This window comes from Sarcophilus harrisii, chromosome 6 (assembly GCF_902635505.1).
Source record: "Sarcophilus harrisii chromosome 6, mSarHar1.11, whole genome shotgun sequence".
Classification (NCBI taxonomy): domain Eukaryota; kingdom Metazoa; phylum Chordata; class Mammalia; order Dasyuromorphia; family Dasyuridae; genus Sarcophilus; species Sarcophilus harrisii.
In genome coordinates, this window is record NC_045431.1 from 247,937,473 (window position 1) to 248,009,561 (window position 72,089).

The 72,089-nt window shown below is 35.2% G+C and overlaps 4 protein-coding genes across 4 annotated transcripts; all 4 read left to right on the forward strand.

Annotated features, from left to right (window-relative positions):
- The first annotated feature begins 8,100 nt into the window (after nucleotides 1-8,100).
- LOC100920592 (olfactory receptor 5B12-like) lies at nucleotides 8,101-9,036 on the forward strand. The gene has a single exon (XM_003774370.2). The coding sequence runs from the start codon at nucleotides 8,101-8,103 to the stop codon at nucleotides 9,034-9,036; it is 936 nt and encodes a 311-aa protein (XP_003774418.2).
- Nucleotides 9,037-47,587: 38,551 nt separating this feature from the next.
- On the forward strand, nucleotides 47,588-48,523 carry LOC100920852 (olfactory receptor 5B12-like). The gene has a single exon (XM_003774371.2). It carries the CDS (start codon nucleotides 47,588-47,590, stop codon nucleotides 48,521-48,523), a length of 936 nt encoding a protein of 311 aa, XP_003774419.2.
- Nucleotides 48,524-60,316: 11,793 nt separating this feature from the next.
- Nucleotides 60,317-61,264, forward strand: LOC100921114 (olfactory receptor 5B12-like). Its single transcript, XM_003774372.1, has one exon. It carries the CDS (start codon nucleotides 60,317-60,319, stop codon nucleotides 61,262-61,264), a length of 948 nt encoding a protein of 315 aa, XP_003774420.1.
- Nucleotides 61,265-71,106: 9,842 nt separating this feature from the next.
- Nucleotides 71,107-72,045, forward strand: LOC116420105 (olfactory receptor 5B2-like). Its single transcript, XM_031943676.1, has one exon. The coding sequence runs from the start codon at nucleotides 71,107-71,109 to the stop codon at nucleotides 72,043-72,045; it is 939 nt and encodes a 312-aa protein (XP_031799536.1).
- The last annotated feature ends 44 nt before the right edge of the window (nucleotides 72,046-72,089 follow it).

Sequence of the window (72,089 nt, forward strand, 5' to 3'; positions counted from 1 at the left end):
TAAGTAAACTATTGAATTAATAAATAAAACTGAATTGGTTTTATGAAGAAAAAAACAAAAAGTTGAATTGATTAGAAAAATGAAAGAAGAAAATAAAATAGTCTAAAAATTAAAAGAGAGAACTTTCCACTAATGAAGAGGAAATGAAAGCAATAACTTTGTGTTGTTTTGCTCAACTGTATGTCAATAAATTTGATAATCTAAGTGAAATGGAGGAATGCCTACAAATATATAGAATGCCCAAGTTAACAGAAGAGGAAATAAATTACTTAATCAATACCATTTTAGAAAAAGAAATAGAACAAGCTATTAGTCAACTCCCTGAGAAGTCAAGAAAACATGATTCTGTGATTTTTGTAGTTGTTAAAATCTATTGTTAATTGAAGAGAAATACATGGTTTACATTTTACACTGATAGCTTTTGTAAAGATAAAATATGCCAATTGTATCTCCAAGTTCTACATTCTGCTACTCTCCTTGAAGCCAATGCTAGTAAACACTTAATGGGGAAAATACTCTTGCCACCAAAGATACTGGCAACATGAAATGTTTAACCATTAAACATTGCTATAGTTTGATAATAATATCAACAGAAATAATATGTGTCTCTACTTTCTACATCAATAAACCACAGTCTTTATGTAACACTTGGATTTGAAATAATTTATAATCCCTGATTAGATAAGTGATCTCTGAGAGCAAGGGTTGTTTTACTTTTCAGTATACACCCTCAGCACTAGGAATACTACTTTGTACATATTAGGTACTGAATAAATGTTTTTTACCCATTCATTTATTCATTACTACATTTTTGGTTGCCAATGTAGCATAAAAAGTAAACCACATGATTCCTTTCAATTAAAACGACAGATTTTATCAACCAAGAAAATCACACTCAGTATTGTCAGAAATTGAAGAAATTTTATTCTGTGCACATGGGATATTTGGGTCAGAGTTCAGCTTCATTTCTCTTTTTCAGTGAATTTTAACAAATACTTGGTAAGAACGTACTGGATTAGAAATCAGAATAGTTCCAGAGGCTAGAGAGACAATGGTTTAATGCCAGGTTTCCCATTTAGTGTTTCACAAACTCTTTGGGGGGTTTGCAGTGATACTTCAAGGCATTTTATTGATGCCATAAAAGTAAATAATGACTTAATTATGTTAAATGTGTCTTTTCCCCTCTGTGACAATAAGTTGCATATATCTGAATAATTTTAGGCTGATTTCTGCAGCAATTTGAAATTTTCAAGATAATGGACACAATAATTTGGGGATATGTGCAAATTTTACATCCAACTTTTGGACTACATCTGATAAATGTCAGAGATTCTTTCAATTCTTCAACTCCTCAAATCATTTCTAAAATATCACAAAGGTTCTACATTTGAATGCACATTGATTCTCAATGGATGGTCACATGCAAGTACATTTCCTCTTTTTCATTTTATCATCCAAGAGTATTCATTTCTGTTACCATATAAATAATTAGCTGAGAAATCCAATGATGTTATGTTATAGAGATGATATGTAACTGTGCTGTTGAAAGCAAATTATCAGATGTAGCTAGTGTATGAGCACTAGGATGATGATGATAATTATCGTGATGGTACTTACCAGTTATACAGTACCCTCAATTGGAAGGCACAGAACTAAATCCTTTACAAATACCATCCCATTTGATCCACAACCACCCTGAAAGCAGATGTTATTAATATCCTCACCATATCACTGAGAAAAAAGTGAAACAAATACAGGTTCAGTGACTTGAAGCTAGTGTCCACCAAGGGATTTGAACTCAGGAGTGTGATTAATACAAGGATTTTTTTTTGGTGAGACAAATAGGGCAAAGTGACTAGCCCAGCATTACATGTTAAGTAAGTGTCAAGTGTCAAGAGATAAATTTGAATTCATCTATTCCTTATTCCAGGGCCACTTATCTTCCACTACACTAACTAGCTGTACCTTTACTCCCATTTCAAAAAAAAAAAAATAACTTGAGAATTAGAGTTGTTCAATGACTTGGCCAATATCACCCACCTAGGAGATGGTAGAAACAGGTTCCATTCCACCTCATTTTTTCTAAAAATAAGTAGGATGGCAATGTATCCATGAGAAAATTGTTCTTTTTCTATAGTCAAAGCATAATTTAATTGTTTGTTTTGTTCAGCAACTGGCAGCATACCTGCCAGAACTTCCAAGGGAGCATAATCTCCCAAGAGCCTCAAGTTTCTCTTGCAGATCCCAAGATCTGCATAAAGTCCTGGGTTTAGCCATTGACACTGAAGCATTTAACTACAGGGTTAAGTGCTAAGGATCAAGCTGGTAGGTCAAATTCACTCATTCATCTAGTTTCTGTTGTGTTTTCTGAGGTTTAACTGCATGGATGGTAGGAGTGGGTATTGCTAACTCTACTGCTATCAATGCCATAACAATGGCCAGAAGTGGCCCTCTACTATTAGATACTTTTGAACTCTTTTTCCCAGAGACTAATGAAGGGTTTTCCCAATACAATTATGTGTTTCATAATTTGCAACTTCAAGGTCAAAATTTGAATATCAAGTTTCTGTGTCTCTCTCCTTTTGGGCTTCTTCATTATTTTTCTTTATATTAACCTGGCTGTGTATGAGGATATCCGATTCAAAACTGTAGGGCTTACATAGATACCAAAATGGGAGAGTAGAAACACTGCTGGACATGGAGGCAGGAAAACTGGAATAAAAATCCCTTCTATCTCAGACATTGACTCATTTTCCCCATGGGTAAGTCTATTAAATTCAATTTTCTTATCCATAAACTATGTATAATTACTTGCAATACATATTTCATTGGATTGTCTTAGAGCTCAAATGAGATCTTGGATGGAAACTATGCTCAAACATTCATCTATTACTTCTTTTCAAGCTCCTCATTCTTCAATAATCAAATGATCTTTCTGAGGAATAGGTGACTGTAGAAACCTAATGAGTACATAATTTAATCATGTTAATTATCTGTACATTGTATACAAAACACAGCATTAAAAGCTTTAGGAAGGATTTAATAAGAAAATTTAGGAGAGTCTTGTTACAAGGCTCTTCATTTTTTTTAAATTTTCTCTCCCAACTATTTGAAATAAATATTATTACTATGACATCCATCCTCCTTTTACAGGTAAATAACATGAAGCTGATTGACTTAAGTGAATTGTCTAGAAATAAACAACTAATAAGGGTCTGAGATGGAATTTAAATGCATGTCTTCTTGATTCAAAGATCAAACCTCTCCATTCTTCCATATTGTCACTTTAATACTTTGTTTTGTGGGAGTTCCTCTATCCTTTCATATGAACATATCTGTGTTTCTCTGAGCATTTGCTCAACCATTGTCATGTATAAGCCCAATAATCTGATCTTGGTTAATTCTGAAATCTATAGCATTTAGGTCTTGACAAATAATTTCCTCCCAAATACTGTGATCCACATACATGAATATTATTCCCATTGTTCAAATGACCAGAAGTGCAATAGGATCAACTAACTTCCATTGAATAACAGAAAAAAAATGGATATCCAAGTCACATTAGAAATCAAATGTTCACATCCCTAATCAATCTTTTCCAAGAGAATGGTATTTACTAACATCTGGGGATTTTCTGAAGAGAAAACTAATCACATTTTCAAGCTTGCCAACCTAAAAGGATTCTCTCTAAACATGGGAACTCAATAGCACCAAATCTTGAGTATATCAATGAAAAAAGTTTGTCACAGACTATATCTATATATCGATCTGATATCAGTTATCAATTAAAAACTGGTACACTACGATGTATGCAACAAACATTAGTAAAATCCTGATTGTTATTTGATTGTTCTCTGCTTACTATAGTTCCATTATGTTAATACAAAATATTTGTTTCTTGATAGTTGCAAAAATAGATCATTTTGTATTTCTCTAAGAGTCTATGCAATGAGCTTTTATTCATTTACTTTGTCCTTAGCTATCAGTCTCACATTAACCACATTAGAAAAAAAGTTCTTTCAATGTAGTGCTATGAAGAATAATTGATATTTTTAAAACTAATACACATTAAAAGTTTGACAGGATCATCAATTCAGAAATAGAAAGAACTTCAGAAACCATAGAATTCAAAAAATTTTCTTTATAAGTGACCAAGTTTAGGATCATGATATCTTAGTTCTACAATGTCCAGTAGCAGTAGTATTAATTAAATAACAGCAGATAATGCTTTTATAGAGCTTTAAAGTTTTCAAAGCATTTTATACAATCATCTCTTATACTCCGAACAGTCCTATACTGAAAGTGCCATTATTTTATCTTTTTTTTTTTTTTTAAACTTATGACTGAATGGAGACTCTGAGGAGGTATGGCTTATTCATGGTAACAGGGATATTAAGTTGAGGTAGGAATAAAATTTTCCTATAAAATTAAAATAAACTTTTTTCACTTTCTCTCCATACACTCTATTATATGTATATTTGTAATATACATATATTTGTGTACACATATAATCTATATATGTGTGTGATATATTGAACAAAAAGTCAACTAACTCTTCCCTTAATATTTCAAGTTGGGAGAAATCTAGTACATGTTAAGGCAGCACCTCTTACCTCTGAATATCATCATTTGGGAATATTTTTCTTAAATCAAACCTAAATTTATTTCTCCTTAACCTCCATCCTTTCCTTTTGGTTCTTCTTTTATACCAAAGCTTTCCTCTCCGTGTCAGTCCTTGAGGAATTTGAAGATATCTACAATCCCAATCGATACCTTGAAACCTATCTTTTATCTTCTCTACACCAAACATCCTCACTTCCTTCCATAATTCCCAATATGTCAACATTTCAATGCCTTTCTCTATCCTGGCCGAAATCATCTGGGAAAAAAAATCATGAACTTATCAATGTTCTTTCTAAGGTGTGGAATTCATAACTGAACATGTTGCTTCAAAGGTAAAATAGAAGGGACACCTCTGTGTGTCTCTTCCTGCAGTGTAAGGTAAAATGGGTGTTCTTTTTTTCATGGCACAAACATTGTGGGAATTGAATGATCCAATGTATTTAAAGAACTTTGAAAATTTTCAAGAGGCATCTGTGGTAGAATGGAAAGAGCCTTGAGACTGGAGTCAGGAATACCTGAATTTAAATCCAGTTGTGGACATTTAAGATATGTTCTGGGGCAAGTCACTCAACATCTGTTTACCTCAGTTTCTTCAATTTTAAAATAAAAATAATAAAAGTAAATATATTACAGGGTTGTCACGAGAATCAAATAAGATAACATTTATGAAGTACAGTTCTTCCCTTCTCTCCACAGCTATAGGTTCTTGTTCTCATATTCTTTGGTATAAATTCTTACTTTTTCTATTCTTCTAAATCAAAAACTCATTATCTTTGTCAGAGAAAATAGAAAATCCAGACTGAACAGATCTGCCTTTGCTTGTCATTCATTATACTTATATCCTCAGCCTTCAGAATTTGTTCCTTATTTGACTAATTTTTGTTTTCCAAAATAACCCATTTTTCAATAAAAAGCACCCACCTCTTTGTATTCTTTAAACTTTCTGGGCTTTCTTCAGTTCACACTGGGTCTTACCACCCCTTTGGCTATAAGTATAAGATAGGATCTGCTTTTGAATTCATCTTTGCTTACTTCTTTTTTTTTCTTTTCTGCAATTTTTTTACATTTAACTCTACCTAAATGTCAATTTTTCATTATATTTTCAAAATTTCTTTCTTGAGATCTTTCTATCCCTTCAAGTTTGAACAACTCTATAGAATTAGTCCATTAGATCCAATTTTATCCTTCTTTTAAAAAGCCTGGAACTGATTGTCCAAGAAAAATGTGCATTACTAATAATTTCTAGGTTTCATTTCTTTGTCTCAAAATTTAGGGGGATTTAATTACTTTCCCCCATTCTTATAACAATCTCATTTATTTTGATCTTCCCTAATAATTCCCCATGCTTTATGAGAATTAAATTGAGGATAAAATTTTCTCATGTTTGTTCCTTTATTTTGAGCATTTAATTGATTAATAAAACCATTTACATCAAATTTTCAATACCTGTTATTTGAAAAAAAGAGACAGAGATATATACAGAGATAGAGTGAAAGATGATAGGTAGATAGGTAGGTAGATATGCAGATAGAAAGAGACACAAAAGGAGAAGCAAGATTATAAAAGAAAAATGAAAAATTAGAGACAGTGAAACACATGTAGAAACAAATATGCAAAGATATATGGAGAGACAGAGAAACAGGCAGAGGACAGCACTGAGAGACAGAATAAAAAAAAAGTAAAGAATAAGCAAAAACATTCTGGCAAATGCCCAGATAATTTAAATCTCCCATGAGTAATATACTGATAGCAGTATAAATATTTTCCATCATGTCTTCCCACTAAAGTTCATGAATTCTTTATATCACCAGATTTTCTCAGTTTAAAAATATTATGGTAGCTAGAAGTAAACTCTTCTATTTCATTTAAATAAAGTAAAAACCTATACTAATCCACATCCTAGTTCGAAGTCCCATATTCCAAGTCTCAATGGTACCTTGGCAGTCAGATTTGTTTTCCTGTTTGACAGATTCTAATTCTTCTTGCATATGAAGTATAATTCTTTGAGGACTTTGAAGTTAGTATAGAACCATATAAATCATTTCTTCCATTCTTTCTCCTTAAGCAGCTCTTTTGCTTTTCCAATCTTTCATTACTTTTGGAATATTTTGATAACGGTGATTCCTGTTCAGATATGATTGAAGTAGCTGACCTCTGAAGAACCATACTGACTTCAGATTCTCTGCTTCTGTTCACTATACATAAATGTTTAAAGATACAACCTGTAATACCATGTGGCAACCTACTTATAACATCTATGAAAACTTAAATAATTCATGATGGTAAAGATGAAAGTAATTACTCTTTGAATAAAGGAGTAATGCACAATTGGGTAAATTCCTTTCCAAGCTGTGATGCTTGGGAATGTAAAATAACATTATCTAAAGTTAAAGACCAACTTTTTTTACTTCAGAGATTGATGGATAATACCAACTAATCTGTGAGTCAATATGTCCAGCACCATGCTAAGCACTGAGAACAAAGAGAGGTAAAATATAGCCCCTGTTGGCAATGAGTCTTAAATCTCTCTGCAAATCATGCAAATATTAGCTTACAAACAAGCAATAGCCAGGATAAATTAGAGATAATCAAAAGAGGGAAGGCACTGAATTGAGGTCAGTGGATTAAAAAAGACTTCTTTAGGTGAAATTTTAGTTCAGACTTGAAAGAAGCAGACCCAAAAATTGGAGATTTCTCTGGAACCCCAAAAATATAGTAAAGGGAAGGACAAAATATCTTCATTTGTGACTGCCTTCTGTTTCCATAGTAGCAGTGGTGAATTGAAAAAGGGAAGACTGGGTGAAGGAAAAAAAGAGAAAAAATCCTACACATACTGTTATGTGATCTAGCAGTGATCTTTTGGACAAAGAAGTCCCACAACTGTACTACTGGTATCAATTGACAACTGTTCCTACTTAGGAACTGCTGACTTCAGTCCATTCAATAAAGTCCAAAGCCACGGTGAGACCTAATCAGGATTCCCAGAGAACTGTTGGTCAACACTTTAATCCTCCCCAACCTTCTTGCAAGTTTTTTTCTAACTTTTCTCTTGGTTCCTTCTACTTTTCCTTTATTTCTCTTTTCTCCCTCTCTTCATCATAGGGAAGCATATTCATATTAAAAGATCGAGATCTCTAACCTTTACCTAAAACAATCCCTCTTTTAATCCTAATTTTTCCTCACAGATTAAGACATTTCCCTTTCTGGAAGTGGGAAATATCGCTTTGAATATAGTTAAATTTGGGGAAGATTTTTAAAAGTAAAAAGTAATTCATAAGGGACCTTATGAGAAAATGGATTAGTGAATTTTGAGGATTTAGAGTACAATGCTACAACAAATACCTCGATGTTATTGGCCCCTTGGTTGCTTATTTCTAGCCCTCACATACAATAGATATCTAAGCATTTTTATGTTTTGAAGTGGATTTTTCTGAAGATTATTACTCTTTTGTTGCAGGTGAATGACATCACTACGAAATGATATCTATGGAGAACAGATCTGAAGTGAAAGAGTTCATCCTCAAAGGAATAACAGATAATCCAGAGCTTCAGGTTCCTCTCTTCATCATGTTCACCCTCATCTACCTCATCACCCTGGTAGGGAACCTAGGAATAGTATCTTTGATCTCCTGGGATTCCCACCTCCATACGCCCATGTACTTTTTTCTCAGTAATCTCTCTTTGGTGGATTTTGGCTTTTCTTCAACTATAACTCCCAAGGTGATGGCTGGGCTCCTAAGAGGGGAAAAGGTCATTTCCTTTAATGGATGTGCTACACAGCTGTTCTTTTTTGCATCTTTTGGTACTATGGAAAGTTTCCTCTTAGCCTCCATGGCCTATGATCGCCATGCAGCGGTGTGTAAGCCCCTACATTATACCACTACCATGACATCAACTGTATGTGTATATCTAGTCAGTGGTGCTTACTTCTGCAGCTTTCTAGCCATCTCCATAGTCACAGGAAACATATTTAGCCTTTCCTTTTGTAGATCAAACATACTTGAACACTTTTTCTGTGATATTACCCCTCTGCTACTTCTCTCTTGCTCTGATATCCACATCACAGAGGTAGTAGTCTTTATAGTAGGGATATTCACTGTCTTTTCTCCCCTTCTTATCATCTTTACTTCTTACTTACTAATCTTCATCACCATCCTGAAGATCCATTCTGCTGAAGGCCGTGAGAAAGCCTTTTCTACCTGTGCTTCCCATCTCACAGCAGTGTCTATATTTTATGGAACAAGCATGTTCATGTACTTACAACCTAGTTCAAACCATTCAATGGGCTCAGACAAAATAGTGTCAGTATTCTATACGATGGTCATCCCTATGTTGAACCCTCTGGTGTATAGTCTTAGGAACAAAGATGTCAAAAACACTTTCAGGAAAGCTGTGAGGGGACAACAACATTAATTAGGTCAACATTTTTCTTAAAGAGAAATCCTATCTGTACCATCCCCAAACTGGGATCCAATCAAGAAATCGGGTTATTTTTCTTATGCACAGAGAAGTACATTGGGAATCTGATTTTTTATAGCTGATCCATTTATAGATCTTTCTAACTTCCCATATAAGGATGAATTTATATTTGTATATGTGTATGTAGGTAAGTACATATATATCTATTTGCATTTTAATAGGGGGAGAAGTAGAAACTTCTCTCATGTAAAAATCCAAAATACTATTCTATCAACAATCAATACAATGTATAAAAAGGAAAATCCCCAACTAACTAAGAGAAGACTATATGGAATCAGGGTGAGTTGTGGTGTAATTATAAGTCTTAGGGTCAGACATCAAGAATGCTTTTAGGAAACTATGAGAAAATAACAACTTCAATTAGATGATCTTTTTTCTTAGAAAGAAAATACAACCTGTACCTTTTTTCCTCTGGGATCCACTACCAAAATTAGGCTCTTTTTCTTATGCACAGACAAGTATTTGCCGATCTTTTTAGAGGCAACATCATATATTAGAAAGTGTCATAAACAGAGTTAGAAGAGACATGAATTTAAATTCCATCCTAGATACTTTCACATTGCATAAGTCAAAAATCCTGAGTGGTTTAGAAAGCACAGCTTTGATAGTAATACCACTACTTATTCACTAGACCCTAAACCAGAGGTGAACTGGGAAATGTTTAAGAACTTGACATTCATGTAAAGAATACAGCCACATAACCCACTTTAAAATTTAAGCATCATTTTTTTCTCCCTCGCATTCTAAAAATTAAATCATCAACAAAACAATAAGAGAAATTTGGAACTATAGAACAGTAAAGTGAAATCATAAGAAATTCAACAAAGACAAACTAATTCTATTTGTACGTAGCAAAATGATACAATTAGCTCCTAAAATTTTCTCATTTTTAGAGAAATATATAGAGAGGGCACTGGTATGAGTTGAGTATGGTGGGATATTTTTTAAAAATAAATTTATGAGATAAGGAAGAGGAAAGGGCTGAGAAAAGGAGAAAAAGAAACATGTAATAGAGTAAAATAGCTAATATAAAAGTTCATAAGAGCTTTTACAGTTTTTGCTACTACTGAAAGTTTTCTTTTAGCCTCCATGGCCTACGATTACCATACAGTTATGAGTAAGGCCCCACAATACACCTTCACCATGACATCAACTCTATGTGTAATTCTGTCAGTGGTGCTCATATTTCTGGCATTCCTGATATCCTCCATAGTCACAGGAAACATATATAGTCTTTCCTTTTGTAAGTCAAACACAGAGCATCATTATTTCAGTCATATCCCCCTTCACCCAGTTCTGTCTTGGTCTGATATTCATATCACTGAGTTAGTAGTCTTTATGTTAGCATCATTCAGTGTTTTTTACCATTTCTTGTCATCTTTGCTAATTTTCATCACCATCATGAAAGTCGCCAGAAAGCCTTCTCCACCTGCGCTTCCCAGCTAATAGCAGTGACTTTATTTTGTTGGATTATCATTTCATGTACTTTCAATCCAACTTCAACCTTTCAATGGACTCAGGTAGGTCAACTTTTTTCTTAGAGAGAAAATCCAGTCTGTACCATCCCCACTCTGGGATCCAGTCTTGAAATCAGGTTCTTTTCTTCTGCACAGAGAAGTGCAATGCAAATCTTTCATTTTTATACCTGATATTTATAGATTATAGAGGGTTACAGATAGTGGGGAACCCTGGACAAGATAGAAGACTCTTTGGTCCAGTAAAAAGAACCCTGTTGCTGTGTCTGGATAAGTTCCCCATCCCCTCTAGGGGTGACTTGGTCTTCCTGAGAAGTCAAGGTGTTGACAACCTGTGTTGTAATCAAAGCAATGTTATATAAAACTGACAAGGAGACATCTGCACATAATAGCAAGTTGTTTATGTGACCCCACATGTGCAGTATATAGTTAGAACATGTGCAGGGTGCTATAGTTATATAAGTGTATTAGGTATATAAGGCTGAGAAAATTTTGAATAAATGGACTCTTGCGTGACTGTCTTTGTGACTTATGCCCCTTCACTCCTCACCCATGATCAGAATTCAGACTCATACTGAAATCCTCTAGTGAGCAGGTCCAGACAAATAGAATTCATGCAATGTCCTGAAAAGCAGGACACACAGCAGCTTGACTGACAAGATTAGTGCAAGTTCAGGAGAGAAATCCCTCTAACTCAGGAAGAGCATTAAAAAAACAAAACCCCGTTTTAAAAAACACAGGTAAGTAGGAAGATTCAATAAAGGCTAATCTAGTTACTTTCATTTTCAGCCAAATTGGGGCAAGTGCTAAGAAAAGAGCCTCCATCTCAAGGAAAGTATGAAGAAAGCTTAGTTAGGTTGATAAAGGAGCAAGATTTTTTAATGAACCAGCAATCCTTAATTTTGGATTTTAATGAACAATTTTTTTTAGGAAATTTAACCCCGGAAAATGAAACTAATAAAAATTGCTTTAAAAAAAAGAAATGAAAGATTTTAATTTTATTTCAAAAGGTAAAACTTGGGATGGCCCTAGAAATTTAAATTTAACAAATAAACAAATAATTAACAAATTAATTTAGGATTTAAAATTCTAACCCCTTCACCTTTTTAACAATTGGGTACCCAAATTTGTTTCTTGAAACCAACCCAAAAATAAAATAAAAAACTTTTGGCCCTGGTTTTTATTACATAAAGGCTTATAAAAAGGAAGGTGGCTATTATAATTTTGGTTTTAAAAGAAAAGGCAACCCTTTAAGGAACCTGACCCTTTAAGGAGTGGTCCAAACAAAAGACAATTTCCTTTTTAATAAAAAGAATTGAAACTTCCAAATGAATTGATCAATTTATTTGGGTTTATTGACCCAAGGAATAAAATTAATAACTGAATGGTTAAATCCATACAAAAAAATTCCAACAGCCCAAAAAAATTTTATTAGGCTTTTCTAAAATTTTTAAACTTTAAAAGGAACTTTTGGGAAGAACAAAAAACCACCAAAAGTAAAATTTACCTTCTTGAAACCCTCCCATACAAATTTTCCTTGGCCTAATTTTTTATACATAAAGGTTCCACCCTTAAAAGTTTATTAATAATTGGTTTCAGGAGCCCAAAAAAAAGGTTTAAATCCCTTTGGAACCAACAAAGAGGCCAAACATAAAAATTGTTGCTTATATTCTCCTAACTTTTTTAAAAAGGTATTAGTTTGAACCAAATGGGTTTTAAGCCAAATTATGTTAATTTAAACTTTTGGGAATTAAATATTATATCCTGGAACAACCTTTCCAATTGGGTTTTCAAAAAAGCCACAGCCAAAAAAATAACCAAAACATAATTTCACCCTTTTAAGGGAACCTTAAACAATAAAAACCAAGGTAATTTAACCTTTGCATATCCTTCAAACATTTCTCCCCTTTTTGGACAATTCAAAATTTAAACACCCTGGAATAACCCTATTTCACCCCAAGGAAAAGGGCATAGATTTGGTAAAAAGGAGGAAACAAAACAAAGAAAAAGGGACCAGCTTGTTTTTTAAATTACCTTTTCAGGGAAAAAATTTGAAACCAATTAGAAATTTGCAAATGGATTTTAATTTTCTCCTTTCAAATCTTGTTTAATCCCTTTTGGCCCATTCACCTTCTCCAATTTACTTTTTTTGCAATCCAGGCAAAAAATGGTTTCATAATTTAAAGGGCCAATACAAATTGGGAAAAAAACCGGAATTGGAAATTACTTAAAAATTTCCCAACTTTTGTAATACAGATTTCCAAATGGATTATTCTTGTCCTAAGGAAAGGGATAGTAATAAAGGAGAAAAAAAACAAAAATAATTGAAAATTTAAATGACCAGAAAAGAAATTTGTAATGCAACAAAACATTTTTTTGGGAGCCTTTAGGTGTTAAAGTTCTTTATATTCACAAATCCTAAATTAACCTTAAAAACTTTTGGGGCCAGGATAAATTTTGTAAATGTTTTGTCTTTTTTGGTATTATATGGTATTTTGGATGTTGTGTGTGTGTGTGTGTTCCTATATGCAAATGTATAAATATGTATTTGTGTCTAGTGGTGGCCATCTTCAGGGGAAGAGCAAGAGAAAAAAAAATAAATTTACATGATAATTATTTGGTATATTTACCAAAGATTGTATATTTAAAAGGACTAGTAGGTGTTATATAGGGACTTTATACTTTCATGTTCAATCATCTTTTTCATTAAACTATGCTATCAAAAAAGGCTTGTTTTATTCCACAAATTAAAAAAAAATAACCACAAACCACAAACCAAAATCAAAGCCTCTGAGATTATCTTCTTTGGATGCCCTATACAGTTTGTGTGTATATAGTTATTTGCTTATCTCCCATTTAAAATGTGAATACTGAGCACTTAGCAGAATACCTGTGACATAGAATGTGATGAGGAAAGGTTTGTTGACTAACATCATTACCTCAGAAGCTTCCTAACCAAATTCCTCCTACTTAAGTTTTTCCTCCTGAGGCCCAGTGTTTCTCCTCCAAGAAAATAACACTTTGCCTGATAATATCTATGGACTTTTGGGAATTGGAAATATATATAAAATTCTTTTACAAATATAGGTACACTTGAGTTCTAATCCTGACTGGATTTGCCACTAATTTTTTTATATCCAATGACAGCTCAACCAGCTCTTCTTTAGAAGGTTTCTCTAGAAACCTCAATATGGGTGGAGCCCAGTACCTCCTGAGATATCTTGAAATATCCTAAGATATCAGGATTTTAAGGTCTCAAGAAAGATTTTTTCTTCAAATGAAACCTACTCTTCCCTCTTCTCCTTTATTTCCCTTTTCTCTCTTTATCAGTGTTAGATTTTTTAAAGGGAAAACTTCTTCAACCCTTGAAACAATAATCACCCCTTCCCCTCCCCATTTTATGCTGATTTTTGTCAAGGTGGTCTTTTTTTGAAGTGGAAATGCAAAAAGACAGGTAAACTTGTAATAGACAAAAACTCCACATAATTTAGTCACTAAAATGATTTTCCTAGATTGTACATATGGTCATGTCCCCCAGTCCCCAAGGACTCCAGTGCCTTCCTATTGTCTCCAGGAAGCAATTTGGAACTATGCCCAAAGGCCTGTCTCCCAAAAAAAATCATAAAAGAGGCAAAAGGATCCATATGTTAAAAAATGTTTCTAGCAGCCCTTTCTGTGGTGGCAAGGAATTGGAAACTTGTGGATGCCCATCAGTTGAAGAATGGCTGAATAAGTTGTGCTATATGAATATAATGGAATATTATTGTTCTCTAAGAAAGGATCAGCAGGATGTTTTCAGAAAAGCCTGGAAAGATTTACATGAATTGATGCTGAAGTGGTGAGGGGCCTAAAGGGAAGGAAATTACACATCAATAAAAGATTATGTAATGATCAATTAATGGCGGTTCTTTGAACAGTGAGATGATTCAGGCCTATTCCAATAGACTCGTGATGAAGAAATCCACCTGCATCCAGAGAGAGAACTGTGAGGACTGAATTGAAAACCAAAATATTTTTTATCTTAATTTATTTATTTTCTTGTTTGTTTGTTTTTCTTTCTTATTTTCCCCCTTTGATCTAATTTTTCTTGTGCACTATGATAAATGTAGAAATATGTTTAGAAAAATTGCACGTATTTAACCTACATTGGATTAATTGCTATCTAGGAGAGAAAAGAGGTAGGGAGTGAGAGAAAAAATTGGAACAGAAGGTTTCCAAAGGTGAATGATGAAAACTATCCTTGAATGTATTTTGAAAAATAAAAAGCTATAATTATATTAAAAATAAAGATAGCCAATACAAGGAATCAATCATAAAAAAAATTAAGGGAGAAGTAACACAAGAGGAAAGATAACTAGATGGTATCGAGAATGGACCGTTGGGCCAGAAGTCACAAAGAAATGATTCTGTGATTTTCTTGATTGGTAAAATCTATTGTGTTAACCAATCTATTGTGTAAACAAATGCTACTAAATATTTGATGAGGAAAACACTGTGGCCATCAAAGATACTGACAATATCAAATGGTTAACCATTAAGCACTGCTATAGTTTTTAATCAATGAAATTATAAATGGATAGTAACATCAACAGAAATGACGTATGCTCCTATTTTGTGCATCAATGAACCATGATTTTTACATCACACTTGCATTGGTGAGACAAACAGGGTAAAATGACTTGCCCAGGATCACACAGCAAGTGTCAAGTATCTGACATCAAATTTAAATTCAGCTGTTCCTGATTGCAGGGCCACTGTCCTTCCACTGCCCTACCTACCTGCACCTTTACGCCTATTTCAAAGAAGCAAAATAAATTGAGAATTAAAGCTGCTCAGTGACTTGCCCAATGTCACCCCTTTAGAAGATGGTCCCATTCTACATAATTTTTCTAAAAACAAGTTAGGATGGCAAAGTATTCATGAGAAAATGGTTCTTTTCCCATAATCAAAGCAGAATATAATTGCTTGTTTGGATCAGGAATTGGCAGCAGATCTGCCAAAACCTCCAAGGAAGCACAACTTCCCAAGAGCCTCAGGGCTCCCAGGTCTGCATAAAGTCCCTGGTTCAGCCACTGGCATTGAAATATTCCACTATGGGCTTAGTCTTGGGATCCCAGCACTTTCCCCCTAGATACTATGAAGTTTTTTCCAATATGATTTATATGTTTCCCTAGTTTGGGACTTCAAGGCCAAAACTTGAACATAAAATTTTTGTTTTTTTCTCCTTTTTTGTGGTCTTGGTCATATTTCTCTATGTTAAGCTGGCTATGTTTGAGGCTATCTAATTCAAGACTGCAGGGCTTACATAGATACCAAAATGATATAGTAGAAACACTGCTGGACATAGAGTCAGGAAGACCAGTATAAAACTTTCCTCTATCTCAGACATTGACTCATTTTCCCTCGGGGTAAGTCCATTAAATTCAATTTCCTTATTCATAAACTATACAAAATTACACTTGTAATACTTATTTCATATATTGTCTTAGAGCTCAAATTTCTGTTGCCGATATTTAAAATATAACCACAGGCAAGTTTACTTCAGTTTTCCCAACTTTAAAATGGGGATAATAAAAGTACCTACATTACAGGATTATTGTAAAAATCAAATAATATCTATGAAGTGAAGCACAATGCTTTGCACATAATGGAATTCATATAAATGGTACTCTCTTCTTTCCACTAGTATAGATGCTAGTTTTTATTGTCTTTGGTATAAACTCTTATTTGTTCTGTTTTTTCTAAATGCAAAGATCATTCTTTTTGTTGCAGAAAGTAGAAACAAAATACAAATTGAGCAGGTCAGCCTATCCTATCATTAACTGTACTCTTCTATCAGCCTTGAGCATTAATTCAATTCTTTGATTAACCTTTGTTCCCCAAAATAGCCAAATTTTCAATTAAAAACATCTATCTCTTTGTATTATTTACCTTTCTGGGCTTCTCTTAATTCAAACAGAGCCCTGGCACACTCTGGTTCTATTACGATAAGAGAGGATTCACTTTGCATTCAACCTTGGTTATCATTCTTCTATTTTTTCTTTTCTATAATTTTTTTATATCTGTCTAATTGTCATTTTCCCCTATATCTTAAACTTTTCATTCTTGAGCCTTCTTATCCCTTCAAGTTTGAAGATAGAATCTTCCTTAATCCTCCCTCTAAAATACCTGGAATTGACTGCTCAAGCATAATGTGCACTATTGACAATTTAAAATTTTCCTTTCTTTTTCTCAAATTTTAGGATGACTTACTTTCCTTTGTTTTATGACATCCTTTTTTCAAATTTTCCTTTCCTTTTGTGACATCCCCATTCTTTTTTTAATTATTTTTTATTTTTTTTTTATTATACCTTTTTATTTACAAGATATATGCATGGGTAATTTTACAGCATTGACAATTGCCAAAACTTTTGTTCCAATTTTTCCCCTCCTTCCCCCTCACCCCCTCTCCCAGATGGCAGGTTTACTAATACATGTTAAATATATTAAAATGTATATTAAATACAATATAAGTATACATGTCCAAACAGATATTTTGCTGTACAAAAAGAATCAGAGTTTGAAATAGTGTCCAGTAGCCTGTGAAGGAAATCACAAAATGCAAGCGGACAAAAATAGGGATTAGAATTCCTAGAATGGTTCATAGTCATCTCCAAGGTTCTTTCTCTGGGTGTAGCTGTTTCAATTCATTACTGCTCTATTGGAATTGGTTTGGTTTATCTCATTGCTGGAGATGGCCACGTCCATCAGAATTGATCATCATATAGTATTGTTATTGAAATATATAATGATCTCCTGGTGCTGCTCATTTCACTCAGCATCAGTTCATGTAAGTCTCTCCAGGAATTTCTGAAATTATCCTTTAGGTCATTTCTTACCGAACAATAATATTCCATAATATTCATATACCACAATTTATTCAGCCATTCTCCAATTGATGCATCCCTATTGATTTTGATCCTACCTTATGATTCTACATGCATTATGAGAATCAAACATAGAATGACATTTTCTTATATTTGTTCTTCCATTTTGCATGTTTAGTGGGTAAAAATATCATTTTAATTAATCAATACCTGTTATTTGATGAAAGAGAAAGAGATAGATTAGATGAGAGAGAGAGACAGACAGAGAGAAAAAGAGAGAAAGAGAGAGAGAGAGAGAGAGAGAGAGAGAGAGAGGAGATGCAAGTAGTCAATGAAAAAGAAAAAATCAAAAATAAGGAGACAAAGACAGAAAAAGATTTTCAAAGAACAGAGAAAGAATCAGAAAGAAACAGGGATAGAGTATATTGGGCATGGAGTAACAAAGAGGCAGAACAAAAGGTATAGAATAAGAGAAAACATTTTGGCAGATATCCAGATAATTGGGAGGATTCCATCAAGTTATACAATTAAGAAAAAATGGCCCACTATGTAATTTCCCTGTGGCTCCTGGATTCTTTATATTAGTATATTTTCTCAGTTTTAAAATATAATATCACCTATAAACTATAGTATTTCATTCAATTTTTTTTCAAAGAAAGGAAAAAAATTGCCCAGAAGATCAGTTAGGAGTCCTATTCATAGAGTTTCAATGGTTCCTTGACAGTCACACATACACACACACACACACACACACACACACACACACACACAAATATAACAATACAGCATATTGTATAATATACACAAATATAACAGCAAATATAACAACACAACATGTGACAGCCTACTTATAACTTCTATGGAAATTTGAAATGACTCATCATTATCAGAATGAAATTAATTACTCTAAGATTAAGAGAGTGATATACAATTGGGGAAGGTACTTTCAAGCTGTAAAACTTAAAATTGTGCCTGGGAATGGACACAGATGTAGTTGTCTCATGCCTAAAGGCCAACATAGCTTAGTTCACACATTGAAGATTACCAGTGGCCATTTGGTGAGTCAATAAGCATTTTTAAGCACCCTCTTTTTTGTCCAGCACAAAGCTAAGCACTGAAAAAACAAAGGATGGTAAAATACAGACCCTGCTATCAAGGAGTCCCATATTCTCTATGCAAATACTATATCAAATTACAAACAAACTATATACAGGATAATTTAGACATAATCAAAAAAGTGAAGACACTTAAATTGAGATCAGTGAATATCCTCTATATAAGACTTTTTTTAGCTCAAATTTGAAGGAGAGAGACTCCAAAATTAAAAATTCCTCTGGAATCCCTAAAAACTATATAGCCAATGAAAGGACAAAGTTTGTGGCTGCCTTCTATTTCCACAGTAGCAGCAATGGAGAAATTAAAAAGGCACAAGTTGGGTAAAGAAAACACATTTGAAAATCATACAAATATTTTTAAGTTATCCAACAATGATTTTTTGGATGGATGACTCACATAATTACACCACTGGTGTCCACTGACTACTGTCCCTACTCAGGAACTGCTGACTTCAGTCCATTGCATTAACCTTAAGGTCATAATTAATCCTAAACAGGATCCCAGTAAACTCTTCACCAGCTTTCTTTCAAGCTCTCCTACCTTCTTTGTTTTTAAACTTTGCTCTTATTCTGTGTGTTGTTTTTTTTTTTTTTTTTGCTCTTTTCCTTTGTTTCTTTTCTTCTTCCTTCATCACAGTGAAACATGCATCAGAAAAGATCCACTTCTTCAATCTTGATCTATTCTGCTTTAAAATTGTTTTGGTCCAGGCTAAAGAAATTCCCTTTCCTGAAGTAGAAAATAGTCTTTTGCGTGATTGTTACATTTATGGTAAATTTTTAAAAGCAACAGGAAAAAGAACAGAATATGTGTGTATGTATATACATATATATATATATATATTCATATATCCTTTGAGCCAACAATACAACTACTAGAGATTAATCCCAAAAGAGATTTTTAAAAAAGGAAAAGGATTGAGACATACAAAAATATTTATAGCAGCCCTCTTTTCAGGGCAAAGAATTGAAAATTGAAGAGACAGCCATCAATTGTGGAATGGCTAAAAAAATTGTAGTATGTGATTATGATGAAATATTTTTGTTCTATGGAAAATGGTGAACAGGATGCTCTCAGAAAAACCTAGAAAGTTCTCCAAGAGGTAACACAAAGTGAAATGTCCTGTGCAAAAAGTAACAGCAAAGTCATGGAATGATCAACTATCAATGACTTCACAATGACATTACACAATATAATGACCCATAACTACTCTTACGAACTTTTGATGAAAAATGGTATGCAAACTCAAAGAAAGAACTGATTGTGACTAAATACAGATTGAAGTAAACTGTTTTTTACTTTTGTTATTGAGATATTTTTGATGGGGGGAGAATATCTATATTTTCTTTCATAACATGGCTTTTATGGAAATGTTTTGCATAATTTCACATGTGCCATCTCAATTAAAGTTGGGGAAGGTAAAGGGAGGAAGGAAAATTTGGAACTCAAGTTTTTAAAAACAAATGTAAAAATTATTTTGCATCTAGCTGGGGGAAATAAAAATATTAAATTAAATAAAATTAAAATTAAATTAAAAATAAATAAATTTTAAAAATTAAAATAAAAATATAAAATATTTAAAGATAAATTTTATTTCTTTAAAGCATGAGGTAAAACAAGAAGTAATGTGAAGAGGGACTTATTATCTTTATGAGAAATATGACAAAATGAATGAGTGAATTGGGGGGAACTAGAGTAAATGCTATGACAGCCAACTAGATGATAACGATCCTCACGTAAATAGAGATCTGACCATGTATATGTTTTGAAATGGATTTTTCTCAAGATTATTACTCTTTTGTTGCAGGTGAATGACATCACTACCAAATGATATCTATGGAGAACAGATCTGAAGTACATGAGTTCATCCTCAAAGGAATAACAGATGATCCAGAGCTTCAGGTTCCTCTCTTCGTCATGTTCACCTTCATCTACCTCAATCACCCTTGGTGGGGAACCTAGGAATAAGTATCTTTGATCTCCCTGGGATTCCCCAATCCCAACCTTAATGTACTTTTTCTCAGTAATCTTTCTTTGGTGGATTTTGGCTTTTCTTCATCTGTTACTCCTAAGGTGATGGCTGGGTTCCTAAGCGGGGACAAGGTCATCTCCTATAATGGATGTGCCACACAGCTGTTCTTTCTTGCATCTTTTGGTACTATGGAAAGTTTCCTCTTAGCCTCCATAATTTGTGCCATGCAGCGGTGTTAAGCCCCTACATTTTTACCACTATCATGACATCAACTGTATTATTCTATCAGTGGTTTACTTCCTGCAACTTTCTAGCCCTTTCCCATGTCACAGGAAACATTTTGGTCTTTCCTTTTGTAGGTCAAAACATACTTGAACCACTTTTTCAGTATTTACCCCTGCTACTTCTCTTTGCTCTGATATCCCACATCACAGAGGTAAGTAGTCTTTTATAGTAAAGGATATTCCTGCCTTTTCTCCCCTTCTTATCATCTTTCTTCTTCTTACTAATCTTCATCACCATCTTGAAGATCCATTCTGCCCGAAGGCCTGAGAAAGCCTTTTCTACCTGTTCTTCCCATCTCACAGCAGTGTCTATTTTTATGGAACAAGCATGTTCATGTACTTACAACCGAGTTCTAACCATTCAAGGCCTCCGAACAAAATAGTGTCAGTTATTCTATCGATGGTCATCCCTATGTTGAACCCTCTGGTGTACAGTCTTAGGAACAAAGATGTCAAAAACACTTTCAGGAAAGCTGTGAGGGGACAACAACATTAATTAGGTCAACATTTTTCTTAAAGGGAAATCCTATCTGTACCATCCCCATTCTGGGATGCAATCAAGAAATCGGATTATTTTTCTTATACACAGAGAAGTGCATTGGGAATTGGATTTTTCATAGCTGATCCACTTATAGATCTTTCTAACTTCCCATATAAGGATGTATTTATATTTGTATATGTGTATGTAATTAGGTATATATCTATATGCATTTTTAATAGGGGGAGAAGTAGAAACTTCTCTCATGTAAAAATCCAAAATACTATTCTATCAACAATCAGTACAATGTATAAAAAGGAAAATCCCCAACCAACTAAGAAGAGAACATATGGATGAGTTGTGGTGTAAGTATAAGTCTTAGGATCAGACATCAAGAATGCTTTTAGGAAACTATGTGAAAATAACAGCTTCAATTAAGCCATCTTTTTTCTTAGAGAGAAAATACAACCTGTACCTTCTTTCCTCTGGGATCCACTACCAAAATTAGGCTCTTTTTCTTATGCACAGACAAGTATTTGTCAATCTTTTTAGAGGCAACATCATATAGTAGAAAGTGTCATAGAGTTAGAAGAGACATGAATTTAAATTCCATCCTAGATACTTTCACATTGCATAAGTCAAAAATCCAGAGTGGTTTAGAAAGCACAGCTTAATGGTAATAACACTGCTTCTTCACTAGACCCTAAACCAGAGGTGAACTGGGCAATGTTTAAAAACTTGACATTCATTTAAAAAAATACAGCCACATAACCCACTTTAAAATTTAATCATAATTTTCTCCCTCGCATTCTGAAAATTAAATCAGCAACAAAACAATAAGAGAAATTTGGAACTATAGAACAGTAAAGTGAAATCATAAGAGATTTGACAAAGACAAACTAATTCTATTTGTAAGAAAAAAGTATAATTTAGCTCTAAAGATCTTTTTCATTTTAAGAAATATAAGAGATGGCACAGTTGGTATTTGGGATTTTTTTTAAAAATAAATTTATAAGAATAAGGAAGGGAAAGGGCTGAGAAAAGGAGACATTAATAAGGTAAAATATTCTAATATAAAAGTTCATAAAACTTTTTAATTTTTTTACTACTAAATTTTTTTTTGCCTTCCATGGCCTACGATTACCATACAGCTATGAAGTAAAGCCCCACATTGCCCTCCACCCTGACATCAACTCTTTGGAATTCTGTCCAGTGGTCTCTTAATTTCCTGGCATTCCCCTAATATCCTCCATAGTCCGGAAAAAAAAGTCTTTCCTTTTGTAAATCAAACAAACATCATTATTTCCAGTTTTCCTCCTTCTCCCAATTCTGTCCTCTGATATTTTCCTTATCACTGAGTTAATAGTCTTTTATTTGGCATCATTCGGTTTTTTTTACCATTTCTTGTCATCTTTGCTAATTTTTCCATCACCATCATGAAAGTCATGAAAGCCCCCTCCACCTCCTTCCCAGCTAATAGCAGTAAACTTTTATTTTTTGGTTTCATTTAAATTCTTTCAATCCAACCTTAACCTTTCAATGGAACTCAGATAAATTTAACTTTTTTCTTAGAAAAAATCCAGTCTGTACCATCCCCCTCTGGGAATCCAATCTTAAAAATCGGGTTTCTTTTCCCTTCTACACAAAAATCAATACAAATCTTTCATTTTATACCTGATATTTTATAAGGTTATAAGGGTCTGAATGTGGGAAACCCTAGACCCAAGATAGAAGACTCTTTGGTTAGTAAAAGAACCTATTGATGTGTCTGGATAAGGTTCCCCAATCCCCCCCTAGGGTGACTTGGTTTCCTGAGAAGTCAAGGTGTTGACAACCTGTGTTTAATCAAAGCAATGTTATATAAAACTGACAAGGAAGACATCTGCACATAATAGCAAGTTGTTGGCACCACCATGTACCAGTATATAGTTAACACATGTCGGTGTCTATAATTTTTATATTAAGGTATATAAAACTGAAAAATTTTGAATAAATGGAACTCTTCTGATTTCTTTGTAAATTGGCCCCTTCAGGCCTCACCCCATGAAATCCAAATTCAGACTCATACGAAATCCTCTGGTGAAACGGTCAGATTAAATGGTTTAATGCAATGTCCTGGAAAGCAGGACACACAGCAGCTTGACTGACAAGATCAGTGCAAGTTCAGGAGAGGAATCCCTCTAACTCAGGAACGGTGTTAAAAAACCAAATCCTGTTTTAAAAAACACAGTTAAATAGGAAGATTCAAAAAAGGCTAATCTAGTTACTTTCATTTTCAGCCAAATTGGGGCAAGTGGTAAGAAAAGAGCTTCCCTCTCAAGGAAAGTATGAAGAAAGCTTCATTAGGTTGATAAAGGTGCAAGATTTTTTAATGAACCAGAAGCAGATCACAGAGTTCTTGGATGTTGTGGAGTGCACATTTCCGTGTCTCTCTGGGGAGGAGAGGTTGGAGCCAGAGATGTGGAAGATAGAGGGAGAACAAATAACTGAAAAATTGCTTTAAGAAATCCCACATATAAGAAAATGAAAGATTTTAGTGGGGAATGTGAAACAAAGAAGTATGAGGAGAACAAATATGGGGATGGTACCCATAGTCTCAGAGAGTATGGTGCATGGGGCAGGGATGAAGACAGGTATTGAACTGGGAAGTCTGAGAGGTTTGGTGATTTTCAATTTCTAAGCCCCCCTTCACTGATGCCCATGAAGGTATCCTTGGGGTATCCTCCACTTCCTGATCCTTCTCTCACAATTCCAACTTTGGGGGCAGGAAAAGACGAATCTAGAGGGGCAGTGATACCATAGGCACCACAACACAGTTTTGTCCTCCTCCTTTATCCTGATCATAAAAGGCATTAGGTAAAGCAAGGGAGGAGAAATGGGATATATTTGGGTTGAGAAGAAAAGCATACCCTGTGATTGAAGAACCAAACCTAATGGGCCTCAGGTCAAATCAGAGAAGACACCTCCCTTTTAATCAATTCAAGGGTGAAAAAGGCTTCAAATTTTATGAATCTGCATCATCTTATGTTAGGATATTATTAGACAATTTGGCTTATGAAATCCTAACACCTAATGACTGTAAAAACAGTACAACCAGAAGAAATGCTTTATTCTTATTCAGTGCTTGTGGCTAGAATCTTGCTAAAGCCATTAAATAAGTAATACAATTATCTGGGATAGGATCTAACAAGATATACATCTTTTGTACCAATGTACAAATTAATGTATGCTGTGAAACCATCCCAAAGTGGCACATTTTATTGACCATGACTCCTGATTTTACACACAAGTCTCCCTTAAAGATAGCCTGGCTATTACATAGTTGGTCATGAGTTTTTAAAGAAAACATTTCTAAGACCCCTCTTAAAGGACTGACCATCTTTACAGATGTGTCCAAACATAACATTTGTGCTATATATTCTCCTAACTTATTTATAAAAAGGGTAGTCAGTTCACTCAGCAGAATAAGTTGTATGTAATTATGCTAGATCTTACTTATTTCCCAGGAGATGTAAATATAATATCTTCATCAACTTATTCAGTAGGTGTGTTACAAAGAATTGCCACAGCCCAAATAAATTTGTAGCCTCTAACATATTTCAGCTTTTTAAGGAACTTCAGGAACAAGAGCAAAACCACCCAAGTAATATTACTTCTTGCATATCCCCTCTCCTACAGGTCTTCTAGGACCTATTTTTTATGGACACTCAAAGGTAAATCATCTCCTCATGATTTTAGCCAATACTCCCGTATTTCAGGCAGCCCAAGAATCTCATTCTAAATATCATCAGGCAACGGACTTTTATATCTGCAGTTTGGGTTGAGGAAGCTAAACATAAGTAAAAAACACAACTTTGCTTCCCTTTCCATACTCCTACACTTCCTCCAGGGAAGAACCTTCATGATTTGAAGCCCAATGAAATTTAGCAAATGGATGTGACTTAATTTAAATCTTTTGGTCATCTGTCTTTTAAACATGTTGCCATGGACACCTTCTCAGGATTTACTTTTGCAATACCAGCAGCAAAAGAGATGGCACAGGAGGTCACTGAATTCCTTACACAGGCCTTTACACAGGGCATGCCACAAGCAATAAAAACAGGTAATGGATCTGCATATACTTCCAAACATTTCTCACACTTTTTTGTACAGTATCAGATTTCACACACCACTGGCATATTCTTCAGTCCTCAAGGACAGGGGATAGATAGTAGAAAGGAGAAACAAAAAGCAAAGAAAGGGGGAGCCAAAGGTAACCTTAGAGAATTTCTAAACTTACCTCTTTATACTATTAATTATTATTTTTTTTTTGATGAGAACACACTGGCTCTGGCAGACAGGTTTCATAACCCACCAGAAAGGCAGTTCCAGTGTGAGCAGCTCCAGTATCTTTAGGTGTCCACCAGGTGATGTGGAGAAATCTGGAGAGCAGTGAGTAGAATTTCTTGGGAGAAAGGGTTTGTTTGTTTCTCTATAGATGGAGAAGGATTTCAATGGGTGCCAACATTCCTTATTCCTTATACGGTATCTGAACTCACTTTCTAGAAAAAAGGGAGCCAATGAAGTTTCAAGGAGACATAGGAATTTTTACCACCAAGGCAGGGGGGAGCGGGGGAGGGGGTTGGCCTGAAACAGTCTCCTTGAACTCGGGGTTCATAGTTAGCTGAAGGGTACATTCTTCCTTGATACATATCATTGTGCTAATTCATTCATACTAGAGGAGCCCAGTAATTGTGTCGAGCCAAAGCAGGCTACAGGCAGGAAACTGAAAGATCGTGCAGAATTTTAAAATTTCAGAGCAAGGGAAATCCTTGTAAACAGAATCCCCCAGTCTGAGAAGGAGAGCTTAACATGCTGGGCAAAGGCAGAGCTTATACTCATGCAAAACTACAAGTCAATTAGGCCACAACTCAATAATAAATCTTGAGTAGCACTTCTCGGTGCAGGCTCAGGGTGAACAATAAAGTTATTTATGGACACTGTGGGAAAAGTTTTTCAGTTGATTGTTTCAAGGCTTGTAGATCAAATAGGGGATTCAGGACTAGAGTTAGTGTGGCAGGAACAAGAGAGAAGTATCTGCTTTGGTTCACTTAGAAATTATGAAATAAGGATTGTTCCCATGTCAAGAGCTGTTATAGAGGACTCCCAAGTTTCTGGGAAATAGGAGTTCCCAGATTGGGCAGGGCAGCAGTGTGATCCTGAGGGAAGCAGACTCTGGGGTGTTAGGCAGAGTGAGAAAAGTAGAGGGTTGGAATGCTGCGAGTAGACTAGGAAAGGAGAGAAGGAAAGTTGTAGCTTAATACTGGGGCTAAAGAAAAACAGCTGTCTCAGGCTCAAGATAAAGGTGAAGACAGACATCTTCAGCTCAGCTCCATCTCACAAAAGGCTTACCTCAAGTGAAATCCAAACTTTTCAAAGTTAAAAGTAACTAGTGGAAATTATCATAAACTGAAGAGTGTGGAGAGCCCCCTCTCTCTCTCTCTCTCTCTCTCTCTCTCTCTTTATATATAATCTTAGGCACTTTCATACCCTAGTCAAATCACCATCTAATGTAAATAAGTGTCCTTATGTTTAATAAGTCTTAATAGTGTTCCTTATATTATCTGATTATGTGGAAGAAAATAGATATAATAAATAATATGTGTGTGTTCTCTTTTGTTGTTCAGTTGTGTCTTGCTCTTGATGACCTCATTTTGTGATTTTATTAAGCAAAAGAGTGGTTTATCATTTTGTTCTCCTGCTCATTTCAGATGAGGAAACTGAGGAAAACAAGGTTAAGAGGCTTGCCCATAGTCATATCTATTAAGTTATTGAAGTTGTATTTGAAATCATGAAGATGACTTCTCTTGGTTTCAAACCCAGGATTTTATAAACTGACCATCTAAATACGTCACACACACACACCCCAACACACATCTAAATGCAAGAGAGCAACTGTGGTGATTTTCCTAGAAAAAGGAAGATTAAAACTATTGATCAGAGAAATGCAAATTAAGACAACTCTGAGATACCACTACACACCTATCAGATTGGCTAAAATGACAGGGAAAGATAATGCAGAATGTTGGAGGGGATGTGGGGAAATAGGTACACTGATACATTGTTGGTGGAATTGTGAACACATCCAGCCATTCTTTAGAGCAATTTGGAACTATGCTCAAAAAGTTATCAAACTGTGCATACCTTTTGATCCAGCAGTGTTTCTACTAGGTTTATACCCCAAAGAGATACTAAAGAAGGGAAAGGGACCTGTATGTGCCAAAATGTTCATGGCAGTCCTATTTGTAGTGGCCAGAAGGTGGAAAATAAATGGATGCCCATGGAGAATGGTTGAATAAATTGTGGTATATGAAAAAGGAAGATTAACTAAATGATTGTAAAGAGTTTATTATTTCAAAAGCAAAGCCACAGAGTTGCTCAGAAAATATAGCATTAATGCTAATGGCATTGCTTATTCAGCAGCCCCTAAATCAGAGGCAGCTGATAAATATGGAAGAATCAGACTTACAAAATTAAGACAACTCTAAGATACCATCTCACACATCTCAGCTTGGCTAAAATAACAGGAAAATGCAATGACAAATGTTGGAGGGGAGATGGGAAAACTGAGACACTAATACATTGTTGGTGGAATTGTGAACTGCTCCAATCATGCTGATGAACAATTTGGAACTATACCAAAAAGGCTATCAAACTGTGCAAACCCTTTTGATCCAGCAGTGTCTTTATTGGTTTGTACCTCAAAAATGATCATGAAAGAGGGAAAAAGACCCACATGTCCAATAATATTTCTAGCAGACCTTTTTGTTGTGCAAGGAACTGGAAATTGTGTGGATGTCCATCAGTTAGAGAGTGGTTGAATAAGCTATGGAATATGAATGTAGTAGAATATTATTGTTCTATAAGAAATGATGAGCAGGTTGATTTCAGAATAGCCTGAAAGAGAGAACCATCTGCATCTAGAGAGAACTATGGAGACCAAATATGGACCAAATCATAATATTTTCACCTTTTTTGTTGCTGTTGTTGTTTACTTATTGTTTTTTCTTTCTAATTTTTCCCCGTGCTCTGATTTTCGTATACAACATGAAAAATACAGAAATATATTTAAATGAATTGGCCATATTTGACCCATATCAGATTGCTTGCTATCTTGGAGAGAGATAAGATGAAGGTGATGAGGAAGAAAAATTGGAATATAAAGTCTTACAAAAACGAATGCTGAAAATTATCTTTACATGTATTTAGAAAATGCTATTGAATTTTTTAAATGACTTTCAGAAAAAGAAATTTGTACATGACACACTGAAATTTATCTATGATATTTATTTTTCATCACTCAGGAAAATAATTGGCCAACTCCCCTTTGCAGTCCCATTCACCTATATCCACATGCCAGGTTGGTTCTAGGAAATGCAATCTCAGGCTAAAATGTTCATATAAAGTGGCAGGATACAGTGGGGAAAATGATGAACCTGGAGTTAGAAGGATCTGGACTAAAAATCTTGCCTGAACAAGATGTAATACATGATTCTGATGGAGTATTACTGTGTTATGAGAAACGATGAGCTCAAATCTTAGAGAAATATTGTAACACATACAAAATAATGAGAAGTGAAATGAGCAGAAACAGAACATTGTATATAGCAACAGCAACATTGTTTTAAGAATGATTTTGAATGAATAAGTTACTTTGACTATCATAAATATCTAAATTAACTATAAAGAACATAAGAAAACAAATACTATTTGAACTCAAATAGTATTTGTATTTTTGTATTTTATTATATAGTATTTGTATATATGTGTGTGTGTGTGTGTGTGTGTGTGTGTGTTCTTATATGCAAATGTATAAATATGTATTTGTATCTAGTGGTGGCCATCTCCGGGGAAGAGCAAGAAAAAAAAAATAAATTTACATGATAACTTTGTGGTATATTTAAAAGGACTAGTAGGTGTTATATAGGGAATTTATACTTTCATGTTCAATCATCTTTTTCATTAAACTATGCTATCAAAAAAGGCTTGTTTTATTCCACAAATTAAAAAAAAAAACCACAAACCACAAACCAAAATCAAAGCCTCTGAGATTATCTTCTTTGGATACTCTATACAGTTTGTGTGCATATAGTTATTTGCTTATCTCCCATTTAAAAGGTGAATTCTGAACACTTAGCAGAATACCTATGACACAGAATGTTTAAGGAATAACTTGACTAACATCTTTACCTCAGAAACTTCCTAACTTGTTTCCTCCTGGATAAAGTTGCCTCATTCCCTCTTATTTGGATGTTCTCCTTAGAAAAACGACTTATGGAATGATAATATCCATGGACTTTTCCAGGACCACCTGAATAAATACATAAATTGCTTTTGCAAACATAGGTTACATTGGGTTTCTAATCCTGACTGGATTGGCCACTAATTTTTTTATATCCAATGACAGCTCAACCAGCTCTTCTTTAGAAGCTTTCTCTAGAAACCTTAATATGTGTACAGCCCACTACCTCCTGAGATATCCTGAAATATCCTGAGATATCACAGATTATTTAAGATCTCAAGACTTGGGGTGTTTTTCTTCAAATGAAATCTACTCTTCCTTCATCTCCTTTATTTCTCTTTTCTCTCTTTATCAGTGTTAGATTTTCATAAGAAAAAAACTATTTCTACAACCCTATAAGAAACAATAATCACCCTTCCACCCTCCCATTTATGCTGATTTTTGTCAGCTAAAGTCTTTTTTCCCCCTTGAAGTGGGAAATGCCACATAGAAGACATGTAATAGACATGTAAATAGACATGTAATAGATAAAAACCCCATACAATTCAGTTACGTAAAATGATTTTCCTAGATTGTACATATGGTCATGTCCCCCAGGGACTCCAGTGCCTTCCTATTGTCTCCAGGAAGCAATCTGGAACTATGCCCAAAGGCCTGAATCCCAAAAAGATCATAAAAGAGGCAAAAGGATCCATATGTTCAAAAATGTTTCTCGCAGCCCTTTTTGTGGTAGAAAGAAACTGGAAAACTGAGTGGAAGCCCATCAGTTAAAGAATGGCTGAATAAGTTGTGGTTTATGAATATAATGGAATATTATTATCCTCTAAGAAAGGATCAACAGGATATTTTCAGAAAAACCTGGAAAGATTTATATGAACTGATGCTGAGTGAAGTGACGAGACCTAAGGGAACACCTTACAGATCAACAAGAAGATTATGTGATGATCAACTGTAATGAACTTGGTTCTTTGAACAGTGAGATGATTCAGGCCTGTTCCAATAGACTTGTGAAGAAGAAATCCACCTACATCCAGAGAGAGAACTGTGAGGACTGAATGTAGATCACAACAAAATATTTTTATCTTGGTTGTTGTTTTCTTGTTTGTTTGTTTTTCTTTCTCATTTTCCCCTTTTGATCTAAATTTTCTTGTGTGCTATGATAAATATAGAAATATGTTTAGAAAAATTGCACGTATTTAACCTATATTGGATTAATTGCTATCTAGGAGAGGGAAGAGGTAGGGAGTGAGAGAAAAATTTGGAACAGAAGGTTTTGCAAGGGTGAATGATGAAAACTATCCTTGAATGCATTTTGAAAAATAAAAAGCTATAATTATATTAAAAATAAAGATAGCCAATACAAGAAACCAAACATTAAAAAAAATTAAGGGAGAAGTAAACAAAGAAGACAACTAGATGGTATGGAGGTCCTGTTGGGCCGAAATTCAAAAAGAAATGATTTTGATTTTCAAATTGGAAAAATCTATTGTTGGTTCCAATGTTTAAAAAACCGATGCTACTAAACATTTGATGAGAAAAACACTGTGGCCATCAAAGATACTGGCAATATCAAATGGTTAACCATTAAGCACTGCTATAGTTTTTAATCAATGAAATTATAAATGGATATTAACATCAACAGAAATGATGTATGCTCCTATTTTCTACATCAATGAACCATGATCTCTACATAACACTTGCATTGGTGAGACAAACAGGGTAAAATGATTTACTCAGGATCACACAGCAAGTGTCAAGTGTCTGACTTCAAATTTAAATTCAGCTGTTCCTGATTGCAGGGCCACTGTCCTTCCAATGCACTCACTACCTTCCTGCACTTTTACACCTATTTCAAAGAAGCAAAATAAATTGAGAATTAAAGCTGCTCAGTGACTTACCCAATTAAAAGATGGTCCCATTCTACCTCATTTTTTTTTAAACAAGTTAGGGTGGGAAAGTATTCATGAGAAAATTCTTCTTTTCCCATAATCAAAGCAGAATATAATTGTTTGTTTAGATCAGGAATTGGCAGCAGATCTGCCAAAACCTCCAAGGAAGCACAACCTCCCAAGAGCCTCAGGGCTCTCAGGTCTGCATAAAGTCCCGGTTGTCAACTTGAAAATTTCCACTATAGGGCTTAGGCTTGGGATGGCATTTCCCCCCTAGATACTAGTGAAGTTTTTCCAATATGATTATATGTTTCCTAGTTTGGGACTTCAAGGCCAAAATTTGAATATAAAGTTTTTGTCTTTCCTTTTCAGGGTCTTGGTCATATTTCTCTATATTAAGCTGGCTATGTTTGGGCCCTTCCCAAGACTGCAGGGCACATGATACCAAAAATTATAATGAAAACCCTGCCCAGGAGTCAGGAAGACCAGTATAAAACTCTCCTCTATCTCAGACATTGACTCATTTCCCCCATGGGTAAGTCCATTAAATTCAATTTCCTTATTCATAAACTATACATAATTACACTTGCAATACTTATTTCATAGGATTGTCTTAGAGCTCAAATTTCAGTTGCAGATATTGAAAATAGGCAAGTTTACCTCAGTTTCCCCAACTTTAATATGGGGATAATAAAAGTACCTACATTACAGGATTATTGTAAGAATCAAATAAGATAATATCTATGAAGTGCAACACAATGCTTTTACATGGGAAATTCAATAAATGGTTTTCCCTTCTTTCCCTGGTAATTTTAGTTTTATTGTCTTTGATATAAACTCTTATTTGTTCTGTTCTTCCAAATCCAAAGATCATTCTTTTTGTTACAGAAAATAGGAACAAAATACAAATTGAGCAGGTCAGCCTTTCCCTATCATAAACTGTACTTGTCTATCAGCCTTGAGCATGAATCCAATTCGTCAATTAATCTTTGTTCCCCAAAATAGCCAAATTTTCAATTAAAAATACCTACCTCTTTGTATTATTTAGCTTTCTGGGCTTCCCTTAATTCAAAAATTAATTCCCTTAATTCAAACAGAGCCCCAGCACACTCTCGCTCTATTACTATGAGATAGAATTAGCTTTGCATTCAACTTTGGTTATTGTTCTTTTATTTTTTTTCTTTTCTATAATTTTTTCATATCTGTCTAATTGTCATTTTCCCCTATATTTTAAAATTTTCATTCTTGAGCCTTCTTAGAATCCTCCTTAATCCTCCCTCTAAAATGCCTGGAATCGACTGCTCAAGCATAATATGCATTATTGACAATCTATAATTTTCCTTTCCTTTTCTCAAATGTTAGGATGATTTACTTTCCTTTGTTTTGTGACATCCTTTTCTCAAATTTTCCTTTCTTTTTCTGACATCCCCATTCATTTTTTAAAATTATTTTTTATTAAACCTTTTTATTTACAAGTTATATGCATGGGTAATTTTTTGGGTGAAATTGAAACCTTTTTTCCTTTCCCCCTTCTCCTCACCCCTCTCCCAGATGGCGGGTTTAATACATTTTAAATATATTTAAAAGTATACATTAAATACAATATAAGTATAAGGGTCTAGATTTTCTTCAAAAAATCAGACCGAAATAATTTACTATTGGCCTGTGAAGGAACTCAAAAATCAGGCAAGACAAAAATATAGGGATTTAGAATTCTATTAATTTCATGTCATCTCCCAAACGTCTTTTTTTTGCTGGGTTAGCCGGTTAATTCATTACTCCCATTGGAACTGATTTGGTTCCATCTCATTCCTGGGAAGACCTTTGAATTGATCATCAATATATTGTGATTGAAGTATGTAATTGATCTCCTGGTTTCTTTCTTTCCTCAGCTAGTTCCATGTAAATCTCTCCAGGCCTTTCCAAAATCCTCCTGCTGGTCATTTCTTACCGAACAATGATATTCCATAATATTCATATACCACAATTTATTCAGCCATTCTCCAATTGATGCATCCCCATTCATTTAGATCCCACCTTATGATTCTACATGCATTATGAGAATCAAATATAGAATGACATTTTTTATATTTTTTTCTTCCATTTTACACTTTTCGTGGGTAAAAATATCATTTCAATCAATCAATACCTGTTATTTGAAGAAAAAGACAGAGACAGATTAGGAGAGAGAAAGAGAGAGAGAGAGAGAGAGAGAGAGAGAGAAAGAAAGGAAGATGCAGGAGTCAATGAAAAAGAAAAAAAAATCAAAGACAGGGAGACAAAGACAGAAACAAGTTTTCAAAGGAACAGAGAGAGAATCAGAAAGAAATAGGGATAGAGTATATTGGGCATGGAGTAACAAAGAGACAGAATAAAAGGTATATAATAAGAGAAAACATTTTGGCAGATATCCACATAATGGGAGACTCTCATCAGTAATGTACAATTAAGAATAAAAATACGTTCCACTATGTGCTCCCAATGTAGCTCCTGAATTCTTTACATTAGTATATTTTCTCAGTTTTAAAATATAATATCCACCTCCAAACTATAGTATTTCATTCAATTTTTTTTCAAAGAAAGGAAAAAATTGCCCAGAAGATCAGTTAGGAGTCCTATTCATGGAGTTTCAATGGTTCCTTGACAGTCATGCATACACACACACACACACACACACACACAAATATAACAATACAGAATATTGTATAAAATATACACAAATATAACAGCAAATATAACAACACAGCATGTGACAGCCTACTTATAACTTCTATAGAAATTTGAAATGACTCATCATTATCAGAATGAAATTAATTACTCTAAGATTAAGAGAGTGATATAAAATTGTGGAAGGTTCTTTCAAGCTGTAAAACTTAAAATTGTGCCTGGGAATGGACACAGACATAGTTGTCTGATGCCTAAAGACCAACATAGCTTAGTTCATACATTGAAGGTTACCAGTGGCCATTTGGTGAGTCAATAAGCATTTTTAAGGACCCTCTTTTGTGTCCAGCACAAAGCTAAGCACTGAAAAAACAAAGGAGGGTAAAATACAGACCCTGCTATCAAGGAGTCCCATATTCTCTATGCAAATACTACATCAAATTACAAACAAACTATAAACAGGATAAATTAGATATGATTAAAAGAGGGAAGACACTTAGATTGAGATCAGTGAATATCCTCTATATAAGACTTTTTTAGCTCAAATTTGAAGGAGACAGACTCCAAAATCAAAAATTCCTCTGGAATCCCTAAAAACTATATAGCCAAGGAAAGGACAAAGTTTGTGGCTGCCTTCTATTTCCACAGTAGCAGTGATGGAGAATTTAAAAAGGCACAAGTTGGGTAAAGAAAACACATTTGAAAATCATACAAATATTTTTAAGTTATCCACCAATGATTTGTTGGATGGATGATCACATAACTACGCCACTGGTGTCCACTAACTACTGTTCCTACTCAGGAACTGCTGACTTCAGTCCATTGCATTAACCTTAAGGTCATAATTAATCCTAAACAGGATCCCAGTAAACTCTTGACCAGCTTTCTTTCAAACTCACCTACCTTCTTTGTTTTTAAACTTTGCTCTTATTCTGTTTTTTTTTTTTGGCTCTTTTCCTTTGTTTCTTTTCTTCTTCCTTCATCACAGTGAAACATGCAACAGATAAGATCCATTTCTCCAATCTTGATCTATAGTAACCGCTCTTCAAATGCTTGTTTGGTCACAGGTTAAGGCAATTCCCTTTCCTGAAGTAGAAAATGTCTTTTGGGGTTTTAAATTTCATTAAAATTTTAAAAAAACAAAAAAAAAAGAACCGAGTAATTTGTTTGTTGTATTATGTAATGTATTGTTTATATATATATATATATATATATATATCCATATCCATATATCCTTTGAGCCAACAATACAACTATCAGGCACTAATCCCAAAAGAGATTTTTAAAAAAGGAAAAGGATTGAGACATACAAAAATATTTATAGCAGCCCTCTTTTCAGGGTAAAGAATTGAAAATTGAAGAGACGACCATCAATTGTGGAATGGCTAAATAAACTGTCATATGTGATTATGATGAAATATTATTGTTCTATGGAAAATGGTGAACAGGATGCTCTCAGAAAAATCTAGAAAGTCCTCCATGAGGTAACACAAAGTGAACTGTCCTGTGAACAAAGTAATAGCAAAGTCATGGAATGATCAACTATCAATGACTTCACAATGACATTACACAATATAATGACCCATCTTCTCTTACAACTTTTTAGGAAAAATGGTATGCAAACTCAAAGAAAGAACTGATTGTGACTAAATACAGATTGAAGTAAACTGTTTTTTACTTTTTTTATTGAGATATTTTTGATGGGGGGAGAATATCTATATTTTCTTTCATAACATGGCTTTTATGGAAATGTTTTGCATAATTTCACATGTGCCTTCTCAATTGGGGTGGGAGTAGGGAGGAAGGGAGAGAATTTGGAACTCAAGTTTTTAAAAACAAATGTAAAAATTATTTTGCATCTAGCTGGAGGAAATAAAAATATTAAAATAAATTAAATTAAAAATAAATAAATTTTAAAAATTAAAATAAAAATATAAAATATTTAAAAATAAATTGCAATTTTTTTATAGCATGGGGTAATACAAGAGGTAATGTGAAGAGGGACTTATTATCTTTATGAGAAATCTGAGAAAATGGATGAGTGAATTTGGGGGACCTAGAGTAAATGCTATGACAGCTACCTAGATGTTATTGATTCTCATGTAAAATAGATATCTGACCATTTTTATGTTTTGAAATGGATTTTTCTCAAGATTATTACTCTTTTGTTGCAGGTGAATGACATCACTACCAAATAATATCTATGGAGAACAGATCTGAAGTGCATGAGTTCATTCTCAAAGGAATAACAGATGATCCAGAGCTTCAGGTTCCTCTCTTCATCATGTTCACCTTCATCTACCTCATCACCCTAGTAGGGAACCTAGGAATAGTATCTTTGATCTCCTGGGATTCCCACCTCCATAACCATGTACTTTTTCTCCAGTAATCTCTCTTTTGGATTTTGGCTTTTCTTCCTTTTTACCCCAAAGGGGTGATGGCTGGGCTCCTTCAAGGGGACAAAGGTCATTTCCTTTAATGGATGCTACGCCTGTTCTTTTTATCTTTTGGTACTATGGAAAGTTTCCTCTTAGCCTCCATGGCCTATGATGTTCATGCAGCTGTGTGGGCCCTTCTTATCCCTACTTGACATCAACTGTATTGTGTTTATCTAGTCAGTGGTGCCTTTACTTCTGCACTTTCTAAACCATCTCCAAAGTCAAGGAAACATTTTAGCCTTTCCTTTTGTAGATCAAACAACCTTTGAACACTTTTCCGGTATTACCCCCCTCTCTTCTCTCTTGCTCCAATTTCACATCTCAGGTCTAGTCTTTTATAGTAGGGATATTACTATCTTTTCTCCCCATTCTTATCATCTTTACTTCTTACTTCTAATCTTCATCACCATCCTGAAGATCCGTTCTGCTGAAGGAAAATCAAACTTTCCCACCTGGCCCCATCTCACAGCAGTGTCTATATATTTTGGGACAATCATGTTCATGTACCCCAAACCTAGTTCAAACCATTCAATGGGCCCAGACCAAAATAGTTTCCAATTCTATACGATGGGTCATCCCTATATTTGAACCCTCTTTGTATAGTTCTTAGGAACAAAGATGTCAAAAACACTTTCGGAAAGCTTGTGAGGGACAACAACTTTAAATTAGGTCAACATTTTTCTTAAAGGGCATCCTATCTGTACCATCCCCAAATTGGGATCCAATCAAGAAATCAGGTTATTTTTTCTTATGCAAGGGAAGTACATTGGGAATCATTTTTTTATAATTGATCATTTATAAGATCTTTCTAACTTCCCATATAAGGGGATGAATTTTTTGTATATATCTATGGTAAATAAAGGTATATATATATATGCATTTTTAATAAAGGGGGAGAAGTAAAACTTTCTCTGTAAAAATCCAAAAGTCTATTGTTTCAACAATTTGCAATTTATAAACAGGGAAAAATCCCCCAACCAACTAAAGGAGAAATAGGAATCAGGGTGGTTGTGGTGTAAGTATAAGTCAAGGATCAACATCAAAATCTTTTAGGACACTTTTGGAAAATAACAAACTGCAATTAGATCATCTTTTTTTTTAAGAGAAAATACAACCTATTTTTCCTCTGGGATCCACTCCAAAAATTAGGCTCTTTTTTTCCACAAAAATTTTGAATCTTTTAAGGGCAACATCATATAATTGGGAAGTGTCATAACCGGGTTAGAAGAGACATGAATTTAAATTCCATCCCAGATACTTTCCATTTCCCTAAATTGGAGTAACTTTGACTCAGTCTCAGTTTCCTCATTTTTAATGACCTTCATAGCCTACCCATATCTTAAAATATTGTTTTGTGGAATGAATCACATACACACAGAAAGAAGCATGATATGATTCTAGCTGTGTTCCCTTTAGAAAGAGGAAGGTCAGCTATATCAGTTCTAAACAGTTTACTATTTAGAAAGTGGCTTAGAAAGCACAGCTTTAATAGTAATAACACTGCTTATTCACTAAACCAGAGATGAACTGGGGAATGTTTAAGAAGTTGACATTAATTTAAAAAATATAGCCACGTAACTTAGTTTAAAATTTAATCAGCATTTTCTGCCTCGCATTCTGAAAATTAAATCATCAACAAAACAATAAGAGAAATTTGGAACTATAGAACAGTAAAGTGAAATCATAAGAGTTGACAAAGAAAAACTAATTCTATTTGTACATGGCAAAATGATAGAATTAGCTCCTAAGATCTTTCTCATTTTTAGAGAATTAAATATAGAGGGCACAGGTATTAGTTGAGTATTGTGGGACATTTTTAAAAATAAATTTATGAGATAAAGAATAGGAAAGGGCTGAGAAAAGGAGAAAAAGAGACACATAATGGAGTAAATTATCTAATATAAAAGTCCCAAAAACTTTTTAAGTTTTGCCTTACTAAAGTTTTTTTGCCCTCCACTTGGCCTATGATCATGTACAGCTGTAAGTAAGGGCCTACATTACACCTCCAGCATGACATCAACTCTATGTGTAATTCTGTCAGCGGTGCTCACATTTCTGGCATTCCTGATATCCTCCATAGTCACAGGAAACATAGATAGTCTTTCCTTTTGTAAGTCAAACATAGAGCATCATTATTTCAGTGATATCCTCTTTCTCCTAGTTTAGTCTTGCTCTAATATTCCTTATACTGGTTAGTAATTTTTTATTTAGCACCATTCAATACTTTTTGCCATTTCTTGTCATCTTTGCCTCCCCAACACTTTTAATTTTCATCACCATTCTGAAAATCCCCACTCTGCTGAAAGGGCCAAAAATCCTTCTCCACCGGCCTTCTCATCTTGCAGCAGTGCCTCTATTTTTGGGACTATCATTTCATGTCTTCCCCAACTTTAGTTTTCAATGGACTCCACACACAAATTTCGGTCTTCACCTGGTCATCCCTCTATTTGAAACCCTCTGGTCTATAGGTCTGAAGAAAATTTCAAAAAATACCTTACCTAAAGTTTTGAGGGGACAACAATATTAATTAGGTCAACTTTTTTCTTAGAGAGAAAATCCAATCTGTATCATCCCCACTCTGGGATCCAGTCTTGAAATTGGGTTCTTTTCTTCTACACAGAAAAGTCAATGCAATTATCTTTCATTTTTTATACCTGTTTTGATTATAGGATCGAAGAGAGGGGGGAACCCTGGACTAGTTAGAAGACTCTTAGGTCCAGTAAAAAGAACCCTGCTGATGTGTCTGGATAAATTGCCCATCTCCTCTAGGGGCAACTCAGCCCTTCTGAGAAGTTAGGGGATATGACAACTTGTGCTGTAATTAAAGCAATGTTATATTAAAGTGACAAGGATACATCTGCACACAATAGCAAGTTGTTCATGTGGTCCCACTAGCTCATGTGCAGAGTGCTATAGTTATATAAGTGTATTAGGGAATATAAGACTGAGAAAATTTTGAATAAATGGGCTCCTGCTTGATCATCTTTGTGAGTTACGCCCCTTCACTCCTCACCTATAATTAGGATTCAGGCTGATACAGAAATCCTCTAGGGAGCAAATCCAGACAATTGTTGCTCAATTCAGGGCTCTGGGAAGTAGGACACACAGCAACTTGGCTGACAAGATCAGTGTAAGTTGGGGAGAAGACTCTCTCTAACCCAGGAATAGGGTAAAAAAAAAAAAAAACTAAGTAGGGAGATTCAATGAGGGCTAATTTAGTCACTTTCATTTTCAACCAAATTGGGGCAAGTGCTAAGAGAAGAGTCTCCCTCTCAAGGAAAGTATGAAGAATGCTTAGTCAGGTTGATAAAGGAGCAAGATTTTAAGTGACTCAGAAGTAGATCACAGAGGTCTTGGATGTTGGGGAGTGCACATTTCTATGGCTCTCTGGAAAGGAAAGGTTGGAGCCAGAGATGAGGAAGGCAGTGGTAAAACAATTAACTGAAAAATTGGCTTTAAGAAATCCCACATAGAAAAAGAACGATTTTAATGTGGAGTGTGGATTTGCGAGGAGAACAAATCAGGGGATGGTACCCATACTCCCAGAAAATATGGTGCATGGGGCAGGGATGAAGATAGCTATTGAACTGGGAAGTTTGACAGGTGTGGTGATTTTCAGTTTCTCAGTCCCCCCTTCACCTATGCCCATGCAGGCACCCTTGGGGTATCATCTACTTCCTGATCCTTCTCTCACAATTACAACTTTGGGGCAGGAAAAGAAGGAGCTGGAGGGGCAGTGATATCATAGGCACCACCAACACACTTTTGCCTTCCTCCTTTTTCCCAATCTTAAAAGGCATTAGGTAAAGAAAAGGAGGAGGGATGGGATATGTTTGGGTTGAGAAGAAAAGCATAACCTGTGATTGAAGAATCTGATCCTAATGAGACTCCAGGTCAAATCAGGAGAAGACACAGAGCTTTTAATCTTGAAATTATCAAAGTTGTGAAAAAGGCTTGCACTCTTTATGGATCTACATCATCTTATGTTAGGATATTATTAGAGAATTTGGCTTATGAAATCCTAACCCCAAATGACTGGAAATCCATAGCAAAAACAGCATAACCAGACCAAAGGTTTAGTTTTTAATCCAGTGCTTGTGGTTAAAATCCTGTTAAAAGCCATTAAACAAGTAATACAATTATCTGGGATAGGCCCTAACAAGAGATACACCTTTTATACAAATGTACAAATTAATGTATGCTGTGAAACCATCTCGTAGTGGCAAATTTTATTGGCCAAAGCTCCTAATTTTACTATCTGTATCTAGAAATAGAAGTGATAAATAAAATTATATACAGGATAATTTCATATATATATTTGTATATATGTGTGTGTGTGTTTTGAGTGAATAAGTCACTTTGACTATCATAAATACCTAAATTAACTATAAAGAACATAAGAAGACAGATACTATTTGTATCCAAATAGTATTTGTACTTTTGTATAGTATTATATATATTTGTGTGTGTGTGTGTGTGTTCTTATATGCAAATGTATAAATATGTATTTGTGTCTAGTGGTGGCCATCTCCAGGGGAAGAGCAAGAGAAAAAAAAATAAATTTACATGATAACTTTGTGGTATATTTAAAAGGACTAGTAGGTGTTATATAGAGAATTTATACTTTCATGTTCAATCATCTTTTTCATTAAACTATGTTATCAAAAAGGCTTGTTTTATTCCACAAATTAAAAAAAAAAATAACCACAAACAATTGCCTCTGAGATTACCTTTTATGGATACCCTATGCAGTTTGTGTGTATATAGTTATTTGCTTATCTCTCATTTAAAATGTGAATTCTGCAGGGCAGGGACTTATTTTTGTCTTTTTGGTTTCCCCAACATTTAGTAGAATACGTGTGACACAGAATGTGATGAGGAAATGCTTGTTGACTAACATCTTTACCTCAGAAGCTTCCTAGCTGATTCCTCCTGGATAAGTTGCCTCATTCCTCTGAGGCCCAGTGTTCTCCTCCAGAAAATAACACTTATGCCTGATAATATCTATGGACTTTTCCAGGACCACCTGAGATAATATACATAAAGTGCTTTGCAAACATAGATACACTCGAGTTCTCATCCTGACTAAATTGGCCACTAATTTTTTATATCCAATGTGTACCCCTTATTGGTGCACTGGAACTATTGTATATTACCAAGTACATGTTTGGACTGTTATGTGTCAATTTCATGTTATTCTTTTTGTACTACATGATTATTTTGCATTGCTCACATACAAAGTAATTATATAGATCATAATAATGTAACTCACACCTTAGCTGACTGTAATGACTAATAAGGGTAGAATATGTGGGATGATGACCTGGCAGATGGAGCCCTGCCTTTTCCCACATTCTTCTAATCTTTGTGATCTAACTCTATATCCTTTCAATAATTTTTCTATGCTATATGAAATTTCTGCCCAACATATATGTATTGTGTCTAATAACAATTCTGATCTTGCCTCTGTTTCTCAGACTCCTCCTTATTCTGGCTGTTTAACAAATGTTTCCTTCTTACATTGGCAAGGTGATGATTTCTATTTTTCCCTTGACACTGATGTGATAGAGAATTTGAATTGGGTACCCAAATTGTTACATCTTCCCCATACCTCTTTGTCTTTACAACCTTTAATTAATATTCTAAAGCAATCTCATATCCTCAAGTGACTATTACAGCCTAATCAGTGCGCCTTGAATGAATATCAAATTCAGGACAGCTGCTTGAGGCCTCACATTTAGTTACTTTTGATACTAATCATCATTGGCATGATTTTTTATTTAAATCTAAAAGTGCTACTTTATATTTTAATAGTTTAGCCATTCCCATATTATTGTTATCTATATTCCTGTTATCTTTATGTTTATGTAACTGTTATATGTATTCTAAAATGAAAAGTATTTATTCTAATTTCACCCCTATAGTCACGTCCTCTTATGCTTCTCATGAACTTAAGGTCAAATGAATAAGAAATGCCTTCTTATTAATAAATTCATTTCAAATCATCGTAATAATGTGACTCTCTCCATGGGAACTTAATCCTTCTTTAACCCTATGAGACCAGGAACATGCCACATGTATTTGGCTTCACTTCTGCAATTCCAGGAACTAGCCACTCCTTGGAACACAATAAGATGTCAGTGAGGGTTGGCTCCCCTCTCTGATGTCAACATTAATCAAGTTATATCCTGAAGCCCATCTGGCACTTCCTTCTCCTATACATAAAACATTCTATATGTAAGCAAGTTGGCTCTGTGCCTTCTTTGTTTTCAAACCCTATAAAAACTCTGCTCAAGTTAATCGTCTTTGGAATCTCACCCATGGAGATGACAATCTGCCTGGGATCTTCCCATTCGGAACTTGAAGGCTGCTACCCCGGGGTTCCCCAGCCAGACTACAATTTAGAGTTGGTGCTCCCCTGAATTGGTGATGTTGTCTCTCTCTCTTATCGATCCTTCTCTACTATTTTAATCATAATCCTCTTTATTCTTTGTCTTTTATGTATTATTTATTATATTGGTTGTTATTGTAAGCAATCTATTCCATGTATTGTATAATTAAAATTTACTTTCACTTTGAGCAAAAGAGCATCATTTATAGGAGCAAACTTTTCCCTAAAATCACATAACAAATGACAACTCAACTAGCTTTTCTTTAGAAGATTTCTCTACAAATCTCAATATGGGTGCAGCCCAGTACCTTCTGAGATATCCTGAAATATCCTGAGATATCACAGATTATTTAAGATCTCAAGAAAGGTCTTTTTCTTCAAATGAAATCTATTCTTCCCTCTTCTCCTTTATTTCTCTTTTCTCTCTTTATCAGTGTTAGATTTTCATAAGAGAAAAACTACTTCTATAACCGTATAAGAAACAATAATCACCCTTCCTCCCTCCCATTTATGCTGATTTTTGTCAGGTAAGGTCTTTTTTCCCCCTTGAAGTGGGAAATTCCACATAGAAGACAGGTAAACTTATAATGGACAAAAACTCCACACAATTTAGTCACTAAAATGATTTTCCTAGATTGTACATATGGTCATGTCCCCTGTCCCCCAGGGACTCCAGTGCCTTCCTATTGTCTCCAGGAAGCAATTTGGAACTATGCCCAGAGGCCTACATCCCAAAAAGGATCATAAAAGAGGCCAAAGGATTCATATGTTAAAATTGTTTTCTATCAGCCCTTTCTGTGGTGGCAAGGAACTGAAAACTGAATGGATGCAAATCAATTGAAGAATGGCCAAATAAGTTGTGGTAGATGAATGTAATGGAATATTGTTGTTCTCTAAGAAAGGACAAGCAGGATGTTTTCAGAAAAGTCTGGAAAGATTTACATGAACTGATGCTGAGTGAAGTGAGGAGACCTAAGGGAATACCATAAACATCAATAAGAAGATTAGGTAATGATCAGCTGTGATAAACTTGGTTCTTCTGAATAGTGAGGCCAGTTCCAATAGACTCGTGATGAAGAAATCCACCTGCATCCAGAGAGAGAGCTGTGAGGAATGAATGTAGATCACAACAAAATATTTTTTATCTTTGTTGTTGTTTTCGTGGGGGTTTTTTCTTTCTCATTTTCCCCTTTTAATCTAATTTTTCTTGTGCACTATGATAAATGTAGAAATACGTTTTGAAGAATTGCACATGTTTAACCTATACTGGATTAGTTGGTATCTAAAAGAGGGAAGAGGTAGGGAGCGAGAGAAAAATTTGGAATGCAAAGTTTTGCAAAGGTGAATGCTAAAAAATATACTTGAATGTATTTTGAAAAATAAAAAAAAGCTATATGTATATTAAAAAACAAAGATAGCCATTCCTTGTATTGGCTATCATAAAAAAAATTAAGGGAGAAGTAACACAAGAGGGAAGACAACTAGGTGGTTTAGAGAATGGACTGTAGGGCCAGAAGTCTCAAAGAAATGATTCTGTGATTTTCTTGGTTGATAAAATCTTTTGTGTTAATTGAAGGGAGATGTCTGGTTTATACTTTACAATGTTAGTTTTTGTAAAGATAAAATCTGCTAAAGGTTTCTCCAAATTCTACATTCTGCTACCCTCCCTGAAGCCAATGCTACTAAACATTTGATGAGGAAAACACTGTGGCCACCAAAGATACTGGCAATATCAAATGGTTAACCATTAAGAATTGCTAAAATTTTTAATCAATGAAATTATAAATGGATAATAACATTAACAGAAATAACGTATGTTCCTATTTTCTACATCAGTGAACCAAGGTCTTTGTATAACACTTGCATTTGAAATAACTTAGATTAATGTTTTTGGTGACACAAACGGTAAAATGACAGTATCAAGTGTGTGACATCAAATTTGAATTCAGCTGTTCCTGATTCCAAGACCACTGTCCTTCGACTGCACTACCTAGCTACACCTTCATACCTATTTCAAAGAAGCAAAAATAAATTGAGAACTAAAACTGTTTAGTGACTTGGCCGATGCTACCCAATTAGAAGATGGTAGGTAGAAGCAGGGCTAGAAGCCTTTACAGGTCCCATTCTACCTCATTTTTCTAAAAACGAGTTAGGATGGCAAAGTATCCATGAGAAAATTGTTCTTTTCCCATAATCAAAGCAGAATATAATTGTTTGTTTTGATCAGGAATTGGCAGCAGATCTGCCAAAACCTCCAAGGAAGCACAACCTCCCAAGAGCCTCAGGGCTCCCAGGTCTGCATAAAGTCCCTGGTTCAGCCACTGACATTGAAATATTCCACTATAGGGCTTAGTGCTTGGGATCCAGCACTTTCCCCCCCTAGATACTAGTGAAGTGTTTTTCCAGTACGATTATATGTTTCCTAGTTTGGGACTTCAAGGACAAAACGTGAATATAAAGTTTTTGTTTCTCTTTCCTTTTTTGGGGGCCTTGGTCATATTTCTCTATATCAAGCTGGCTGTGTTTGAGGATATCCAATTCAAGACTTCAGGGCTTACATAAATACCAAAATGGTATAGTAATAACACTGTTGGACATGGAGTCAGGAAGATCAGTATAAAACTCTCCTCTATTTCAGACATTGATTCATTTTCCCCATGGGTAAGTCCATTAAATTCAATTTCCTTATTCATAAACTAAACATCATTATACTTGTAATACTTATTTCATATATTGTCTTAGAGCTCAAATTTCAGTTGCAGGTATTTAAAATATAACCATAGGCAAGTTTACCTCAGTTTTCTTAACTTTAAAATGGGGATAATAAAAGTACCCACATTACAGGGTTGTTGTAAGACTCAAATAAGGTAATATCTATGAAGTGCAACACAATGTTTTGCACATAATGGAATTCATATAAATGGTTCTGCCCTTCATTCCACTATTATAGATGCTAGTTTTTATTGTCTTTGGTATAAACTCTTATTTGTTCTGTTTTTTCTAAATCCAAAGATCATTCTTTTTGTTATAGAAAATAGGAACAAAATACAAATTGAGCAGGTCAGCCTTTTCCTATCATTAATTGTACTTGTCTATCAGCCTTGAGCATGAATCCAATTCTTCAAAATTCTTCAAAAAAAAAGGACAAAGTTTGTGTCTGTCTTCTATTTCCACAGTAACAGTGATGGAGAATTTAAAAAAGTTGTGTAGAGGAAACACATTTAAAAATCATACAAATATTGTTAAGTTATCCACCAGTGATCTTTTGGATGGATGACTCACATAACTACACCACTGGTGTCCACTAACTACTGTTCCTACTCAGGAATTTCTGACTTCAGTCCATTGCATAACCTTAAGGTCACAATTAATACGAAACAGGATCCCAGTAAACTCTTGACCAGCTTTCTTTCAAGCTCTCCTACCTTCTTTGTTTTTAAACTTTGCTCTTATTCTGGTGGGTTTTTTTTTTTTTGGCTCTTTTCCTTTGTTTCTTTTCTTCCTCCTTCATCACAGTGAAACATGCATCAGAAAAGATCCACTTCTCCAATCTTGATCTATAGTAATCCTTCTTCAAATGCTTGTTTGGTCACAGGTTAAGGCAATTCCCTTTCCTTGGGGGATTGTCTTGGAGGATTGTAAAATTCATGGTAAATTTTAAAAAGCAACAACAACAACAACAACAACAAAAAAGAACTGAGTATGTGTATATGTATGTGTGTGTATATATATATATATATCCTTTGATCCAATAATACAACTACTAGGCATTAATCCCAAAAGAGATTTTTTTAAAAGGAAAAGGATTGATACATACAAAAATATTCATAACAGCCCTCTTTTCAGGGCAAAGAATAGAGAATTGAAGAGATGACTATCAGTTTTGGAATGGTTAAATAAAGTGTAGGATGTGATTATGATGAAATATAATTGTTCTATGGAAAAATGGTAAATAGGATGCTCTCAGAAAAAACTAGAAAATCCTCCATGAGGTAAAACAAAGTGAACCTGTCCTGTGTACAAAGTAATAGCAAAGTTATGAAATGATCAGCTATCAATGACTTCACAATGACATTACACAATATAATGTCTACTCTGAAAAATTTTGATGAAAAATGATATGTAAAATCAAAGAAAGAACTGATTGTGATTAAATACAGTTTGAAGTAAACTATTTTTTACTTTATTTTTCTTGAGTTTTTTTTATGAGGGGAGGATATTTATATTTTATTTCATAACATGGCTTTTATGGAAATGTTTCGCATAAGTTCATATGTGCCTTCTTAATTGGGGTGGGAGTAGTGAGGAAGGGAGAGAATTTGGAACTCAAGTTTTTAAAAACAAATGGAAAAATTATTTTGCATCTAGCTGGGAGAAATAAAAATATTAAACATTTAAAAAATAAATTAAAATTTTTTAAAGCATGAGGTAATAGAAGAGGTAATGTGAAGAGGGATGTATTCTCTTTATGAGAAAATGGATGAGTGAATTTTGGGGACCTACAGTAAGTGCTATGACAGCTACCTAGATGTTATTGCTCCTCACATAAAATAGATATCTGACTATTTTTACATTTTGAAGTGGATTTTTCTGAAGATTATTACTCTTTTGCAGGTGAATGACATCACTACCAAATGACATCTATAGAGAACAGATCTGAAGTGAATGAGTTCATCTTCAAAGGAATAACAGATGATCCAGAGCTTCAGGTCCCTCTCTTCATCATGTTCACCTTCATCTACCTCATCACTCTGGTAGGGAACCTAGGAATAGTATCTTTGATCTCCTGGGATTCCCACCTCCATACACCCATGTACTTTTTTCTCAGTAATCTCTCTTTGGTGGATTTTGGCTTTTCTTCAACTATAACTCCCAAGGTGTTGGCTGGGCTCCTTCAAGGGGACAAGGTCATTTCCCTTCATGGATGTGCTACACAGCTGTTCTTTTTTGCATCTTTTGGTACTATGGAAAGTTTCCTCTTAGCCTCCATGGCCTATGATCGCCATGCAGCTGTGTGTAAGCCCCTACATTATACCACTATCATGACATCAACTGTATGTGTATATCTAGTCAGTGGTGCTTACTTCTGCAGCTTTCTAGCCATCTCCATAGTCACAGGAAACATATTTAGCCTTTCCTTTTGTAGATCAAACATACTCGAACACTTTTTCTGTGATGTTACCCCTCTGCTACTTCTCTCTTGCTCTGATATTCACCTCACAGAGGTTTTAGTCTTTATAATAGGGTTATTCACTGTCTCTTCTCCACTCCTTGTCATTGTTACTTCTTACTTACTAATTTTCATCACCATCCTGAAGATCCGTTCTGCTGAAGGTCATCAGAAAGCCTTCTCCACCTGTGCTTCCCATCTCACAGCAGTGTCTATATTTTATGGGACAATTATGTTCATGTACTTACAACCTAGTTCAAAACACTCAATGGGCTCGGACAAAATAGTGTCAGTATTCTATACGATGGTCATCCCTATGTTGAACCCTCTGGTGTATAGTCTTAGGAACAAAGATGTCAAAAACACTTTCAGGAAAGCTGTGAGGGGACAACAACATTAATTAGGTCAACATTTTTCTTAAAGAGAAATCCAATCTGTAGCATCCCCATTCTGGAATCCAATCAAGAAATAGGGTTATTTTTCTTATGCAAAGAGAAATGCCTTGCACATCTTAGATTTTTCTTTTTTATAGTTGATTCATTTATAGATCTTTCTAACTTCCCACATAAGGATGAATTTATATTTGTGCATGTGTATGTATGTAGGTAGGTATATATCTATATGCATTTTTAATAGGTGAAGAAGTAGAAACTTCTCTCACATATAAATCCAAAATACTATTCTATCACCAATCAGTACAATGTATAAACAGGAAAATCCCCAAGCAACTAAGAGGAGAGCATATGGAATCAGGGTGAGTTGTGGTGTAAGTATAAGTCTTAGGACCAGACATCGACAATGCTTTTAGGACACTATGAGAAAATAACAACTTCAATTAGATTATCTTCTTTCTTAGAGAGAAAATACAACCTGTACCTTCTTTCCTCTGGGATCCACTACCAAAATTAGGCTCTTTTTCTTATACACACAGAAATATTTGCCGATCTTTTTAGAGGCAACATCATATATTGGGAAGTGTCATAGACCGAGTTAGAAGAGACCTGAATTTAAATTCCATCCCAGATACTTTCGGGTTGCCTAAGTTAAGGTAAGCTACTAAATGACTCAGTCTCAGTTTCCTCATTTTTAATGACCTTCATAGCCTACCCATATCTTAAAATATTGTTTTGTGGAATGAATCACATACACACAGAAATAAGCATGATATATGATTCTAGATATCCCTTTAGAAACAGGAAGATCAAGTGTATCAATTCTAAGCAGTTTACTATTTAGATAGTGGTTTAGAAAGCACGGCTTTTATAGTAATAACACTGCTTATTCACTAGACCCTAAGGCAGAGGTGAACTGGGAAATGCTTAAGAACTTGTCATTCATTTTAAAAATATAGCCACGTAACCCACTTTAAAATTTAATCAGCATTTTCTCTCTCGCATTCTGAAAATTAAATCATCAACAAAACAATAAGAGAAATTTGGAACTATAGAACAGTAAAATGAAATCATAAGAGATTTGACAAAGACAAACTATTTCTATTTGTACGTGGCAAAATGATACATTTTGCTCCCAAGATCTTTCTCATTTTTAGGGAAACATATACAGAGGGCACAAGTATGAGTTGAGTATGGACATTTTTTAAAATTTATGAGATAAGGAACAGGAAAGGGCTGAGAAAAGGAGAAAAAGAGACACATAATGGAGTAAATTATCTAATATAAAAGTCCATAAGAGCTTTTACAGTTTTTGCTACTACTGAAAGTTTTCTTTTAGCCTCCATGGCCTACGATCACCATGTAGCTGTGAATAAGGCCCTACCTTACACCTCCAGCATGACATCAACTCTATGTGTAATTCTGTCAGCGGTGCTCACATTTCTGGCATTCCTTATATCCTCCATAGTTGCAGGAAACATATATAGCCTTTCCTTTTGTAAGTCAAACACAGAGCATCATTATTTCAGTCATATCCCCTTTCTCCTAGTTCAGTCTTGCTCTAATATTCATATCACTGAGTTAGTAGTCTTTATGTTAGCATCATTCAGTGCTTTTTGCCATTTCTTGTCACCTTTGCCTTTTACTTACTAATTTTCATCACCATTCTGAAAATCCACTCTGCTTAAGGCCACCAGACATCCTTCTCCACCTGTGCTTCTCATCTCTCAGCAGTGCCTCTATTTTATGGGACTATCATTTCATGTACTTCCAACCCAACTTCAGATTTTCAATGGACTCACACAAAGTGGTGTCAGTCTTCACCATGGTCATCCCTATGTTGAACCCTCTGGTCTACAATCTGAGGACCAAAGATGTCAAGAACACTTTCCCGAAGTTGTGAGGGGACAACAATATTAATTAGGTCAACGTTTTTCTTAGAGAGAAAATCCAGTCTGTACCATCCCCACTCTGGGATCCAGTCTTGAAATCAGGTTCTTTTCTTCTACACAGAAAAGTGCAATGCATATCTTTCATTTTTTATACCTGATATTTACAGATTGTAGGGGGTCACAGATAGTGGGGAACCCTGGACTAGTTAGAAGACTCTTAGGTCCAGTAAAAAGAACCCTGCTGATGTGTCTGGATAAATTGCCCAACCTCTCTAGGAGCGACTCAGCCCTTCTGAGAAGTCAGGGGTTATGACAACTTGTGCTGTAATTAAAGCAATGTTATATTAAAGTGACAAGTAGACTTCTGCACACGAAAGCAAGTTGTGTATGTGGTCCCATATGTGCAGTGTATAGTTACCTCATGTGCAGTGTGTTATAGGTATATAAGTATATGAGGGAATATAAGGCTGAGGAAATTTTGAATAAATGGACTTCTGCTTGATCATCTTTGTGAGTCACGCCTCTTCACTCCTCCCCCATGATTAGGATTCAGGCTGATACAGAAATCCTCTGGGGAGCAGGTCCAGACAATTGGTGCTCAATGCAGGGCCCTGGGAACTAGGACACACTGCAGCTTGGCTGACAAGATCAGTGCAAGTTTGGGAGAAGAATCTCTCTAACTCAGGAACAGGGTAAAAAAAAAAAACTCTATTAAAAAAAAAACAGGAAAAGAAAGGAAGGAGGGGTAGGAAGATTCAGTAAGGGTAATTTAGTCACTTTCATTTTCAGTCAAATTGGGGCAAGTGCTAAGAGAAGAGCCTCCCTCCTCTCAAGGAAAGTATGAAGAATACTTAGGTTGATAAAGGAGCAAGATTTTTAGTGACTCAGAAGCAGATCACAGAGTTCTTGGATGTTGTGGAGTGCACATCTCTATGGATCTCTGGAAAGGAAAGGTTGGAGCCAGAGATGTGGAAGGCAGTGGTAGAACAATTAACTGAAAAACTGGCTTTAAGAAATCCCCCATAGAAAAAAGAAAGATTTGTATGTGGAGTGTGGATTTGTGAGGAGAACAAATCAGGGGATGGTACCCACACCCCCAGAGAATATGATGCGTGGGGCAGGGATGAAGATAAGCATTGAATTGGGAAGTTTGAGAGGTGTGGTGATTTTCAGTTTCTCAGTCCCCTTTCAGCTATGCCCATGCAGGCATCCTTGAGGTATCCTCCACTTCCTGATCCTTCTCTCACAATTCCAACTTTGGGGGCAGGAAAAGGAGAAGCTGGAGGGACAATGTCACCATGGGTACCACAACACAGTTTTGTCCTCCTCCTTTATCCTGATCATAAAAGGCATTAGGTAAAGCTTGGGAGGAGAGATGGGATATATTTGGGTTGAGAAGAAAAGCATACCCTGTGATTGAAGAACCTGACCCTAATGGGCCTCCAGGTCAAATCAAGAGAAGACACATTCCTTTTAATCAATTCAAAGAATTGAAAAAGGCTTGCACTCTTGAAGGATCTGCATCATCTTATGTTAGGATATTATTAGACAATTTGGCTTATGAAATCCTAACCCCTGATGTCAATCCATAGCAAAAACAGTACAACTAGAATAAAGGCTTAATTCTTATTCAGTGCTTGTGGCTAGAATCTTGTTAAAAGCCATTAAACAAGTAATACAATTATCTGGGATAGGATCTAACAAGATATACATCTTTTATACCAATGTACAAGTTAATGTATGCTGTGAAACCATCTCAGAGTAGCAAATTTTATTGGCCACAGCTCCTAATTTTCCACACAAGTCTCCCTTAAAGATAGCCTGGCTATTACATAATTGGTCATGAGTTTTTAAAGAAAATGTTCCTAAGATCCCTCTTAAAGGACTGACCATCTTTACACATGTGTCAAAACATAACATTGTTGCTGTATATTCCCCTTATTTATAAAAAGAGTAGTCAGACCACTCAGCAGAATGTGTTGTATGTGATTATGCTAGACCTTACTTATTTCCCAGGAGATGTAAATATAATCTCTCAATCGACTTATTCATTAGGTATGTTACAAAGAATTGCCAGCACAAATAAATTTGTAACCTCTAACATATTTCAGCTTTTTAAGGAAATTCAGAAGCAAGTGCAAAAACACCCAAATAATATTATCTCTTGCATTTCCCCTCTCATACTGGTCTTCCAGGACCTATTTTTTATGGACACTTAAAGGTAAATCATATACTCATTATTTTAGCCAATACTCCCATATTTCAGGCAGCCCAAGAATCTCATTCCAAATATCATCAGTCAGCTTGAGCTTTACATCTGCAGTAAGGAATAACAAAAGAGGAAGTGAGAAGCATAGTAAAAGCCTGTACAGCTTGCTTCCCTTTCCATACTCCTACACTTCCTCCAGGGAAGAACCCTCATGATTTGAAACCCATTGAAATTTAGCATATGGATGTGACCTAATTTAAATTATCAAAAAGGCTTGTTTTATTGCCCAAATGAAAAAAAAAATTAACCACAAACCATTGCCTCTGAGATTACCTTCCAAGCATATCCTATACAGTTTGTGTGTACATAGTTATTTGCTCATCTCCCATTTAAAATGTGAATTCCGGAGGACAGGGACTTGTTTTTGTCTTTTTGGTTTCCTCAACACTTAGCAGAATACCTGTGACACAGAATGTGATGAGGAAATGCTTGTTGACTAACATCTTTACCTCAGAAGCTTCCTAGCTGATTCCTCCTGGATAAATTGCCTCATTCCTCTGAGGCCTAGTGTTCTCCTCCAGAAAAATAACACTTATGCCTGATAACACCTATGAACTTTTCCAGGACCACCTGAGATAATATACATAAAGTGCTTTGCAAACATAGGTACACTTGAGTTCTAATCCTGACTGGATTGGCCACTAATTTTTTTATATCCAATGACAGCTCAACCAGCTCTTCTTTAGAAGGTTTCTCTAGAAACCTCAAAATGAGTGCAACCCAGTAACCTCCTGAGATATCCTGAGATATCACAGATTATTTAAGATCTCAAGACTTAGGTTCTTTTTCCTCAAATGAAATCTACTCTTCCCTCTTCTTTATTTCTCTTTTCTCTCTTTATCATTATTAGATTTTCAGAAGAAAAAAACTAGTTCTACAACCCTATAAGAAACAATAACGACCCTTTCCCCCTCCCATTTATGCTGATTTCTGTCAGACAAAGTCTTTTTTTCCCCTTGAAGTGGGAAATGCCACTTAGAAGACTGGACTAGTAATCCACAAAAAAGTCACACAATTCAGTCACTAAAATGATTTTCCTAGATTGTAATATGGTCATGTCCCCTGGTCCCCCAGAGAGTCCAGTGCCTTCCTATTGTCTCCAGGGAGCAATTTGGAACTATGCCCAAAGACCTGCATCACAAAAAGACCATAAAAGAGGCAAAAGGGCCCATATATTCAAAAATGTTTTTAGCAGCTCTTTCTGTGGTGGCAAGGAATTAGAAAACTGAGTGGATGCATATCAGTTAATGGAATATTGTTGTTCTCTAAGAAAGGGTCAGCAGGATGTTTTCAGAAAAGCCTGGAAAGATTTACATGAACTGATGCTGAGTGAAATGAGGAGACCTAAGGGAACACCATACACAGCAACAACAAGATTATATAATGATCAACTGTGATGAACTTGGTTATTTTGAACAGTGAGGTGAGTCAGGCCAGTTCCAATAGACTTGTGATGAAGAAATCCACCTGCATCTAGAGAGAGAACAACAGAGTGAGGACTGAATGTAGATCACAACAAAATATTTTTATCTTTGTTGTTGTTTTCTTGTTTATTTTTTCGTTCTTATTTTCCCTTTTTGATCTAATTTTTTTTGTGTGTGTACTATGATAAATGTAGAAATATGTTTAGAAGAATTGTACATGTTTAACCTATATTGGATTAGTTGCTATCTAAGAGAGGGAAGACGTAGGGAATGAGAGAAAAATTTGAAACACAAAGTTTTGCAAAGGTGAATGCTGAAAATTATCCTTGAATGTATTTTGAAAAATAAAAAGCTATAATTATATTAAAAATAAAGATAGCCAATACAAGGAACCAATCATAAAAAAATTAAGGGAGAAGTAACACAAGAGGGAAGACAACTAGATGGTATGGAGAATGGACTGTTGGGCCAGAAGTCGCAAAGAAATGATTCTGTGATTTTCTTGATTGGTAAAATCTTTTGTGTTAATTGAAGGGAGATACCTGGTTTATACTTTACAACGTTAGCTTTTGTAAAGATGAAATCTGCTAAATGTTTCTCCAATTTCTACATTCTGCTACCCTCCCTGAAGCCAATGCTACTAAACATTTGATGAGGAAAACACTGTGGCCACCAAAGATACTGGCAACATCAAATGGTTAACCATTAAGCTCTGCTATAGTTTTTACTCAATGAAATTATAAATGGATAATAATATTAACAGAAATGACGTATGTTCCTATTTTCTACATCAGTGAACCAAGATCTTTACATAACACTTGCATTTGAAATAACTTAGATTAATGTTTTTGGTGAGACAAACGGTAAAATGACAGTATCAAGTGTGTGACATCAAATTTGAATTCAGCTGTTCCTGATTCCAGCACCACTGTCCTTCTCTGTAATGGGCTGAGGTTTGAGTTGATGCACTGAGGCTAAATAGTAATTGGACTATACTCTATTAATATACATGATTGGATAAAGAATGGTCCCTGCCCACTCTCTGTGCAAGTCCTGATGTGTTGTATAGAAAATGACGATTTTGGTGGGTGGAAGCAGAGAGAGAGACAGGAAAGGAAGCTGGAAGAGATTAGCCTGGGTTCCATGCTTGTAGCTGCTGGTCATGTGGCTTTTGGTCTAGCTAGCTTCTTGACTCAGCCACACACATTGCTTTCGCCAATTCCCTTCCACCTCCAATCTTTCTTCACTGAAAATAAAGACTGACGATTTTCCCCTAATCTGAATTCCTGACTCCAGCTGATTTTAAAATACGTGGTCTTCACACTTCTCCTGCATTACCTAGCTACACCTTTATACCTATTTCAAAGAAGCATAATAAATTGAGAATTAAAGCTGTAAAATAAAGGTTTGGTCATGTATACTTATTGTGTATCTAATTTATATTTTAATATATTTAAATTAACATCTACTGGTCATCCTGCCATCTGGGGGAATGGGTGGGGGGAAGGAGGGGAAAAATTGACAATTGTCAATGCTGTAAAGTTACCCATACATATAACCTGTAAATAAAAGGCTATTAAATAAAAAAGAGACAGAGAGAAAATTAAAGTTGTTTAGTGACTTGGCCAATGTCACCCAATTAGAAGATGGTAGGTAGAAGCAGGATTAGACGCTTTTACAGGTGCCATTCTATCTCATTTTTCTAAAAGCAAGTTAGGAAGGCAAAATATCCACAAGAAAATTGTTCTTTTCCCATAATCAAAGCAGAATATAATTGTTTTGTTCAGGAATTGGCAGCAGATCTGCCAAAACCTCCAAGGAAGCACAACCTCCCAAGAGCCTCAGGGCTCCCAGGTCTGCATAAAGTCCCTAGTTCAGCCACTGACATTGAAATATTCCACTATAGGGCTTAGTGCTTGGGATCCAGCACTTTCCCCCCCTAGATACTAGTGAAGTTTTTCCAATATGATTATATGTTTCCTAGTTTGGGACTTCAAGGCCAAAACTTGAATATAAAGTTTTTGTTTCTCTCTCCTTTTTGGGGTCTTGGTCATATTTCTCTATATTAAGCTGGCTATGTTTGAGGCTATCTAATTCAAGACTGCAGGGCTTACATAGATACCAAAATGATATAGTAGAAACACTGCTGGACATGGAGTCAGGAAGACCAGTATAAAACTCTCCTCTATCTCAGACATTGACTCATTTTCCCCATGGGTAAGTCCATTAAATTCAGTTTCCTTATTCATAAACTATACATAATTACATTTGTAATGCTTATTTCATATATTGTCTTAGAGCTCAAATTTCAGTTGCAGATATTTAAAATATAACCATAGGCAAGTTTACCTCAGTTTTCCCAACTTTAAAATGGGGATAATAAAAGTACCTACATTACAGGGTTGTTGTAAGAATCAAATCAGATAATAAATATGAAGTGCAACACAATGCTTTGCACAAAATGGAATTCATATAAATGGTTCTGTCCTTCATTCCACTAATATAGAGGCTAGTTTTTATTGTCTTTGGTATAAACTCTTATTTGTTCTGTTCTTCTAAATCCAAAGATCATTTTTTTTTTGTTACTGAAAATAGAAACAAAATAAAAATTGAGCAAGTCAGCCTTTCCTTATCTTTAATTGGACATGTCTTATCAGCATTGAGCATGAACCCAATTCTTTGATTTATCTTTGTTCCCCAATAGCCAAATTTTCAATTAAAAACACCTATCTCTTTGTATTATTTAGTTTTTTGGGCTTCTCTTAGTTCAAACAGAGCCCTGGCACACTCTGGCTCTATTACCATAAGATAGGATTAGCTTTGCATTCAACTTTGGTTATCATTCTTTTATTTTTTCTTTTCTATAATTTTTTTTATATCTGTCTAATTGTCATTTTCCCCTATATCTTAAACTTTTCATTCTTGAGCATTCTTATCCCTTCAAGTTTGAACATAAAATGCTCCTTAATGCTCCCTCTAAAATGCCTGGAATTGACTGCTCAAGCATAATGTGCATTATTGAAAATTTATAATTTTCCTTTCCTTTTCTAATATTTTAGGATGACCTACTTTCCTTTGTTTTGTGACATCCTTTTCCCAATTTTTCCTTTCCTTTTGTAACATTCCCACTCATTTTGATCCTACCTTATGATTCTACATGCTTTATGAGAATCAAATATAGAATGACCTTTTCTTATATTTGTTCTTCCATTTTGCACTTTTAGTGGGTAAAAATATCATTTTAATCAATCAATACCTGTTACTTGAAGAAAGAGGCAGAGATAGATTAGATGAGAGACAAACAGAGAGAGAGAGAGAGAGAGAGAGAGAGAGAGAGAGAGAGAGAGAGAGAGAGAGAGAGAAATAGGAAATGCAGGTAGTCGATGAAAAAGGAAAAAAAAAATCAAAGACAGGGAGACAAGGACAGAAACAAATGTTCAAAGGAACAGAGAGAGAATCAGAAAGAAACAGGGATAGAGTATATTGGGCATGGAGTAACAAAGAGACAGAATAAAAGGTATAGAATAAGAGAAAACATTTTGGCAGATGTTCAAATAATGGGAGACTCCCATCAGTAATATACAATTAAGAATAAAAATGCTTTCCACTATGTGTTCCCAATGTAGCTCCTGGATTCTTTATATTAGTATATTTTCTCAGTTTTAAAATATAATAGCCATGTGTAAACTATGGCATTTCATTCAATTCTTTTTTTCAAATAAAGGAAAATATTGCCTACAAGATCAGTTAGGAGTTCTATTCATTAAGTTTCAATGGCTCCTTGACTGTCATAGACACACACACACACACACACACACACACACACACACACACACACATACAGCCTGTAATAGATAGCATATAAGAGCCTACTTATAACTTCTATGAAAATTGAAAATGACTCATGATTATCAGGATGAAATTAATTACTCTTAGATTAAGAGAGTGATATGCAATCGTGGAAGGTTCTTTCAAGCTGTAAAACTTAAAATTATGCCTGGGAATGGACACAGACATAGTTGTTTGATCCCTAAAGGCCAACTTAGCTTAGTTCACACATGGAAGGTTACTAGTGGTCATTTGGTGAGTCAATAAGCATTTTTAAGGACCCTCCTTTGTGTCTAGCACCAAGCTAAGCACTGAAAAAACAAAGGAAGGTAAAATACAAGCCCTGCTATCAAGGAGTCCCATATTCTCTATGCAAATACCATACAAATATCAACTTACAAACAAACTATATACAGGATAAATTAGACATAATCAAAAGAGCACTTAAATTGAGATCAGTGGATATCCTCTAAGACTTTTTTAGCTCAGACTTGAAGGAGACAGACTCCAAAATCAAAAATTCCTCTGGAATCCCTAAAAACTATATAACCAATGAAAGGACAAAGTTTGTGTCTGCCTTCTATTTTCACAGAAGCCGTGATGGAGAATTTAAAAAGGGACAAGTTGGGTAAAGGAAATACATTTAAAAATCATGCAAATAAATAACTGTTAGGAAATGTATACTTATATTATATGCAATTTATACTTTAATATATTTAACATGTATTGGTCAACCTGCTCTGGGGAAGGGGATGGGGGGAAGGAGAGGAAAAATTGGAACAAAAGGTTCGGCAATTGTCAGTGCTGTAAAATTACCCATGCATATAACTTGTAAATAAAAAGCTATAATTAAAAAAAATAAAAATCATGCAAATATTGTTAAGTGATCCACCAGTGATCTATTGGATGGATGACTCACATAACTACACCACTGGTGTCCACTGACTGCTGTTCCTACTCAGGAACTGCTGACTTCAGTCCATTGCATTAACCTTAAGGTCACAATTAATCCTAAACAGGATCCCAGTAAACTCTTGACAAGCTTTCTTTTGAGCTCTCCAACACTCTCTGTTTTTAAACTTTGCTCTTATTATGTTTTTTTTTCTTTTCCTTTATTTCTTTTCTTCCTCTTTCATCACAGTGAAACATGCATCAGAAAAGATCCACTTCTCCAGTCTTGATCTGTAGTAAACCCTCTTCAAATTCTTATTTGGTCACAGGCTAAGGCAATTCCCTTTCCTGAAGTAGAAAATGTCTTTTGGGTGATTGTTAAATTTATGGTAAATTTTAAAAAGCAATAGGAAAAAGAACTGAGTGTATATATATATATATATATATATATATATATATACACACACATACATATATATACATATACATATATATATACACATATATACATATACATATATATACACATATATACATATACATATATATGTGTACACACACACACACACACACACACACACATATCCTTTGACCCAACAATACAACTACTAGGCATTAATCCCAAAAGAGATTTTTAAAAAAGGAAAAGGATTGAGACATAGAAAAATATTTATAGCAGCCCTCTTTTCAAGGCAAAGAATTGAAAATTGAAGTGATGACCATCAATTGTGGAATGGCTAAATAAATTGTAGTATGTAATTATGATGAAATCTTATTGTTCTATGGAAAATGGTGAACAGGATGCTCTCAGAAAAACCTAGAATGTCCTCCATGAGGTATAACAAAGTGAACTGTCCTGTGTACGAAGTAATAGCAAAGTTATGGAATGATCATTCTATCAATGACTTCATAATGACATTACACAATATAATGATCCATAACTACTCTTTAAGAACTTTTGATGAAAAATGGTATGCAAACTCAAAGAAAGAACTGATTGTGACTAAATATAGATTGAAGTAAACTGTTTTTTACTTGATTTTTCTTGAGTTTTTTTTAATGAGGGGAGGATATCTATATTTTCTTTCATAACATGACTTATAGAAATGTTTTGCATAATTTCACATGTGCTTTCTTAATTGGGGTGGGATTAGGGAGGAAGGGAGAGAATTTGGAACTCAAGTTTTTAAAAACAAATGTAAAAACTGATTTTACATCTAGCTGGGGGAAATAAAAAAATTTAATATTTAAAAATAAATTATTTTTTTAAAAAATCATGAGGTAATACAAGAGGTAATGTGAAGAGGGACTGTTTCTCTTTATAAGAAAATGGATGAGTGAATTTTGGGGAGCTAGCGTAAGTGCTATGACAGCTACCTAGATCTTATTGGTCCTCACATAAGATATATTTCTGACCATATTGTATGTCTTGCCATGGATTTTTCTGAAGGTTACTCTTTTTTTGCAGGTGAATGACATCACTGTCAAAAGGCATCTATGGAAAACAAATCTGAAATGGATGGGTTCATCCTTAAAGGAATAACAGATGATCCGGAGCTTCAGCTTCCTTTCTTTATCATATTCACTCTTATTTATCTCATCACTCTGGTAGGGAACCTGGGGATAGTAGCTTTGATCTTCTGGGATTCCCACCTCCATACACCCATGTACTTTTTCCTCAGTAACCTCTCTCTGGTAGATTTTGGTTTCTCTTCAACTGTTACTCCCAAGGTGATGGCTGGGCTCCTAAGAGGGGACAAGACCATTTCCTTTAATGGATGTGCTACACAGCTGTTCTTTTTTGCAGCTTTTGCTACTACTGAAAGTTTTCTTCTAGCCACTATGGCTTATGATCGGCATGCAGCTGTGTGTAAGCCCCTACATTACACCACTACCATGACATCAACTCTATGTGCATCTCTGGTCTCTGGTGCTCACATTTCTGGCTTTCTGACCTCCTCCATAGTCACAGGAAACATATTTAGACTTTACTTTTGTAGGTCAAACATAGTCCATCACTTTTTCTGTGATATCCCCCCTCTCCTGGTTCTGTCTTGCTCTGATATTCACATCACTGAGTTAGTAGTCTTTATCTTTGGGTCATTCAATGCCTTTTTCCCATTTCTTGTCATCTTTACTTCTTACTTGCTAATCTTCATCACCATCCTGAAGATCCGTTCTGCTGAAGGCCGCCAGAAAGCCTTCTCCACCTGTGCTTCCCATCTCACAGCAGTGAGCATATTTTATGGGACAGTCATTTTCATGTACTTCCAACCCAGCTTCAACCATTCAATGGACTCAGATAAAGTGGTGTCAGTGTTCTACACCATGGTCATTCCTATGTTGAACCCTCTGGTCTACAGCCTCAGGAACAAAGATGTCAAAAATGCTTATAGGAAAACTGTGATTGGACAGCAACTTAAATCAAATCATCTTTTTTCTTAGAGAGAAAATCTAGTCTGTACCTTTCCCACTCTGGGATATGATCATTTGATGTTTTTCTTTTTCTTATTTTTTTATAACTGCTCAGTTTATAGATATGTCTGTCTTCATAAACATAAACTATATAAATACATATATGAATGTAGGTAGGTATATATGGATATACATTCTCTATATGAAGGATAAGAGAAATTTCTTTCATGTAAAAATCTAAAATACAATTCTATCAACAAATAGAAGGGTTAGTATAAAGTGTATCCAAGAAAAGCCCAAACCAATCAATAGGAGATTGTTGTTGCTCTGTGGAGTTGCCGGAAAATATGAAAAATGGCAGGCAGATTCCACCTTATGGCATGCATGGTGTTGAGAGGAGGGTCCATGTGGAGGGGACTTGAAGGGGGAGAGGAGATGGCTCAGGCATAGTGCCAGAAACAGAGCTGGCATGCTGGGCTCACTATCCTAAAGAATGGAATTGATGAAGTTTCAAATTGACATAGGAGTCTCCACCACCAAAGGAGACGGTGGCCTTCTTCCTCCTTGATTCATATCATGGGACTGATCCTCTCATCTCTCCTGCCAATGAGGGAATCATGTGAATGTCTGGAACCAAACAAAACAAGGTAGAGACAGGAAAGTAGGGGATCAAACAAGTTTAATTCATTTCAGAGTAAGGAAAAACTTCCTGCAAAAGTCCCCCTACTTAAAAACAGGGCTTAACATGCTGGGTAAAGGCAGAGTTTATATTCATGCAAAATCACAAATGGATTAGATCATGACCCTATAATTAGATCTTGAGTAGCAGCTCTCATGGCAGACTCAGGGTGAACAATAAAGTCATTTGTGGATTCTGTGGGAATAATCTGCCAGTTGATTGTTTCAGATTTTAAGGATCATTACAACATTCAGCGGGGTCCAGAACCAGAGAGAGTATCACAGGAACGGGAGCAAAGTACCTAATTCAGTTCACTTGGGAATATGAGAAAGGGGATTGTGATCATGTCAATAGTTAGGATGGATGGTTTTTAGGTCCCTGAGAAATAGGAGGAACTCCAAAAAATCTACTCTCAGTGATTGCCTCATGCTGGTCAAGGCAATACATTTTGCTAGAGAGTAAAATCATCCAGAGTACAAAGGATTGTGGGTTTGCTAAGTTCAAGGCACAGCCTGCCTGATGGGACTCAGCTCCAGGAAACAAGATGTCTTTAAATATCTTGATACTATCATTCAACATCAGGGAGATCTCTCCCTTCACACAGGGCATCTAGTTTGAACTAGAGAGATGAAGAACTGAATCAGCTGGTTGACTACTTTAAATATTGGGCATGCTTCTGCCAAAAGCAGTCAATCTCACTCCATAAGGTTTTTTATTCTTATGTTTCAGGATCCCAGCTTTAAGTCCATATTCTCCTGTTTGCCCTTCATCTTCTTAGCATTTTCCAGGATTTTGGTGACATTTTCCTGTTGGACCTTTGTATCCTCATGCTTTTTGCTAAAAACATTGGTTGCTTTCCTCTTGAAGTATTCTAGGAACTGCTCCTGGCCTCATATAAAGTATGAATGCTGAAACATGGTGTCATCTTTCTCAGACTTCACCAGGAAACCTTGTTCAATGTGGACAAACTTCCCAAAACCAGACATTGAGTTGCCAGATGAATCTTGCCATGTTGTTGTGTTTGAAGCTCTTTGGCAGTACCTTCTTGGCAAACTAGTCTTTATCCAAGACGAGTTAAAACATGGATGTTATTCCCAATCAGGGCCCAGCAGATCATCAAATTTGTCTTCAGTTCATTTAGTAGGGTCTACAACTTGGTCTAGATCATTCACTTAGGTCCACAGAGTGGTCATCAACATAGGATCTTTAGTAGGTCCTGCCATACTAGGGCCTCTGGGAAACTCCATTCTGGGAGCTGGCAGAGTGGTCAGAGCAACCCTGAGGTGGGCAGGGGCAGTGAGGGAAGTAAAAGGATGGACTATTGAGAGTAGACCAGACAAAAAGGGAAGGAAAAGTTGAGGCTTATTGCTTGTAGTTACTTGAGTTGAAGGAATAAAGATGCTTCAGTTTTAGGCACTACTGTAGTCAATTCCACTCCTGCTGCCCACTGTGAAGACAGAACTCTGAAGTCCAGCACAGCCTCTGCCGTTTAGGAATGGGATGGTCCCAAGTAGAATCCAAAATTTTTCAAAGTCAAAATTACCTAGTAGAAATTGTCATCGATTTAGAATTGGGAGAGACTTTTTTATATTATCTTAGACACTTACATATCATATAGCCCTAGGCAAATTTCAATATCAGTTTCCTTATGTTTAAAGGATCTATTTTGGATCGTCTATCATATATTTATGTGTGTATACATATGTGTATATATATATATATATTAAAATTAATACTTCAGGGATTCTTTATCTCTATGAAAAATTGAAACAAGGAATTTCTGTGACCTAGAGTGACTACAACAACTGAAAACTACTTTTATGTTTTGGTCCCTTAGTTTCTTATTTCTATACCTAATATAAGACAGGTTCTCCGACCATGTTTTGTCTTGGAGTCATTTATCATGAAGAGTGGCTTTTACTGATGGTTACTCTTTTGTTGTAGGTGAATGACATTATTCTTGAATGATATCTTGCAATACCTCAGTTTCCCTGAATTATTATGCTGTACCTGAATAAAATATTATGGCCACCCCACTTTCTTTACCCCATTAAGCTCTGGTCACTCTTGCATTACAGTGAGTCACAAACTCCAGATGGTTTATCTCAAATGCCTGAGTATCTCCTGCCTAAGACTCATTCACACCTACACTCAATTTTCTTATCCTGACTCCCATCCTGTCAGGATTAAAGTTATGGTCCTTCCTTAAATTATGATTTACCCAGTGTTCTGCCCCCTCCTGCCTTTGTTTCCCTGATAGTCAGAACCCTATAAAAGTCTCTGGAATTAATTGCTCACTGCTGGATAATTTGAAACAAGAGTCTCATTCAGCCAGTTAGTTTTTACTAGCTCAAATTCTCCACTATTAATATATTAAAAACCTAATCTCCATAAACAGATGAGAAGAACCTAGGATAGTTTTCCTCTCAGACCTGTGCAAGAGGAAGGAATTTGTGAGCAAAGAAAAACTAGAGATCATTGTTGATCACAAAATAGATAATTTTGATTATATTAAGTTAAAAAGTTTTTGTACAAACAAAATTAATGCAGACAAGATTAAAAGGGAAGCAATAAACTGGGGAAAATTTTATAGTCAAAGATTCTGATAAAGACCTCATCTCCAAATATATAGAGAATTGACTCAAATTTATAAGAAATCAAGCCCATTCTCCAATTGGTAAATGGTCAAAGGACATGAACAGAAAATTTTCAGATGAAGAAATTGAGACTATTTCTAGTCATATGAAAAGGTGCTCCAAATTATTATTGATCAGAGAAATGCAAATTAAGACAACTCTGAAATACCACTACATACTTCTCAGATTGGCTAAGATGACAGGAAAAGATAATGACAAATGTTGGAGGGGACGTGGGAAAACTGGGATACTGATACATTGTGAATGAATCAAACCATTCTGGAGAACAATTTGAAACTATACTCAAAAAGTTATGAAATTGTGTATACCCTGTAATGGTCAATACCCTTTGACCCAGCAATATTATTATTGGGCTTATAACCCAAAACGATCTTAAAGAAGGGAAAAGGACCCACATGTGCAAAAATGTTTGTGGCAATGCTTTTTGCAATGGCTAGAAACTGGAAACTGAATGGATGCCCATCAATTGGAGAATTATCTATTTTGTGATCAATAATGATCTCTAGTTTTTCTTTGCTCACAGATTCCTTCCTCTTCCACAGGTCTGAGAGGAAAACTATCCTAGTTGTAATGATAGTTCACGGAGTTAGAGTTAACAAAATTTTCTTGATGCCACAAAATCATAATTATTCAATTATTCAAAAACCTTCTTGAAACCATCTTGGATTATTAGACCTGTACTGTAGAAACCTATTTTATGTTGCCTCTCATTGCAATATTAAGGCTGGAGATTCCAATTTAAACTCTTCCTCTACAGATGCTGTTTTTCAATTTGACAAATTCTCATGTGGCTGGGTTAGTAACACTGGCCAGGCATTCAATAGAGCTTCTGTGGGGATGTAGCCAGTGTATGAGTACTAGGATGGTGATGATGATGATGATAATGGTAGTTTGTAGTTATATAGCATCATCATATACAAAATAGAGAACTAAATGCCTTATAATACAATACTAAATGCACAATCAACCTGGGAGCAGGTATTATTATTATTATCCTCATTATATAGCTGAGGTAAAACTAAAACAAAGAGAGGTTCAATGATTTGGACCAAGTGTCTGTGGACAAATTTGAATTCAGGACTGTGACTAATACAAGTTTTTGTTTTCTTGTTGTTGTTGTTTTGAGGTAAACAAGGTCAAGTGACTTTCCCAGAGTCACAGAGCAAGTTAATATGAAGTATCTAAAGTCATATTTGAACTCAGGTGTTCCTGATTCAAGGACCAGTATCCTCTCCACTGCACAACCAGGCTGCACAATTATACCCATTTCAAAGAAGAATAAATTGAGATTTGATGTTGTTCAATGACTAGATCAATATCACCCAGTTAGGAGATGGAAGAAGCAGGACTAGCCTCTTCCAGGTACTCACTTTGCTAAAAACAAGCAAAGAATCAGAAAATATCCATGAGAAAATTGGTCTTTTCCCATGGTCAGAAGAGAATTTAATTGTTTGTTTTGTTCAGGAGTTGGCAGCAGAGATACTAGAACCTCCAAGGGAGCACTATCTCCCAAAAGCCTCAGGGCTGTCAGGGCTGCATAAAATCCCTGGACACTGACATCAAACCATTCCATGAAAGGGCTTAGTTCTGAGGTTAAAGCTGGTGAGTTAAGTTCTCTGAGTCATTCACTCATTCATCTAGTTTATTTTTTGTTTCCTGAGGCTAAATTGAATGTAGGATACGAATGGAAATCACTAACTCTTCTGTCATTCATGCCATAACAATGACCAGAAGTGAACAGGTACTATACCACTAGATATCTTTAACCTCTTCCCCAGTGTCTAGCAAAGAGTTTTTTCCAATATGATCATATATTTGCTAGACTTGGAACTTCAAGGTCAAAATAAATATAAAAATCTTGCCTCTCCCTCCTTTTTGGAGTTTTGGCCAATTTTCTCTACATTAAGCCAATCAGATTCTAGGATATCCAAATTCAAGGTTACTATACTTATGTAGACACAAATGGAATAGTGGAAACACTGCTGGACATGGAGGCAGGAAGACTTGTATAAAAACTTCTTCTATATCAAAGTATTGGCTCATTTTTCCCAGGGGTAAGTCTATTGAAGTCTTTTTCCTTATCCATGAAGTGTGTATAGTTACACTTGCAGTACATTTTTAATACTTATTTCATAGGTTTGTCTAAGGGCTCAGATGGGATCATGTATGAAAATTGGGCTCAAACATTTATTTGCTACTTATTTGTAGCTTTTCAAACTCTTCATCCTTTAGTAATCAAGGGAACCATTTTAAGAATAGGTGACCGTAGACCAATAAGTATATAATTTAATACTATTTACTCTATACTGTGTGTAAGACACTGCATTAAAAGTCTTAGGGGAAGATTTAATAAAAAAAATTAGGAGAGATAGAGTTTCTTATCTGAATAATAATAGCTTACATTTATATGATATTAGAAAACTCTTCAATATTCTCATTGTAATCTCCCAACTATTTGACATAAATACCATTACTCTGAGATTCTTCCTCCTTTTATAAGTAAATAATCTGAAGCTAGCTGACTTAAGTGATTTGTCTAGACATAAACAATTAATAAGGGTTTGAAATGGGATTTAAATCTACCCTCTACTTGACTCAAAAATCAAAGCTCTCTCTACTACATCATATTGCCATACTAGTTTTTGGTAGTGGAGGAGCACTTTTATCCCTTTTTCTCTATGTATTTGTGTCTCTCAGAGCATCTCCTCATCCACTGTCAAATACAAACCCAATAATTTGACCTTGGTAACTTAAATCTACAGGAATTTATTCTTGACAAATAATTTGCTTCCAATCACTGTGTGACCCACATACAAAAAGAAATATTATGCCAATATTTCCAATGAGCAGGCAGAGGTGTGGAAGGATCAACTAATCTCCATGGAATCACAGAAAAAAATAAGTAAATAATCAAGTAAAATTAAAAGCCAAGTTTTCAACTTCCTAATCAAAAACTTCCAAAAGATTGCTATCGACCAGCACCTGGTTATTTCTGGGTAGAACACAAATCACCTCATCAGTTTTGCCAACCAAGAAGGACTCTCTCTAAAGATGGGAACTCCATACAAAATCTTGAGTATATCAGTGAAAAGGATTATCACAGACAGTATGTATGTATTTATGCATGTATCTATAAATCTATCTATATTTGATTCAGTAATGTAAATTACAAAAATGGCACACTACCACATATGAGACAAACTTTATTCAAAACTCTGATTCTGGGTTAGTTTGTTTTCCACTTTATATAGTTTCTACTATATAAGTAAAAAATACTTCTTTGTAGATACTTGCAAAAACTCCTTTAACAGTCTATGAGATAAACTTTTATTCATTTACTTTGTCCTTACCTATAAGTTTCACATTAACCACATCAGGAAAAAAAGTTCTTTCAATATGAAGAATAATTGATATTTTTAAAAATTAATATAGATTAAAAGTGTGATGGGATCATCGATTCAGAAATGGAAAGAACTTCAGAAATCATTCCATCTAATAACCAATTTTTCTCATTTGAATCTCCCAAAAACTATTTAAAATAAATGCCATTCTAATATTTTTCGCCGTTTTGCAGATGAGCAATCTGAGGAATCATTGATTTACCTGATTTGTCCAGACATATATAATTAAAAGAATCTGAAGTTCTATTTAAATCTATATGTTCTTGAATCAAAGATCAAAGCTCTCTCTATATAACACATTGCCAAAGAAGTCTTTTGCATATATGAACATCTCTATGTTCTTTTCTCTATTTATTTCTGTTTTTCAGAGCCCATACTTATCCATTGTCACACATGAGCTCAGTAACCTGATTTTGGGAACTTTCAAGTCTATAGCATTTGATTCTTGAAAAACACTTTCCTCCCAACTACTGTATAACCCTCCCCATATCCGAAGAAATATTATTCCAGTTTTTTGAATGAGGAATCAAAGAAGCAGAAGGATCAATTATCTTCCATGGAATCGCAGACAAAATAAATGAAAATCCAAGCAATATGAGAACTCAAATATGTAGTTAGGTACATAGAAAGACAGGTAAATGGATATACATACAAATAGAAAGAGACACATAGGGAGAAGCAGGCAGACAAAATAAAACGGAAAATTAGAGAGAGGGAGACACAGACAAAGAGAGAGAGAGAGAGGGAGGGAGGGAGGGAAGGAGGGAGGGAGAGAGAGAGAGAGAGAGACAGAGTCAGAGACAGAGAGAGAAATAAAGAATAGCATTGAGAGGCAAAGAAACAGAATAAAATGTTCAGAATAATAGAAAACATTCTGGGCCTGATAATTGAAGATTTTCAACAGTAATATAGTGAAAATACTATAAATGGCTTCTACCATGCTTTCCTACATTCTTCCTGGATTCTTTATGTCAGTATATTTTCTCAGTTAAAAAAATATTATAATAGCCTTGTGTGGTTCAGAAATGATGAGGGGTCCCCATTTAATAAAAAAAAAAGCTGGAGAGATCTCTAGAAGCAAAGCAAAGTTTATTATACATTCTCTAGAGAAGGGTGTCCCACCCATGGAGCAGACAGTCGAAGGGAGGAAGCACCATAGGGGGCAGGGTCAACACTTTTAATCCCTAATACAAATACCCCCTCCCACCACTGACCCTCATACTTATTGGCTGAGGATCTTACATTCTAAACTTGGGAACTACCCAAGAAATTGAACTGGACCAATAAGTACACAGTTGCCCATATTTGACTGAAATAGAGAGATGCTGATATCATGGGAGAATAGCAAGAAGGGGACTTAAGTATACCCTTGACTCAATGCCTAAAGTCCTTCAGGCCTACTCAAACTCTGAAATAGATGAAACCTTACTCGATTTTCACAACTGTCTTGAAAGATCTCACCTCATCTCGTTCAGGCTGCTGTAATTTATCCTGTTTCATTCAAATAAAGGAAAAACCTGACAAGAACAACATCCCAATCCTAGCTGTCACATCTCAATGGTACTTTGGCAGCCAGATTTGTTTTTATGTCTTAGAGAATTTAATTCATCTTGACTCGGTGGTGTAATTCCTTGGAAACTCCAATACACTACTAGATAGATAGATAAATATAGGTATCTAGATATTTAGATATCAATATCTATCTATATATGACTTTTACTGGGCTTTGATAGAGGTGAGATGCTAGTTGAAGTAGATGACTTCTGAGGAACTTTGCTGACTTGAGATTCTCTACTTTACAACAATCACACAAACACATATATAAATATATATGTATGTATGTATATATGTGTATATAAATATATACATGTATAAGTATATATTTAAAGATACAACTTGTAACAGATAGCATGAGGCAGCTTTTTTGTAACTTTTATGAGTACTTGAAATAATTCATGATAGTAAAGGTGAAACTAATTATAATAAGAATAAAGGAGTGGCAGATCCTTCCAAGTTGTGAAACATTAAAGTGATACCTGTTAATGTTAAATGTCATTGTCTGAAACCTAAAGGGGAATATACTTTAGTCCAGACATGGAAGATTATCACTGATCGAGCAGTGAATCAATAAACATTTATTAAGGGCCTACTATATATCCAGCACCATACTAATCACCGACAATACAAAGAAAAGTAAAATACAATCCCTGCTATCAAGGAGTCCCATAATCTCTAAGCAAATAACATGCATAGGTCAGCTTACCAACAAGCTATATCCAGGATAAATTAGAGATAATCAAAAAAAGAAGAAAGATACATATATTGAAATCAATTGATTAAGAAAGGATTCTACAGGTGAAATTTCATCTCAGACTTAAAAGATGCAGACTCCAAAATTAGAGATTACTCTGGGACCTCCCCAAAAAATATATGGTGAAGGAAAAAACAAAATATTGCTGTTTGTGGCTGCTTTCTGAACTGAAATAAGAACAGGTTGCATAGGGGAAACAAAATTAGAACTCATATTTTTATATGACGCATCCTTTGGAAAGATAATTTCTACAACTATACCCCTGGAATCCATTGACAACTGTTCCACTCAAGGACTGGTGATTATTAAAGCTACAATGAATCCAGGACTAAACAGGATTCCAATAAACTCTTGGCCAACATTCCTTGATCCTCTCCTCCCTGCTCTCAGTTGTTGACTTTCCTTTGGTTCTATTCCTCTTCTCCTTTATTTCCATTTCCTCCCTTCTTTAAGTAAGTGAAGCATATTTATATGAAGAGATCTAGCACTTCAACCCTGACCTACAGCAATCCCTCTTATAATGTCAATTTTTGCGACAGACTAAGGTGCTTCCCTTTCCTAAAGTGAGAAAAGCCATTTTGATGACGGTTAAATTTGTGGTAGATTTTAAAAAGCAAGATGCAGAGAAACTGTTTATGAGGAAATGAATGAGTGAATTTGGGGGATCTACAATAACTGCTATAACAAGTACCCAGATATTATTGGTCACTTAAATCCTTATTTCCATTCCTTATATAAGACAGGTTTCTAAACATTTTGATGTCATGGAGTGAATTGTTCTAAACGTTATTCTTTTATTGCAGGTTGAATGACATCACTCTTAAATGGAATCTATGGAGAACAGATCTGAAGTGAATGAGTTCATCCTTAAAGGAATAACAGATAACCCAGAGCTTCAGGCTCCTCTCTTCATAATGTTCACTTTCATCTACCTCACCACTCTGGTGGGGAACCTGGGGATGGTAGCTTTGATCTCCTGGGATTCCCACCTCCACACCCCCATGTATTTTTTTCTCAGTAACCTCTCTCTGGTAGATTTTGGCTATTCTTCAACTATTACTCCCAAGGTAATAGTTGGGCTCCTCACAGGGAACAAAATTATTTCCCATAATGAATGTGCAGCACAATTGTGCTTCTTTGGGGTCTTTGCTACCACTGAAAGTTTCCTCCTAGCCACCATGGCCTATGATCGCCATGCAGCTGTATGTAAGCCCCTACATTACACCACTACCATGACATCAACTCTATGTGCATCTCTGGTCTCTGGTGCTCACATCTGTGGCTTTCTGACATGCTCCATAGTCACAGGAAAAATATTTAGCCTTTCCTTTTGTAGTTCAAACATAGTGCATCACTTTTTCTGTGATATCCCCCCTCTTCTAGTTCTGTCTTGCTCTGATATTCACACCACTGAGTTAATAATCTTTATTTTGGGATCATTCAATGCCTTCTTCCCATTTCTTGTCATCTTTACTTCTTACTTGTTAATTTTCATCACTATCTTGAAGATTCATTCTGCTGAAGGCCGCCAGAAAGCCTTCTCCACCTGTGCTTCCCATCTCACAGCAGTGAGCATATTTTATGGGACAGTCATTTTCATGTATTTCCAGCCTAGTTCAAACCATTCAATGGACTCAGACAAAATAGTGTCAATATTCTACACCATGGTCATCCCTATGCTGAACCCTCTAGTCTATAGTCTTAGGAATAAAGATGTTAAAAATGCTTTCAGAAAAGCTGTGAGAGGACGGCAACTTCATTAGGTCATCTTTCTTCTTAGAGAGAAAATCCAATCAGTAGCTTCCAT

Coding starts and splice junctions, on each gene's coding strand:
- LOC100920852 (XM_003774371.2), top strand. CDS start 47,588: ATGACATCTATAGAGAACAGATCTGAAGTGAATGAGTTCATCTTCAAA.
- LOC116420105 (XM_031943676.1), top strand. CDS start 71,107: ATGGAATCTATGGAGAACAGATCTGAAGTGAATGAGTTCATCCTTAAA.
- LOC100920592 (XM_003774370.2), top strand. CDS start 8,101: ATGATATCTATGGAGAACAGATCTGAAGTGAAAGAGTTCATCCTCAAA.
- LOC100921114 (XM_003774372.1), top strand. CDS start 60,317: ATGGAAAACAAATCTGAAATGGATGGGTTCATCCTTAAAGGAATAACA.